The 72,089-nt window shown below is 34.2% G+C and overlaps 4 protein-coding genes across 6 annotated transcripts; 3 read left to right on the top strand and 1 right to left on the bottom strand.

The window, feature by feature from the left end:
* The first annotated feature begins 39,433 nt into the window (after positions 1–39,433).
* LOC134278941 (uncharacterized) lies at positions 39,434–49,014 on the top strand. Its single transcript, XM_062761249.1, has 3 exons — positions 39,434–39,505; positions 47,422–47,601; positions 48,905–49,014. The coding sequence occupies exons 1-3, from the start codon at positions 39,439–39,441 to the stop codon at positions 49,012–49,014; spliced, it is 357 nt and encodes a 118-aa protein (XP_062617233.1). The 5' UTR covers positions 39,434–39,438.
* Positions 49,015–55,280: 6,266 nt separating this feature from the next.
* LOC134278932 (uncharacterized) lies at positions 55,281–56,000 on the top strand. Its single transcript, XM_062761242.1, has one exon. The coding sequence runs from the start codon at positions 55,281–55,283 to the stop codon at positions 55,998–56,000; it is 720 nt and encodes a 239-aa protein (XP_062617226.1).
* Positions 56,001–65,043: 9,043 nt separating this feature from the next.
* On the top strand, positions 65,044–68,761 carry LOC134278910 (uncharacterized). Of its 3 annotated transcripts, none has more exons than XM_062761234.1 (4): positions 65,044–65,102; positions 66,373–66,488; positions 66,721–66,841; positions 67,215–68,761. In XM_062761234.1, the coding sequence occupies exons 1-4, from the start codon at positions 65,091–65,093 to the stop codon at positions 68,229–68,231; spliced, it is 1,266 nt and encodes a 421-aa protein (XP_062617218.1). In that variant the 5' UTR covers positions 65,044–65,090; the 3' UTR covers positions 68,232–68,761. The 3 variants fall into 3 exon arrangements, with proteins under 3 accessions (XP_062617218.1, XP_062617203.1, XP_062617212.1); XM_062761219.1 differs by lacking the exon at positions 65,044–65,102 and adding an exon at positions 65,109–66,092; XM_062761228.1 differs by lacking the exon at positions 65,044–65,102 and adding an exon at positions 65,134–65,197.
* Positions 68,762–68,838: 77 nt separating this feature from the next.
* On the bottom strand, positions 68,839–71,495 carry LOC134278902 (uncharacterized). The gene is made up of 3 exons (XM_062761206.1): positions 71,274–71,495; positions 70,671–70,834; positions 68,839–69,961 (listed from the first exon to the last, which is right to left on the bottom strand). Exons 1-3 carry the CDS (start codon positions 71,448–71,450, stop codon positions 68,839–68,841), a joined length of 1,464 nt encoding a protein of 487 aa, XP_062617190.1. The 5' UTR covers positions 71,451–71,495.
* Positions 71,496–72,089: the final 594 nt, after the last annotated feature.

Raw genomic sequence — 72,089 nt, 5'->3', positions numbered from 1 at the left:
TTTTTTAAAAAAAAAATTTAGATCATGTCCCACAACCACACCAATCTAAAGATGATGAGACAATCACTGTCACTACTCCTGCAGCTAGTAAGTCTGACATATTTATCATACATGTAGATTCATCATTTTTTTTACCATAACCTTTTAACCAGTTAACATGCTTTTTCTTAGATAAATGACAAAACATTAACAGTGAACTGATAATAATTCATATAATGCTTATTATTTTAGAAAAGGGTGTGTTGAACATGTATAAATACAGGCTGAATTGGCAGCAACTAATATTCAAATTTTGTTGTAGAAAAGATAACAGACATGGAAAGTGGAAAATTTGTCCAAAAGAGAACGGGGACAGTCACAGACGTTAAGATAAGACAGAAATATGTTGAGAGGAAGACTCAGTAGAGGACTTGAAGTGTTTGAGCAAATGACAGCATTTGCCAATGACAATGTCCGATATTTCGCAGTGATACAAAAAGGTGAAAAAGTGCATTTTTCCGGTAGTGAAGATCTGGTAAAGAACTTCAAAGAAAATAAAAACATTCTGGATTTCAAAGACTCTATGATCCAAACTAGAGAAGAATCAGTTCTTAATAAAGATCAACAAAGCCGCCAAAATCAAAAAAAATGTTGTGCAGCCATCGCCGTTTAAAGAACCCATGGCACAGATTTGGGTTTTCAACCAGGATGTTCACAAATGCCCGTCAAAGTACAACAGCATCTTGAATTAACCAACATGACCCCTAAAAGCGGAGAAGATTTAGTTGCCATTTCTAAAGATTCTGTTTTAAATTTGAGGTCTGGGATTTTCCTTAGGGAAAAAAGAAAACCTGTAAAAAGAGAACTGGCAGAATTGGAAGGGATATCACCTGCAAAGGAAACCGAATCCAAAAAAAAAAAAAAAAAACAGGGAAGAGGAAAAGGCAATGGCACATTATATTTTAAGTGTTGTGTGACTACTACTGAATACAAATAAAAACGATTACCAGCAATGTCAATTTATTCATACAATACTTCACTGGCGCTGCGAGTAATCGATTCTGCACGGAAATTTGTGCATTATTTCCCAATGTTGAGGTCAATTGGACTTGTTTCATGCTGAGAATTTCTAAACATATAACGAAATCAAGCGACTTACACAAATCATTTTGAAGAGACCTGCGACTAGTTTTTCGTCAAAAGGGGGATATAGAGAAGAACATGAAGATGGACACTCCAAGGAACATTCCGATTTCTGAAGCTCTTAAATAGAAAGACGTAAAAGACAAATTTGATCGACAGGTTTTAAGGTAGTCTGATCCTCAGGTTTATAAATTAGCAGTTACGTAATCAAAAATACTCATCAAAGTATCTCTGAATCCACAAAGTTATGAAATTTATCTACAGTATTTCTTTAAAGTTAAAGTTAATCGTATTATATTGGGAAAATTGTCATATCTCCAATAATTTTTGCAGAAAAAGCGAATTGGGATATCTGCAATACATTTTCTAATTGCAAATTGATCAACACATATGTTTTAGGTTAAAAAAACGATGGGTACCCAGGCATTAGAAATTGTCATGGTTTTAATACTTACTTGGTATTTTTTGTCTTCCGTTTCCGTCATATATTCTATAATACATATTGTAAAAGGCTTTTGCTATCATTGCAAGACACCACGAAATCAAAAGCTAAGAATGCAGTTTTTATATAAACCCGAGGATAGAAATTGTTTATTTTTCTCAGTGGCATATGCATTACAAAATGTTTTCTATGATCAACCTCACACATCATAGGACAACTGTTTGAGTTATACAGTCTCCGATATTAATGACCTTAGTTTCACATGAGGCAATGTACTTTAGAAGAAATCATTGAAAACCATCAGAGGTACCATCAGAAGTGCGATAACCTCTTCACAGATGATGATACTTTACCAAATATTGAGAAATTCAGAGCATCTGGCACATTTGAAGGTAATTTGGGAGATTTCCTTATTACTGCTTTGTGCAATTTCCTATGCATCCCTATATGTGTGATCACCCCCAGGAGTGAAATTGAAGTAATGCTCATAGAAAACCAAAAATAATCATATTTCTTCCAATCCATTATTCATTGCTTAGGACAAATGTGGTCCTGGACATTGCAGTGCCGAATTTTGACTTCAAATCTGTGTCCAAGTACATTTATATATGCATGCCGATCATTTATTGCTGTGCAGTTATTCTAGTGGGTAAGAGGATGTGTGTGTCAGCGTCCAATCTTGTGGTTGCTGATGTTCTCATGGGATTGTAGGGTTTCATTGTTTATATTCCTGTTGAAGGTTGGTCACTATCGGTGCTTTATGAATTAGGATAGGAACCTTGAATTTCATTAGTTTACTTCTGCATTGGGGTTTAATGCAGATGGGTGTCAGATCTGTGTAGGCAGATGGACTGATGTGTCGAGTATTTGATGTCGAACAACATTAGTGTTGTGTGTAATATTGTACATATGTAAATAAACTGTAAATAGAACATTTGCCTTTCTTATTGGAATCATCACGTAACAGTATGTGAATGAAGTTCAATTAAGTATCCGAATAAATTGAGAACGATATGATAAGCTGCATACATCTCGTTTAAGTCAACTCATACATTAATTAACTCGTGAAACATTTATAGAAACTAAGGAGTCCCAAAAACGATCTTAACTGACGTTTAGTGCTTGGGACTGGCGCCTCTTAAATTGCTCTTACATTGTCTGGGTTTGGTTATAAGTGGTTCTCACCTACGATATGGCCTAAACACCCTATTGCACACTTTGAAGGTTTTGCTGTCAAGTTGGCGTTACTCAGCCTGGTAAAGAGTTCGTGAAGAACTTCCAAATGCTGATCCAAGTCCTCTGTAAAAACAATGATCTCCTCGATAAAATTATCAATGTTTGACATTTCGTACAACAACTTACGCATCAGTCTGGAAAACGTTGCCGGTGCCGTCACCAAACCAAAGGGCATCACTCGAAATTGGAAGAGGCCTTTGGATGTCTGAAACGCTGTTTTGGGTTTAGCTGACGATGTTAATGGAACCTGCCAGTAGCCTTTGGATAAATCGATCCTTGAAAATACCTTGTAGTTGGCAAACTTTGAAAAGATATCGTCTGCATTTGGCATCGGTTCTGCATCGAACTTTGAACATGCATTGATAGCTCTTAAATCTACGCAGAAACGAAAAGAGTCATCTTTTTTCTTCACAAGGACACCTGGAGAAGAAAATCGACTTTCTGATGGTTAATGACATTCAATTCCAGCATTTTCTCGACTTCCCTATCAGCTATTCCCCTCATTGAAAATGAAATTGCATAAGATTTAACTCTGATTGGTTGACTTGAGTTTATCTTAATGTCATGTTCAATCAGATGGGTATAGCCAGGATCATCAGACAATACATCAGTAAACTGATCCAAAAGTGATGTTACTTTTTATACCCCCGCAAACGAAGTTTTTGGGGGTATATTGGAATCACCATGTCCGTCTGTCTGTAGACAAGATTTTGTCCGGACTGTTTGCTGCATATACGGTTGTCTGGATGTTATTTTGCATATGCAAATGAGTGACGTCATGTGATGAATATGTAAATAAGTGACGTCAGGTGATGAATATACATGAACGATGACGTCATCTGATGAATATGGAAAAGACGTCATACAATGAATATGGATATGACGTCATAGGAAGAATATGTAAAAGATATTTACGTCATTCAATACTTAACATAATACAATGACGTTGCCAAAAATGACGCCATATTTTTTGGAAATCCCCTAAAGGCGAATTACTTATATAAAATCACAAAGTTTATCGTTGGCACACCACATGGATTTGGACTTGAATCCTATCAAAAAGTTTTAAAACAGAGTTTTACATGGATTTAATATCTAGATGAGGAGTTTTACATCCAAAAGAATATGGACTAGCATCCATCAATCTTCTAAACGGAATCTCACATTTTTCATAAGGAGGATCTTTACTACTGACTTCTAATATTTAAAAAAAAAAAGGTAATGGAGTTTTAACTGAACAAATTTAAAATAATTAAATTATCCACTTTATTTTCTTCACTTACGAAAAACTAAAATATTTTTTAAAATAGTATCTTTTAGCAAATTAGATTTTTTTTTTATTTCTTGACTGTATATCACATTTTACAAAAAGTATGTCTCCTCAGAACAGTTAGTGGTGAAAATATTTAATAATAAATTTTGCATCTGTTCTTAATAGAACGTTGTAGTAATTATAAAGAAAAATCTTACAATCTGGATTAAAAAGAAAAAAGCTAAAAGAAATTAATAATCTACAAGATTCGTGGAGATAATTATGTTTGGCACCAGTGAAGAAAAATCTCTCCCAGCAGGTTAGTTGGCTTATAAATGGCAAGTGAAGTTAAAACAAGCAGACGAATGAGCGGGAAATAATCAATCAACAAGAACTGTGTACTTAAAGAAAATACCCACTTTCTTATTTTCTAGAAAAAAATCATAAAAGAAAAAAATTCAATATTTCAATTTTACAAAAGCAAAGAATTTTGTCATAGAATTGTACGATTAAAAAAATAAACAGGGTTTAATCAAGCTTTATGTAATGATGACTGTATATGTCAAAGCAAAAAAATAATAATAATAAATAAATTTAAAAAAAACCTGTCGGCGTGTTGGTAAAAGGAATTTTTTATTCAGTAACTTGAGGAAAATGAACTGTTTTTATCATACAAGAGGCCCACGGGCCTTATAGGTCACCTGAGCATTATGCAACAACTTTCCAGTTACAGTGTATTGAATTTGATTAATGTTGTAAGCCAGATGCTATATGGCATTCACAATTTTGAAAGGGCGCCATTGATCATCATAACAATAAACTTAGCAGTTGCTTAGCTTGGTTACTGAATACCCATACGCAGGGTAGGGGAACAAAAATGCACTCCAACTAATCAGTAATATTCATCAATAATCAGTAGTGCCCCTAACACTCTGACATAAACCCCTGACCCTAGGTTGCACAAATTTTTAAAAGGCACCCTTAAAATTGCCTATTAAAAAGTAAATAAATGTTTTATAAATACAAATTAGGACCAGATTTCAAACAATTAATTCATTTTCAGTATATAAGTAGAGCCCCCCCCCCCCACCCCTGACCCTGGGGCCTTTAAATTCACAATTCTGCAAGATTAGAGCCCTTGCTCATCATAACTATATAGATAGTTCGACATCTGCTTCATACCCAGAGACAGAGAAGAAAACTTTCAAAGATTTAATGTATTTTCACTATATAATCAATAGAGCCCCACCCTAACACCAGAACCCCAGACCCTGGGGCAATGAAATTCATAATTTTAGAAGAGGCATTCTTGCTCATCATAACTATGCACTTATATAGTTTATTTAATACCTAGGAGCAGAGAAGAAGATTTTCAAAGAATTCATGTATTTTCACTTTATAAACAAGACAGCCCCCTCCCCCCCCAGAACCCCAGACCCTGGGGCAATGAAATTCACAATTTTAGAAGAGGCATTCTTGCTCATCATAACTATGCACTTACTTAGTTTATTTAATACCTAGGAGCAGAGAAGAAGATTTTCAAAGAATACATGTATTTTCACTTAATAAACAATAAACCCCCCCCCCCCCCCACCAGAACCATTGACGCTGGGGCCATAAAATTCACAATTTTTGTAGAGGCACTCTTGCTCATCATAACTATGCACTTAGTTAGTTTATTTAATACCTAGGAGCAGAGAAGAAGATTTTTAAAGAATTCATGTATTTTCACCATATGATCAATAGAGCCCCCACAGAACCCTTGATCCTGGGGCCATAAAATTCACAATTTTGGTTGAGGCACTCTTGCTCATCATCACTATGCACTTAATTAATTTATTTAATACCTAGGAGCAGAGAAGAAGATTTTCAAAGAATTCATGTAATTTCACTATATAATCAATAGAGCCTCCCCCCCCAACACCAGAACCCTTGACGCTGGGGCCATAAAATTCACAATTTTGGTGGAGGCACACTTGCTCATCATAACTATGCACTTACTTAGTTTATATAATACCTAGGAGCAGAGAAGAAGATTTTCAAGGAATTCACATATTTTCACTATATAATCAATAGAGCCCCCCCCCACACACACACCAGAACCCTTGACCCTGGGGCCATAAAATTCACAATTTTGGTAGAGGCACTCTTGCTTATTGTATCTATATACTTACTTGGTTTATTTAATACCCAGGGACAGAGAAGAAGATTTTCAAATAAATCATGTATTTTTACTATATAATCAATAGAGCCCCATCCTAACACCAGAACCTCTGACCCTGGGGCCATAAAATTCACAATTTTGGTAGAGGCACTCTTGCTCATCATAACTATGTACTTAGTTGGTTTATTTAATACCCAGGAGCAGAGAAGAAGATTTTCAAAGAAATAATGCATTTTTACTTATATACTTATTTAGCCCCGCCCTAGCACTAGAACCCCTGACCCCAGGGCCATGAATTTCACAATTTTGGTAGAGGACTCAATGCTGATTACAATCATGCAAACAGTTTGACTGCTTGATGTCCAGGAGTAAAGAAGAAGATTTTTAAAGATTGCATTCATTTTAGTGGTTTTGGCCCCACCCCTCAGGCCCCAGGGGGGCAGGGATCATGAAATTCACAATTTTTGTTCCCCTTCACCCATAGATGCTTTGTGCCAAATTTGGTTGAAATTGATTGAGTGGTTGCAGAGAAGAAGCTGAAAATGTTCAAATGTTAACACACGATGGACGACGGACGTCGCACGACGCACGACGACGGACGAAAACGGATGGCAATAGGTCACCTGAGTTTACTCAGGTGACCTAAAAATATAATAATTAAAAAAAATAGCGATAACATTAGACCACATTGACTGACATTGTTGTAACATATAATGAGCCAAAAAAATGTAACGCCATCCAAGTTGTTTTTTTTTTCATTTATTCATTCTTAAATGCAACCGTTTTATCTTTAAATTCCGCCTTCTCTGTTTTCTGTGTAGAAATTTCGATATCGATAACATTCAAATTAAATAATTTTGTATTCCAAGAACTGTCAACAAATTTGAGCGGTAATATCAGAAATTAAGAAATGATGGGGGTCCTCGAATAATTTATTTTATTCAGTTTTTTTAAAAGAATGAACTTACTTTCAAAATATGATATATCCACAAGATAAAAAAAAAAATTCCATTAAACGTTCTCACTATTTCGTTATTCCTAAAAATATGACAATGTTCGTAAATAGAATATTACTGTATCCATATCAAGATAAGTTATTCACAACAGAAATAACAATGTCAATGTGTTGATTTGACATTAAAATTTGTTTAATTTATTCTTTAAAAATTCCAGTTCACTTTGGTCGGTTTTTTTGTCCGATATTCCAGAAGTAAGAGATATAATAGACTGTTTCAGAAATACCTATTCTTCAATAAAACCCAAACGGATCATATTGGGGGAAAAATCCACTAAAAATTCACACAAAAGTAAACTTCTGACGCAGATAAGCACACTTAAATCTTTAAATACTGAACGAATTCCATATCCAAGCTATAATCTAATCACTTTCTTCGTACAGCAGGTTAAGGGTTAAATGCACACCCTCAAGTTCGTCATCTACTCGATTCATCTGCTGTTGAAGTCTGTCAATTTGTTCTTGTAGGATTCTTTTTTTCGTTTGAAGTTCCTCTTCATGTGCTTTTAGTATTTCCCTGCAAGAATAATATTTTTTTATAATAATAATAAAAAGATCTTGTTCGCAATAATAGAAAAAAATGATACAAGATTTATTACCCATTTTAAATATTGTACCTTTGGTTTGTTGGCACGATTTTTCTTTGACTTCATAGTTTTCTTTTTCTTCAAAGTCCATTCATTCGTCCTCTTCACTCTCTTCATCACTGTAATTTTATTAAAATTAAGATAAGTCTTGTGCACAATTAAAAAAGAAGTGATAAAATCATTGATTAAATTATTTTGATTCAGGTAATCAGAAATCACGATGACATCATCAGTATGATCATCGTCTAAAGTCACTATTTCATGTGACTTGCAATCATCCTCCTCATCCGAAATGTCTTCTACCTCAATACCATCCATCCATGCAGTGGATTTCTCATCATCCTCGCAGCTTCTTAAAAAAGAAAACTTTTGATAAATTTCGGTGTAAAATTGAGATTACATGTATATATTAATGAGAGAGAGAGAGAGATACTGAGTGTCAAGCCAGTCTTCAACGGATGATTCGTTGTCTGCAGCCTGGAAAAGTGTTCTCCTTACAAAGGGAGGATTTGGACTTAATTCTTCTACATCTACAAAAAGACCACCGACTTGACCAATGTCATTCAAAATTTCATTCATCTGTTCTTCTGTTAGAAAGGGGGGGGGGGGCGACCATGGTGACGAACGAAGTGTGATGCTATGAAACGAAGATAAAAAACGCATTATTTTTTTCTCTCGTTTAATTAAAATAAATAATGCCAAGTGACTGAAATAATTATACTCACTCGTTTTGTTGTGTGACATATTAAATTCCCTCAAAAATATGCAGAGTAAAAAAAGAGTAAAGATTTATGATTTTCAAAAAAACACCAATTTTATCCAACGCAAGAATGTATAATGACATGGGAACAACACGATTCCACCTCTTATAGAATCCCTGGGGGACGTACCTCACCCAACCCGCCACCCCCCCCCCCCTCCAATAAAATTCATTAACAAGAAATTCAAAATTGACTGCGCAAAGACGCCCTTTTGTTAATTGAATTCAGGCGCGGATCCTGGAATTGAAGTTAAAGGGGGCGCCGAAAAATTGAGGCCACAGTGGGTCCAGGGCAAAACCCTGGTTGGGGGCCAAATTAAGCCCCTGAATTCTAGAGATTTTGTAGGGTAAAACAGAGACATATTTACATTTTTATAAAGGAAACTGTTTTTCGCTAGCTTTGATAATGTGAAGGGGTGGGGGGGTCGCCCCCCCCCCCCCCCTTAAATCCGCCACTGAAGGTTCCCTCTGCTTGAAACATTATCCAATAGAAAGAAGAAAGTCGGTAATACTTAATAACACCGTTTAAAAAGAATAAATGAAGGAAAATGATAAAAAAAAAATAGTAAAATAAATATGTAAGAATAGAAGGGGGGGGGGGTTATTACATTATTATATTGACACACTTAAAAATAAATATACAGAGTGTAGTATCCCCCTTTTTTTTTTACTAATTTAACACATCTCCCCAATCTCCCCCTTTGAATTACATGCACCTTCACCATTCTTTTATTGACTCATTTCTGTTCCTACCTCCATTTTATTTTGCAATGGGGGGGGGGGGGCAGAGATGAACCGATGTGGACCTTTTTATTAAATGTTGATAAATATATAACAAGAATTTTAAATTATTGTAAATGAAGTTGTCATTAATTCTAATTCAATAAATGGTAGAAAAAAACAAGTTTATACTGCGGGGCAAAGAGCAATAGAATCACCCCTTGACTTCTAATAGCTGAACCCCCCCCCCCCCACACACACACCCACCCCCGTCTCGTGCACGGGTTGGAACAATCCAACCTCAGCAGTTTTTCTGGCCGGGTTATGTCAATGCAGCAGAATGGATGTGTATGTGATTTTACTTTTGTTGATCTTCGTTGGCGTTACATCTGTGCCCAGTGTGCGTGCAGATTGTGAGTGGAAACTGCAACTGGCAAACGGTACAAAAACTTTTGACTGTAGGAGTTCCTTCGATTCGCGTGTTTCTCTGTGGTGGCCGCCAAACGTAAAGAAGTGCGAGGCTGTGAACATCATCGTCAACAGGGAAACGGAGACCAGTGTCATCCCGAACACAGAATTACACGAGTTCAACACCATTACTCTGTTTGTGTCGACTTTCCAACAATTTAAATGTTTCTCCGGAATATCACTCGTTGTGAACAGCGAAACGGAGAGAAGGAAGCAATGCGGTAAGTAGTCTGGAATATTTTATATTTTTTAAGTTTTGACCAATCCTAATTTTTTCAAACCAAATCGTTTGTTTTTTTAAAATAGTTATTTTATCATCTGATCATCGCATAGACCTATAGAACATGCAAGCAATTTTGTTAAGACAACCTTTTTAATCTGTTGGTGTGACGTCACACAGATTTGTCTCGCAAAATACTGTAGTCTCATTTTTTTTTCTATCTCAAGTGTAGAAGCTGACTTTTTTTTTTAAATTACATTCCGGAACCAGGGCCCTGTTGCATTAATTCATAAAACTATAATAGACAATGTAAAAAAAATCGGAATTTTTCAGTGACATATCAAATCTATTTGACTTACTAATTAAATGGAAGACGAACACTTCACCCCCCTCCTCACTTGCATACTATTACTATTTTACAATTTAATGTGGGTAACACATTGTTAAGTTCAAATGTACCAAACTTGACTGATGTTTGTTAAGTGCACATTGACAAGGAAACCATTAAATGAGATTAAAGTGTTTGCAAAGAGAATTAATTGACACTTTACAAAACAAGATATTGTCATTAATTATTTTGAAATTATTCATTAATAGAGCAAGTCAAAGAGTGCCCTGTGATGACGACCTCCACTAGGACTACTACCAGTGAACAGAGCACTACAACCACTAGGTCAGTACAGAACACTACAACCACTCGGTCAGTACAGAACACTACAACCACTAGGTCAGTACAGAACACTACAACCACTCGGTCAGTACAGAACACTACAACCACTCGGTCAGCAGAAAACACTACAACCACTCGGTCAGTACAGAACACTACAACCACTAGGTCAGTACAGAACACTACAACCACTCGGTCAGTACAGAACACTACAACCACTAGGTCAGTACAGAACACTACAACCACTCGGTCAGTACAGAACACTACAACCACTAGGTCAGTACAGAACACTACAACCACTCGGTCAGCAGAGAACACTACAACCACTCGGTCAGTACAGAACACTACAACCACTCGGTCAGTACAGAACACTACAACCACTCGGTCAGTACAGAACACTACAACCACTAGGTCAGTACAGAACACTACAACCACTAGGTCAGCAGAGAACAACTACAACCACTCGGTCAGTACAGAACACTACAAACACTCGGTCAGTACAGAACACTACAACCACTCGGTCAGTACAGAACACTACAACCACTCGGTCAGTACAGAACACTACAACCACTCGGTCAGTACAGAACACTACAACCACTCGGTCTGTACAGAACACTACAACCACTCGGTCTGTACAGAACACTACACCTACTCAAACTAGCAACCATCCCCATGATCATTGGTTTAAGGATCTGGAAGTATCTGCAGGGAAGTCTTAAACTATTAGCAAAGATCATTCATCAGATATTTTGTTATTAAAATCAAAGTACTGAAAGTACTGTTAGACGGAGGCTTCGTGTATGAGAGAACACAAAGGAAATATATTTGTCATACGTTGCTGTAAATAATATTATGCGCAATAATGTGTAGTTTTTTTTTCAATTCAACATTTTTTAAAAGGATACTTCAATAATCATGAGGTTTTTGGGATATTATAATTTCGTCTTCATCTTGATTAAAGTTCACTGTTATTTAGATCAGATACTTACAATATTAAACCTTTCAACGTAAGAAACAGTAATTGACTAGGCCTGGTTGACATAAAACTAAAGACGGGCTAACTTTTTATCTCATTCTCACTTAAGAAATATATAGTGGAAAAGTGAGACTGAGATCAAAAGTGAGCTTGTCTAAGTTTTATGCCCGCAGGCCCGGTTTGATGAATGTGGGTCTAGTATGTTCTAGTCATGAGCCCACTGGCGGAATTAAAAGGGGCCCCAGGCCCCCTCCCTTTTGAGTCCAAAAATACACAATATTTGATAAATAAATGTTTTAATTGTGGCTGTGGGCCCCTTCCCTGACCTCAAACTGTTCCCCTTTTTTCAGAATTTCTGGATTCAGCACTAGGCCTCAGCCAGTCTGGAGTTTCCATATTTCAAGATTTCTTATTCATAGGTCACAGAGACCTACTGTTAACATAATTATGACATGTAACAGCTACCAGAATCAAAATTTCTCGGCCTTATTGTAATAATGTTATGATATGAGCCAACATGGAAAAAGAAGCAGCCAGATAATTGGACATGAACAACATAATATAGTACAGTTTGTCTTAAACCTTTGTGATACAAAATTGGGTGACCTAGCTTGAAAGCAACACAGAATTTTTTTTAAGTAATACAACTGCATTAACATGCGAAAAATGTTCGCGCCAGAACACAATTTTTTGAGTTGGAATAAAATAGTATACTTTCTAATACTTTATGTAAACAGAACAATAAATTTCATAAGACTTGCTATTTCACAAGTTTAAATTGTTTTTGGAGAATTATAGTATTGCTTACAATAACAAAGATATATCTTGACAAATTTGACAACCAATATTTCTGGAAGTATTAAATGTAGTATTTTATCATATGACAGATTTAACCCCAAAAATGTCTTTCTTTACTCGTATACCAGTGGAAATGGTTGTCCTTTTCAGTTTATCTGTTTAAAACAATCATTAACAATGAGAAATGATTACAAATTACGTAGAGAAAAAGTTATAAATATATAACTATGATTTCTGCTTTTCAGTAACTCTGTTAAAACAATCACTTTACCAATGATGTAGGGTAAAAAAATTGACATGAATACCAATGATAAGAAATACATGTAATCTTGTATATAAAAAAATAATTAAAGTTTGAGATGTGAAAGAGGTAAAACACAAGTATCAGATGCAAATAAGGATAAACGAAATGACAATAAGACAACTTATTTCAGAAGATATAATTTTTAATTATTAATCAGGATATAATGTGATAAATCATGTAAATCCTATGAACCAAGATTTGGGTTGTAACCAAGGGTAAAACGTAACAAATGCATATTGATCTCAATATTAGAGTTGCCGTTTGTTTCTCTCTTATCTAATGTGAGGGTACGCCAAACACTTAAACCGCTTGTAGAAAGTGTAAATTTATTTTCATGTGTTTCCTAAAATTATACATATCAAATAAACAATTCAAAACTAGACTGTAAATATCCCTACAGATAATAATACTATGCATTTGTTTATTCATCGATCCTTGTCAGATTACAAAACTCACAAGAAACCTATTGACGCAAGCGTCAAAAATCGGCCGCAAACCAATTTATCTGTCCTTTCGAGAAGAAATTAGAAAAGGAATGAAAAATGAGATTACAAACAGCAATCAAGCACAAAAAATTCCATTAAAAATTAAATGCTTGATCTATTATTAAAATATCTTATATTTATCCCTGCGACATAAAACATTTGCATGCGACATTGCAGGATTTTCTTCAATACATGATACAGGTACAATGCATAATCATCTGCGACTCCACACTTAGTTTGATACAAGCGAATTCTGGTGGAAGTTTTTACAATTAAATATAAAACTAAAGTTTAAACTTATCTGTAACTAGAGATAGTTTTTACTTTAACAAAAGAAGCAATTGATAAGTGGGGCTCCTCGATCACGCTTCGTGGATGTTAAACCCCCCCCCCCCCCCCAAAAAAAAAAAAAAACTCCCTCTAGATCCGCCACTATACCTTTTCTCGTTCTTGTTTTGGTGAGAATCGGCGGGAAAAGGCTCGGCATATTGTAAAACGCGCTTTATCATTGTCTGTTGGAACAAATCTCCTAATATTCTGTATGATAAAAAAAATAATAGTAAATCACATTTTTTTTTTATTCCATAGGAAATGTATTTATATACACGTCATTTTAAATATATTCGAGAAATCCTGTTTATTTAGAAAAAGTAGAACTGTTTGTTTATACCTGGTGACGTGATCTCTGTTTTAGACTATGCCTATCCTGGCGGCCGGTGTACCAGTGAAACTCAGAGTCGCTCCAAAAATAGAATTCCCAAGGTAATGAAAACAATTCCACCGATAGATGGTGCTTTGTGAATCCACATTGTTAAATTTTAAATTTTATTTAATTAAATTTACATTCTTGGGCAAGACAATCCCTATACACGGAGGCTGTCATACAGCCTCCGTCTAAAAATCAAATGTAAAAGGAAGAAGTAACTTCTAAGTTAGTAACATAGCTTATAATATGTACTGGATATAAGTATCATCTTTTCTGTAACATATTTTCTTTTATTTTTTTGTAGAGTTAATCTTGGTTCTGTTGATTGCGATGGTGGTGATGGTGCTCGTATCTATAGGACGAAGATTACACCGAGTTCATCTAGTGATGCACCATTTAGGGCTTCAAGATAATGACAGTTGAGGAAGGATGGGTCCCGGTGTTTTTACATCAAGAAGGAGACACAGAGGCAGACTTGGTGAGTGCATTCAGCCTCTCTTCAAGGATTTCAAAGAAGTTTTGTACAAAGTACCTTAAAACTTTGTTTGAATTTGGTTGAATGTGTAAGCAAGATCAAGCTTGTTGTGTTTATTTAAAATGTATTGAATCCCCTTAACATGTTATAGATCATTTCTCTGGTTTTGGAAAAAGGTTGTTGAATTATAAGTCCTGATACATTGACTTAACAATATCTTTTAACTACTTGAAATACATAATAAATACAATTTTATTTTAAAAGGAAAACCATATCAATGAAGTAATTTTAGCATTCTTAATTATTTATAAATGTAAATTCACACATCTGTTTCAAAATATTTAAATCTTTCACAGGATAGAAGCTGATCACTTGTACTTGACAGCAAATAATAATGTCTTGGAAAAATCAAAGAATTTCCTCCAGTCTCACAGAGAAATGACAGTTGATAAAAGAATGGTGGACACAAAGTATTGGCCTTACATCTGTTGATTTAAAATTTAAAAATATATTCATGTTTAGTAATTATTAACAAGGGTAAAGTTCGTTTTCATGTTAAATGTTCATCTTCATGATAATATTCATTTATTTTTTAAATTTAACTTAATCCAAAGATCGTTTACAAAAAAGGAAAATGGAAATTATCAAAGAAATATAAGAGCTCACTATCATGATTTTTTCATGGTTTTATAAATTGAACATGTTTATAGCATGTATAACATTTACCTTAATGTGTTCATTCGAGTATTGTTTGCAAGGGAGTATTTGTGAAGTGAAAAGTTTTGTTCTTGTCTTTAGTATGTTAAAGTGTAATGTACGGTCAGACTTCCCATTTATACAACATAGCCATTTTTCCATTTCCATTCTCTTGTTTTTTAAGGGACATTATTAAATGTCAACATTCACTGTTGTGTGAACCGACATTTTTTTGGTGATGCAGATACCCATCTAGTTTAAACATACAAACTGTGTTGAGAATTTCTTTTTTTTTTAACACTGTTTATATAAATTCCATAATTAATAAATATTTTATCAGTTCTCAAAAATTTGACTTCAGTCTTATTTTGTTTCATGATCTTGGAGCCAGGAGCTTAAATTTAATGTTCTTTGTACATTATTGGTATACAATATTGATTACGCATGGTCTCTTGTAGATATATCATCGAACGTAAAATATTGTATAACATAATTTATTCTTCTTCCTTATAAATCACAAACCACCTTCTGGTGTATTGCCGTGGTTGGTGCGCTACTTCTACTTCTTTACTTGTAAGAGGTCACCGACCCATCACACAAGTTTGACGTCAGAAAAGAAGTGCATTTTAAAATCATCTATTTACAGTAGACTAGTAGTGCAGGATAAAAACAATTTTGGCTCTAGTGTTTAATTTAGATGTACTACGAGTCTGGTATTGAATGACTCGTAGTTATCGATGTTCAATAAATTGGGTGGTAGATCATTACAATCCTTGATAGTTCTGGAAAAGAAGCTGTTCTTATATTGTTCTCCAGTGGATCTCAGCCTGATGAAACGTTTCTGATGTGTTCTTCTTGTTGATCTTTCTGATGTTTGGATGTAGTCAGGTATTGATATTTTAATTTCTTGGTGTAGTATTTTGTGAAACATGAGAAGGCGTGATGTTTTTCACCTTATCTCAAGAGATGGTAAATTCAATTTATCTAAAATTGTTCCTGGGTCTCTCGAATATTCACTTGCTATGAATCTTGCAGACCTTCTTTGCAACATTTCCAGTTGTTGTATGTGTTTTTGCAGATAAGGATCCCATACACTACTTGCATATTCCAGATGAGGTCTTACTAATGCCAGGTATGCTTGATGTTTTTTTCTTGGGGAAATTTCCCTAGATTTCTCCTGACAAATCCGAGTGATCTTGTTGCTTTGGTAGTTATGTTGTTTATGTGATGGTCCCATGAGAGTGTTGATGTCAGCTCTACTCCAAGGTATGGATTATGGTCTACTTTATCCAGAACATATCCATTCATATGGTAAGGGAAATCTATGATTTTTCGTTTTTTGCAGATACGAAGAACGTAACATTTGGTGGCATTAAAAACCATTTGCCATTTTTCTGCCCATCGTATAAGAGATGTTAGGTCTTTCTGCAATTTTTCACAGTCACTCTTGGAAGAAACAGCAAGATATAATAAGCTGTCATCAGCAAACAGTCGAGTAGATGAGGTGATGTTATTACCAATGTCATTAATGCATAACAAAAACATGAGGGGGCCAAGGACTGTTCCTTGAGGGACTCCAGACTTCACATGGACTGATTGAAGATTCCTCACCATCTACAAGTACCCTCTGTTGCCTTGTTACCAGCCATGACTCTATCCAACTGTTGATGTTTCAAGTGATGCCGTAATGGTCCAACTTTAGTAGAAGTCTTTTGTGCGGCACTGTATCAAAAGCTTTGCTGAAATCTAATATCAAGAGGTCCACCTGTTGTTTTTGGTCTAATTTACGTGATATTTCTTCTACTGTTATGATAAGTTGAGATTCACATGATCTTCTTTTTCTGAATCAATGCTGCAATTCCACTAGTATTTGATGTTTTTTAAGGTGTTCCATAATGTGCTTAAACATGATGTGTTCCATTATTTAACAGGGGACTGATGTCAGTGATACTGGCCGATAGTTTTCCGGTTTACTTTTGTCTCCCTTCTTAAACAAAGCTATGATGTTCGCTGTCATCCAATCATCAGGTACATTCTTTGTTTGGAGTGTTTTCTTAAATATAAAAGCCAGGTAAGGTGCGATCTCTTTTGCAGCTTCCTTTAGGATCCGACAGGATATTTGGTCAGGTCCACTAGCCTTTGCTACGTTGACACTCTGTAGTAACTTTGCCACTCCTTCTATGCTGATGTGTAAATCTCCAATGACTGGTGTTACCGGTGTTCCAAGGTCGGTGTTGATTGGTGGTCTTCCATTGTGAAAACTGATTCGAATTGGTTGTTCAGGGCCTCAGCTTTCTGTTTGCTGCCTTCTATGCTTGTGTTGTTTACCTTAAGTGTGGACACCCCACTATTATCCCTCTTAGCATTTTTGATGTATGACCAGAATCTCTTGCTGACTCCGGCTTTCACACTGGGGTTATTGTCACAGCTGGTCGTGTCTGATGATATATTCAACAGGTTCCCGATGTATTCTTGATGTCCTTTCTCCAGTTCTGCTTTTACTTGCCTGCGTAGTTCTCTAAATGTTCCCAGTCGTCTTCCTTTTTGGTTTTTCTAGCTTTATTGTAGCATTTTTGTTTCCGCCTGATTAGTTGCTTGATGGTTCTATTAATCCAGGGAATGTTCCATCTGGTAGTTAGCATTTTGGATGAGATGTACTTATCCATTAATGATGTCAGGATGTTTTTAAAAGATCTCCAACATTCATCTACTGATGTATTGATATTATCATTACTGAAATTGTGATATTTGTTATCCAGTTCTTTCCTAATCCGTTCCATGTCTCCTCTCTTATATACATACACTTTCCTCGGTGGTTTCTTATTTGGTCTTGTCTGGATGTCTATATCTAGTACTACTGCCTGATGGTCACTTATACCGTCTTCAACAGATATGCTTTTAATTAGGTTGGTATTGGTGGTAAGTACAAGATCTAATATGTTGTTCTCACGAGTTGGTTCTCTGACACACTGATCTAGATTGTGGTCCCCTACCACTTGTAGAAACGTATTATTGATTTCATAGGTGTATTGTGGCCTTGGTTTTATAGTTGTTGCAATGTCAGCCCAGTTAATATCAGGTAGGTTGAAATCTCCTGTCAGCAGTAGACTTGGTAGTGTCTTTCCATGATTGAGTCTATTCAAGGAGATGTTAAGCTGTTCTAATGCTTCGGTGTCGTTATCTGGGGGCCTATAGAAACACCCTGTATACAGGGGTTTACTGCCCTGCACTTGTAGTTTTGTCCATGCTATTTCACAGTTGGTCTCTAGTGTTATTTCTCCACAGGCTATGATATCTTTACGCACTGCATTAAGTACTCCCCCACCTGCATGTCCTTCAGTAAAGAGTCGGTCTTTCCTTTGCACTTCGTAGAAATCTGGATCTAAGAATTCTTATGTTTTCCTGGCCCCCCGGATACTACGCCCCTGCAGATTTGACATTTAATAAACTAAATATTAAAGATATGTTAAAGTTAGTAAATAAATATTAACTTACCAGAAGATGTAGAAAGTCTCAGTCAGTATGTCAAATTTGTCTTGAACAAAATCAATGACCTCTCTACAAACAATCTGGACAAAGAGTGACCAGAAAAACCAAGAACCTAGAACACTAGAGAGTAAAATATTCTTAAACTAATAAGATGCTAGTGAATTTAGCAGTTATTTCCCGTTGGCCGCCATGAAGATAGTTCCCGATGCGCGTCATTTCAACAAAAGTTACTTTCCGTTGGCCGCCATATTGGAGGTCGACTCGGTGAGTTTACCTCTTTGTCTTACCAAATTTACGAAAATCTAGCAGAAATATTTGGTGGAAAATCTTTTTTGAATATTTTATTTTAATGAAGAAGGCTTCAAATAATTTATATACTTCATAGAAATAATGATTCCTAATTCAAAATCGCAAATATAAAAATTCAAAATTGGTTCTAAAACGAAGGAAAATGAGCATTTGGACCTCCAGTATGGCGGCCAACGGGAAGTAACTCTTGCTAAATTTAGGTCAATCGAAAACTATCTATAGGAGGTCGACTTAGTATGAGATTTCCCTCTTTCAGGATTTGTCTTACCAAGTTTAAGAGGATGAAACAGAAATGCTTGGTGTAAAATCTTTTTTACATTTTTTTAAATAATGGATGCTTCGAAAAATTTATATACTTCAGAAAAATAATGATTCCTTCAATAAAAATTTAAAATTGGTTGAACAATGAAGGAATATGAGCATTTGGACCTCCAGTATGGCGGATGGGAAATAACTCTTGATAAATTCTGGCCTATTGAAAGCTAAACAATCAGATTGTATACTATGAATGTTATTAACTTTAAAAAAAATGATGCATTAGGTTAAAGTTTGATAAATACAAAAAGTCAGAGAAAACCACAGACAAACATTTCAAAAACGATTACGCATCTCTATCTTCATTTAAAATGTTGAATAATATTAAACACTGATACCTTTCGAAAGAAACAGAGTTTACAACCCCTTCAAAATCCAATATAGCCTCTTCCTCTACACACAGGCTGCAATAATATAAACAACAACAATGTACATATGAATCTACAAATATTTTACACGTTATGTTTCTTCATCAAGATATTTGTAGTTTACATTGTAGAACCATACACTGTGGAGATTTAGTATTTATGATGATCATAGAATTAAGTTAAAGCATGAAGTAAAAATAGTAAAATCACATGTTCTTAAATTAAGAACTAATATAATTTTGAATTGCCTCAAATTTTGTCGATAATGTTGAGTTGTAGCTTCGTTGACAATTAAAGCTATGTGTTGCCTTGATACAGATCACTTTGTATGTCTTGCCAAGTTAGATCTCGGGTCGCTCTGTAACTACACCACAAAGGGTTAGCAGAGCAGTGCGGCCACCAAATCCCAGTTGGATTTCCTTTCTCGTATTTAGAGAAGTTGATAATATCTCTCCAATCTGAAATAAATAGATTTCTCTTCTCATATTTAGAGAAGTTGATGATATCTCTCCAATCTAAAATAAATAAAAAGATATACTTCTAAGTATATTACAGGTGGGTAACAAGGATGTTAAATTGGAGGAGGCCCTCTTTAATTATTGGCAAGAATTTTTAGCTCACCTGAGCCGAATGCTCAAGTGATATATTATATACAGAGATTCATACATACCCTTTTCCATATCACATAAAGGGTATTATTAATAAGTTTATTACATACTTAGTAATTAAATACAGCATACATTAAGTTGAGAAGAAAATAAGTAAATAACCTTGCATGGACTTCTTACATATATACATGTACTTGTCTATTGTCTCATAGGATTAGGGTTTGTTTATAATTCTGAATTTCAATGCACTCGATCTGTAATTTGAAAATATTCTATTACATATATTTGTAAATTAAAATTAACCTTATTTTCAAAAAGTTAAAATTAAGAGAGTATGAACCCGCCAAAAATTGTGTATGCTCACTAGTACTGTTTTTGTTGTTTAATTTACTAAGCATGTGATATTGCAACTAGGGCTGATAAGGATTTGTGGGGCAGCTCTGCAGGGCTGATACAGCTATTGTGACGTCAGCCATATCGCATATGCAAATAAAGTGCACCGCCACGGCACATGATACGCCCGTCTCATATTAATTGGGTGTGCATAAAAAAAGTCATGTCATCCTTGATATAAGGATTTGAACTTCTTTAAGGCCATATATAATATTACCTCAAGATGTTGACAGTGTATTTTTTGTTCAAAAGGATATAAATTACTATGTTTAAAATGTTTTCAATAAACTGATTTAAGTTCTAATTGTAAAATAAATCCTATATTCAAGCAAACAATGTAGATTAAAGGGAATTTATAAATATGATAATTTAATCTCACCATTTTAGTTATATACAGTATGTGTCAGTTTCTGCATTTTTCAAAATTAAAAACTGTATTAAAAAGTGAACAGTGACCAAAGTACTATATACATATAACAATTGTATGATTTCTTTACTAAGTGTTTTAAAATTGGTTAACATTTGTTTTTTGCAACTTAAAGTATTACCATGTTTCCAATAAAGGAATTCTTTTGGCTAAAGAGGAACATACCGGTAATACATGCCTTTCTTTAATTGCACGCAAACCAAATCATTTTGTGGTCGGAGTAGTAAACTTCCATAACTCCACATTCTGGACTTCTGTCACCGGGAACATTTGAGAAGATGAGATCTATTGTTGATCCATGGTCGTTTGTAGGAGATGAAATTTGCTGTTTATAACTAAAGTTTTCAACAAGTAGTTTTTCCAGTGCTGTCTTCTCTGAGGATTGTTTGTCCCAGTTCACGTTGAAATCACCCATGATCACAGAATATGTGGTGTTAATATATTCTGTGTGAACTGTCCTCAGCAATGCACACAATCTCTCAATAGGTGTTTTGGGATGTTTGTACAGCATGACAAATGTTACATCTTCAATGAATTCACTTTGTAACATCAGAATTTCAATTCCCTGGAATGTGTGGTGGAATTCAACTATGTCCACAGGGTACCTCATATACAGTGCTGTACCATAAGCTGTTCTCTGGCAGTTCACGTCTTCATAATCTTTTCTATACTGGTCAAAGTTTCCAATAGAAGTACTTTCTAGTGCATCTTTGTGACTGAATCTTGTTTCACAAAAGCATGCAATGTCCAGTGCATTGATGTTTTGATCTCTCTTTACATCCTCCATGTGTCTATGTAGCTGATCGTGCATTTAAAAAAGCAATTTTGTAACACTGTGCACTAGTGTGAGTGTGTTTTGTTTTTTCGTATATGAAAATTCAGGGGGAACATGAGTTTTGGTTGAAAAGCTGGGATAAATTGTATAATTTATAGTACAGTTTCTGTTGCGGAAACCTATGGTACACCATTTGTATTTCAACCGTATACGCATGCTGAAACCTTGCGTAAAACTGAAGTTTCAGCAAGTTTCAGTTGCGGAAACCTATGGTACACCATATGTATTCCAACCATATACGCATACTGAAACCTTGCGTAAACCTCAAGTTTCAGCAAGTTTCAGTTGCGGAAACCTATGGTACACCATATGTATTTCAACCATATACGCATACTGAAACCTTGCATATACCTCAAGTTTCAGCAAGTTTCAATTGCGGAAACTATTTGGATTCGTGGACACCTTTGGTTTCCGCACTGCGGAAACTTGATGAAACTTGAAGTTTCCACATTGAAACTTTGCGGAAACTATTAGTAACCTTAAGTTTCCGCAGAGTTTCAGCCATGCGGAAACTGTATTTATCATCCAGTGGTGGTATATTGTATAGAAATTTTAGGTCCATTTCTATTGGTGATGATCTCAACCTCTTCATTTCTTCTTGAACACTCTTGTCTACACTAATTTTGTCATCTTGAAGGTTGAGTATGAAAAGGTTGTCTAGAGACTGGCAGCGGCTTAGTGCAACATAATGCATATGATCAACCTTTCTTCAAAATACCAAAGTTGCTAAAAATAAAAATGCACCAACTCAAAACAATTCTTGATATACATGTATAAAGTAACTCTCAGAAATTAGCTTGACCCCACAGCATGAAATGTATAATTTTCAAAAATTATAGTCGGACCAGTGCAAGTCAATTTACATAACCATTTATGATACATGAAATACTGAATTGGAATTTTGTAAATGCATAAAAAAAACACACACGCTTCATTTTAAATGCATTGAAATAAAAGTGGAAAAAATCAATTAAAGCTTCTTCTTTAACATGCTAAAAATCAGGAATAAATATTCATTATGAAATATTAGTAAAGTTCTGAATATCTTGACCAGGAAACCCCCCTCCCCAACTATTTTGCCTCAAATGCAAGGCATTATCTAACGAAATCCTTTACACAACCTATGTAGACAAATTTCCAAATTATTTGTAAAAGTATTACTATGTAGTACAGGTCATAAATTATAACAAGTACAAGAACTGTGTACAGTTTGCTATTTACAACATAAAAGGACGAACTTTCAACAGTTTTTATACAATCACTTCAACAAAATAAAACTAAATAATTTAATTCTGTTTGTATTCTTGTCTCTCATTGGTTGATTTCCAAAAAGGAACGCATAACATTTTGTATAATCTGATTTGGTATGGGGACACACCCCCTTGACAACCAGCTGAATCATCTGTATCCATCAATCCCCTCATTTCCAGTCCTTCGGATTCATGAAAAATTCCAGATTTAATGAATGTACCTTTAACTTCAAACAGTTGCTCGATCTTACCTCATGTAAACAAGCATCATGGCTGCTAGATCTATGTATCAGTTTTTACCTCCCCTTGCTTCCCATCACTTCCGTTACTACGGTTGTATTATTGCGCGGTAAATTTGAACTAATAAAAACAACACAATTTTACATCCCCAGTTGTTTAATTATTTTAAAATTAAATTATAAGGAATGACTCTAATTCTTGGCCAGATTATCGAGTATAATATGGTTTGGGTCAGTTTACGCTTTTTTATAATCCGCGTGGCGGATTATAAAGCGTAAACTGACCCAAACCATATTATACTCGATAATCTGGCCAAGAATTAGTGTCATTCCTTAAATGTTCAAAAAATTTTCTATAAAAGATTCCATATCCAAGGAAACAACACCGCAAGAGGAAGTCTTCCACCTAAATTCAACCTTTTAAAAGAAGATTACTGCTTCTCTGATAAAACGCTCTCATCAAGCTGCTCTTCATCCGCCTGATTTCCATCTGCAGCAACTTATCCTCTTCTTCTGCCAAGATCTGCTCCTCACTAAAAGGTTATATGAATTATCTTAAATTATTATCTAAATATTTCAAATCAGACGTTTAGTTTTGAGGATATCTTAACACAGACCAATCATAGGCCACTGAACCATAGAACATTTCAAATTTCATTTTGACACAAAATAAATACAACACTTTCCACGGAAAATTTTGAATGTTATACTTTTGTACATGTATATTACTTTACTTACTCATCAAAGGAGACTCCTTCAATGTATCCATCAAAGTCTTCTTCAGCCTCAGTAATCTACAATAATAACACAAGGAAATGGTCATGAATTAAAATAGGCATTACCGTAAACGTATTACATCTGGCTGCGTATTCTTTTTAGCGGCTTTAACAGAACACAACACCTGCGATATCAAGTACACTGCTAAATGTCTTGTATATACACACATATATAAGAATATGGAGAAATGCGCTAAATCAAATCTACGCTAACCTATTCAAAATTCAATTTCCGCCAAATATCGTACATGCTTAATAAATACATCTACAGTATTTCAATGTGTGATAAAAGCATATAAAATGAGAAGTTTGAATTGAAGGTTATTACACTAGAAAAAAATTCATGATAAATTTATTTAAGATCATACATATATAATATTTCACCTTGACCTGGGTCCCCCCTGTCGAGTTCAAAGAACGTTTGTCCACATGGGCGCAGGATACCTCAATGGTGGTGCCCTCATGTCTCAGACAAACCACAATTTGACGTCGATATTGGCCTGGCCATCAGAGAGAGTTACGATCTTTCTCTTTGACTTGCTTCCTTCAATGATGCTCGAAACCTTTAATAAAAATGTATGCTTAACATAAATTCAAACTACTACAAGCAAAACAATTAATAATATACTAAAAAAAATCATAATAATATCAGAATTATTCCCACTTCAGACACTATGTATTTATACATTAATCAAAAATAATTTCTTTATCATGTAAACAAAGATAAAAAATATTGTCACCAATTGTAAAATTTTTCAAAAAACTTTTAGCATAAAATTTTATATTACACATGTTACAATACTTCTGTCGGAAATGTATACCCAAAAAGGCGTACTCACCTTGGTTACTTCCCCTTGACACTAATTCTTTTCTTGTTCTCAAAGGAACTTATCCTCCCAAGTTCCTCTACAACTGGAGGCTGTTCAAATGACAATATAACATCTTTTGTGATGGCCTCTGGTCTTCTGCTGTTCATAACCTTCAATGAGAAAAACAAAAAGAACTAGACCTTATTTTTGTCGTTCAACAAAAACGGAGGGCTTTTCGACCCCTAAAAAATCAAGAGCTTTAAAAAAACTTACATGATATAAAACTCATAAGGTTCAATTTTACAAAAGTTCTTTTGAGATCAACACTGAATTAAAAACATAACGATTCTTTTTGTATATCATTTTCTACTCAAAGAGAAATAACTCTTTAATTAATATTTAAAACATATGAAAATGTACTGTTTTTCAATCCACTAAAACTGCTATAAGAGTTCAATATTTTTTAAACTGCCCTCTTTATGCTTAATGCAAAACCAAATTTAAGTTTAAAGATTGCTTGAAAAATAAAAAAAGTTACGGAGAAAGGGCTGTTTTCTGAATTGACCATTAGAGTCTCTTCTCTTTAAGGGATTTTTCTTTTCATGACCTTACCAACTGGAGACAATGATTGAGTCATGATTCATGTGAAATTTCACGAGCATTGCTTGCTTCCCTTTTGATATATGGGGCATTGAATGCTTTCATATTTAATATAGAAATCTCCATAGACAATTTTAATGGACTCATAAAACCGGAAGTACTCTTCATATGCATATCAAAATTGAAACATAGAGAGCATATTAAACTGCAAACAGGTTGACAAAGGGAGATAACTCTTGCGTCATTATTTTTAAAATTACTAAAAATTACATAAATTCAGGTTTCTAAAACACCCATAAGGGATCAAAAAGTGACCCCACGGACCATTATTTTTAAATTGCCCTTGATACATTTAACTCAAAACCGAAATCAGTTTGAAGATCTATGGACAAATAAAAAAGTAATAAACAAAAAACTATTTTCTGTACTGACCACTAAAATCCCTTTTATTTTAAGAAGTTTTATTTTCTTTACCTAAAAACCGGAAGGTAATTCTTAAGAAATTTTTCATGTGAAATATCATGAGACTTGCTTGCTTCCCGTTGAAAATAATGGACATTACATAATTTCCAATTTAACATAGAAATCTCCATAGGCAATTTTAAGGTATTTATAAAACCGGAAGTAGCCCTAACCCTTTAAAAGTAATTGGTCATGGTTTGCTTTTTTAAAGTACGTAAATCTCAAAGGTCAATGTCAAAGGGTTAAAGTTCTTGGAATTCAATGAGAGGTTTTCTCACAAGGATTACATATATGAAGTATGAAAGCCTTATACCTTACTGTACTAAAGTTATGGCCAAGGTTTAAGTTTTTTCGCAAGTACAGTAATCTACAAGGTCAATGTCAAAGGGTCAAGATCTTTGGTATTCAATGAAAGGTTTCTCAATGAAGATTACATATGTGAGGCATAAATGCTTGGTACATTGTATGTTCTGTTCAAAGCATATGGCCTACGTAAAAGTTTAAAATTCTCATGTAAAAGTGGGTCAAACTCCAAGGTCAAAAGGTCAAATATATTTGTACCCAAAGAAATGTCTTGTCACAAAGAATACACATGTGGAGTTTGACATTCATAGTTCCACTAAATCAAAAGTTATTGGCAATGTTAAATTTTTCGCGGATAAATAGATAAACAGAAAGACAGAGAGACAGACAGACTCGAAAAAAACTATATACCCTCGAAACTTCGTTTACGGGATCAAAAAAAATTTGTATCATCTGTTCTTAAGTCCAAGTTTATTTTTTGAAGGTTAAAGTTTTGGGGGACAAACAGACAAACAGGGAGACAGACAGAGAGATAGACAGACGGAATCAATAAAAACTATATTACCCCGAAACTTTGAATTCGTTTAAGGGAGCAAAAAATTTATCATCTGTTCTTAAAGGTTATTGTCCACAGAATTTAAGTTAATTTTTATGCGCCCAGATCAAAAGATCCCAGGCGTATATTGCTTTTAATTGACCTGTCTGTCTGTTTATCTGTTTGTCTGTCTGTTGTCAACTTTAACCTTCGCCATAACTTTTGAACCATAAAAGATAGGGACTTCATATTTGGTGTGCATACTCCACCAATGAAGCTCTTTGAAATGACGTCAAAGTCAATGATCTTGTGACCTTAACTGTGACCTATATATGCTTTTTCGAACTTTCACCATAACTTTTGAACCATGAGAGGTAAAGACTTTATATTTGGTATGCTTACTTAAGTAATAAAGCTATTATAAATGACATCAAAGTGTATGACCTTATGACCTTAAATGTACCCTATATGCTAAAATAGCTTTTTCGAACTTTAACCATAACTTTTGAACTATGAGGGATAAAGACTTTACAGTTAGTATGCTTACTTCACTAATTAACACCTTTCAAATGAAACCAAGGTCAATGACCTTGTGACCTTAACTGTGACTTACTTGCTAAAAATATTTTATTGAACTTTGTTGCCGTCAGGCGCATAGTGTTTCTCAAACACATTTAGTTTCTGTATAATATGAAGAATTATATATTTTATAAGCATTTCACACGAACATTAATTAAAAATTTTATTTCATTTAATAGTTATTAGAATTTCAGATTTTTTGTCGGATTTGATTGACACAGCCTTGCACTTTCACATATTTTAACTTTATTTTTCAGAAAAGTGGCAATCTTAATATAACCAGAAGTCTCTGTCGAGACTGAAGCTCTACTGGTTTGTACTTATAGCAAAGGAAGAGAAAAGTACTTAAGCAGTTGGAAATTGAAACTTTTCAACAGATAAATAGAATAATTATCCTTGAATTAAGTCTCTTTATGTTCTTAGTGCAGTCTACTTGCATGCAACATTTATATCATAATCAGACTAAAATTGTATTTGGAGTAGCATTTTGAAAGAATTTCACAGAAATTTCTATTATTAGTAACCACGGCAACACCGTTCATCGAAATCAAAAACCGATACACAGAATTATGTATCTTAGTGTAGTCTACTTGTGTGCCAAGTTATATTGAAATCAGACTAAAACTGTAGAAGGAGTAGCATTTTGAAAGAATTTCACAGAAATTTCTATTTTTAGTAACCACGGCAACACCGTTCATCGAAATCAAAAACCGATACATAGAATTGTGTATCTTAGTGTAGTCTACTTGTGTGCCAAGTTATACTGAAATCAGACTAAAACTGTAGGAGGAGTAGCATTTTGAAAGAATTTCACAGAAATTTCTATTTTTAGTAACCACGGCAACACCGTTCATCGAAATCAAAAACCAATATACAGAATTATGTATCTTAGTGTAGTCTACTTGTGTGCCAAGTTATATTGAAATCAGACTAAAACTGTAGAAGGAGTAGCATTTTGAAAGAATTTCACAGAAATTTCTATTTTTAATAACCACGGTAACACCGTTCATCGAAATCAAAAACTGATACACAGAATTATGTATCTTATTGTAGTCTACTTGTCTGCCAAGTTATATTGAAATCAGACTAAAACTGTAGAAGGAGTAGCATTTTGAAAGAATTTCACAGAAATTTCTATTTTTAGTAACCACGGCAACACCGTTCATCGAAATCAAAAACCGATACACAGAATTGTGTATCTTAGTGTAGTCTACTTGTGTGCCAAGTTATATTGTAATCAGACTAAAACTGTAGGAGGAGTAGCATTTTGAAAGAATTTCACAGAAATTTCTATTTTTAGTAACCACGGCAACACCGTTCATCGAAATCAAAAACTGATACACAGAATTCAGAATTATGTATCTTAGTGTAGTCTACTTGTGTGCCAAGTTATATTGAAATCAGACTAAAACTGTAGAAGGAGTAGAATTTTGAAAGAATTTCACAGAAATTTCTATTTTTAGTAACCACGGCAACACCGTTCATCGAAATCAAAAACCGATACACAGAATTGTGTATCTTAGTGTAGTCTACTTGTGTGCCAAGTTATATTGTAATCAGACTAAAACTGTAGGAGGAGTAGCATTTTGAAAGAATTTCACAGAAATTTCTATTTTTAGTAACCACGGCAACACCGTTCATCGAAATCAAAAACTGATACACAGAATTATGTATCTTAGTGTAGTCTACTTGTGTGCCAAGTTATATTGAAATCAGACTAAAACTGTAGGAGGAGTAGCATTTTGAAAGAATTTCACAGAAATTTCTATTTTTAGTAACCACGGCAACACCGTTCATCGAAATCAAAAACCGATACACAGAATTATGTATCTTAGTGTAGTCTACTTGTGTGCCAAGTTATATTGAAATTGGACCAAAACTGTAGGAGGAGTAGCATTTTGAAAAATTGTTTACAGACAGACAGACAGACAGACGGACAGACAGACAGACAGACAGACGGACGGACGACGGACGCATTACTATCGCATAAGCTCTTCTGGTCTCTGACCAGTAGAGCTAAAAAAATATAAAAATAAAAAATAAAATAATATTAAAACTTTAATCCAGAAAATTAATTTTATTCGGAATAGAAATGTTAGAAAGCAAAACGCCTTCACAAATATAGCATTCCAAGCTAAGTCGTTTGTGCAAATCGATCACATCCAAGTTATGTACACATATTTTATAAACAAGACAGGAGCTCTGTTTTTTTCATTTCCCCGGGTGCGATCAATTATCAAAGTCTGCTTACCACAATTGCACGGACTTACAATATATTGTGTGTTTGTTTTGCTTTCAAACATGACTACTCTGAATTTTCTGGATTATAGTATTAATATATTTCATTGATACACATCAAGATTGCCACTATTCCTTAGGATTGAGAATAAAGTTAAAGTATGTGAAAGTGCTAGGATATGTCAATCAAACCCGCCAAAAATTTTACGTTTTAATAAGTTTTAAATGAAAAAATGTGAAATGGTATTAAAATATATAATTCGTAATAATTTAGAGGAAATATTAACTTCAAATCTGTTTCCATGCAAGTACTTTTAAGTCCAAGCTTGTTTTATGACTCTTTAACCTGGTTTATTACATGTTACATTGTTATTAGATTTAGCGGTATACCAAAGCATACATGTACTCCTCCGATTATATGATGCTGAAACTACACGTTTTACCTTGAGAAACGTGACATAGGGGACGCCAAAAAAAGAAAACTAATGTTCATTGAAAATGAAAAAAGAAAATTTATTATGTTAGATGCATAAGATGATATTGAAATCTTTTAGTAAACTAAATACAAATATGAATATTACTCACAAAAAATATGAATGTTCTTGGAACTATGCGTCATGTACAGTATGAATATAATGGGTCATGTACAGTATGAATATAATGGAAATTGAAAACAATACATTGTAAAAACTAAAGGTAATAAAGTTTCAATCATGTAAATTTATAGATTTTATTTACTTGTTTTATAGCATAGTTTGCATATTAATTCCAGTTTTAAAAAGTACATTGCATTGGTTAAAATGTTATAAGTGCAATTATAATTATCTCTGCATTCAATTTTTAAAGAAATCAAATGTGCATATAGTGCTTGGAAAAACATAAAAGGTACAATGATAAATAATTCAGATATAAAAAATCACTTCAATGGAACGATTCTTACAAAAATTATAATAAGACTCAGGCTATTCCAAGTTTTTTTTTTTTTAGCATCACGCTCTATTCTCAAAAAAGAAGATCAGGCTTAAAATTCATAAAATTGATATCATTCTGCTAAAGAACTTAATTAAATTATTTTTTTTGCAGGAATAATATGTTTTAAAACTATAAAGCAAGGTGTAAGATGCTTAAAATACAGCTACTATGACATATTATACACAATTATATAAACTATTAAACAGAATATAATAATTTCTACCATAAACATAGGTAATCAAAGATTACGAAGCTCACCTTGACGAATGTTATCAGTTTAAGTAATCCAATTCTCACATCATATTTTCTTATATTTAGTATTCGTCCCAACAACAATATTCTTGCAAGTTGTGTTTAACCCCTTACATGGCATATACACATTTCTAAGGCTGTAGCGTGAAAAATTTGTATATGTATAGTGTAAACAAATATTCATAACTGTTAATAATGCAGATATCAAGGCCTTCAAGTTCATTCGGATTGATCTGTTCCCAAAACTTTAACCAAGTCTCGTGTATGGAAAATATAGGTCAGATCCAGCATCCGAAGCAAGTCTGATAGTGTCCATCCTTAGATGCATCATCCATACAAGTTTAGTTTAGCTAGGGCTTATAGTTACTTGGGAATGAAAATGTAGGTCAGATCCAGCATCCGAAGCAAGTCTGGTAGTGTCCATCCCTAGATACATCATCCATGCAAGTTTAGTTTAGCTAGGGCTTAAAGATACTTGGGAATGAAAATATAGGTCAGATCAAGCATCCGAAGCTAGTCTGGTAATGTCCATCCCTAGATGCATCATCCATGCAAGATTGGTCCAAATAGGGCTTATAGTTACTTTGGAATGAAAATGTAGGTCAGATCCAGCATCCGAAGCAAGTCTGGTAGTGTACATCCCTAAATGCATCATCCATGCAAGTTTGGTCCAAGTAGGGCTTATAGTTCCTTGGGAATGAACATGCTACAAAACTTTAACCTGGTCAAACAATTGTAAAATTTAGGTCAGATCCAGAATCTGAAGCAAGTCTGGTAGTGTACATCCCTAGATGCATAATCAATGCAAGTTTGGTCTGGGTAGGACTTATAATTCCTTGGGAATGGACCTGCTCCAAAAATTTTAACCTGCTCCAAAAACTTTAACCAGGTCACTCATCTAGAAAATGTAGATCAGATCCAGTATCCGAAGCAAGTCTAAAAGTGTACATCCCTAGATGCATCATCCATGCAAGTTTGGTTCAGGTAGGGCTTATAGTTACTTGGGAATGGACTTGCTCCTAAAACTTTAACCTGGGACGCCGACGCCGGGGGTATAGCATAAGCTCATCTCGACTTCGTCGAGGTGAGCTAAAAATCAATTACAGGATTTTTTCTTTTGTTTCTTTTTTTCTTAAAACCAAAGTGCACGCAGACACTTAAATGTACATATAAAAAATGGTAGAGTAGCCTGAACTAAATTTATTATATATTCATTGTGAGAAATACCTATCTGGTAAAAAATATGAAAAAAATAGGAATGTATTTTAAACATTAAAATATCTCAGATACATTTTCATTTTGTTATCAATTATCTGTAGATTGCATTAAGTATATGGCCACACTGCTCACCTGAGTAATTTTGACCCTACTTCTCTTCATTTTATAATGATAAATGAATATTTTAAATATATGTGTGAAGAATTAAGTCCACTTTTAACAAGAATATTTAATGTTATATTTGATACAGGTAATATTCCCCTCACATGGTGTGAAGGTGAAATAGTACCTATTCTTAAATCAAAGTACTGAAAGTACTGAAAAGCGGTTAGCATGCTTTCATGGAATTTGACTGTACAGTGTAGACTAACAAAAATGCATTCAGTGATGATATTAAAGTAAGCATGCATATTTTTGTCCGATGTCATCAGCGAAGAAGCAGACACACTGACTTTTGTAGTACTTAACTAAATGGAAAAACCACTAACATCCCAGACTGATGTCACAAATGTATGTTTCAAAATATCAACCTGAGATTTTCAGTTTGAAAGACAGGAAGTTGAATTTCAAAAAATTTCTTCCTAATTGTCTCCATTGGTGGCGTCCAAATGTGCTCAGAACGAAAAAAAATATGTTGATGTTGCAAATTTAATTGTCTTTCATGCTCTATGACTCTGAAATTAGGTAACTGTAAAGCCTACTCAAAAAGAAAATAAAACAAGTAGAGCTTTTCAAAAAAGCTTACTGTCTTTAGCAACAATTTTAAATAGTAAACAGATCTATACTTCTTTTGAATTTCTTGATTTTGTATTTCTAAATAAGCTTTTTACGGGCATTAGCCCTTCCACAGTTGTCGCTCGGTCATCTCCGTAAACGTTGACTGGCCGAGAGCTTTCGGCAAACCTCGGCTGATTCCCATTCACTCTTCAAACAAGAAAGGGGAAAAGAATAATAACAAATTGTAAAGCCTGCAAGCAATAACTATCAAATTTTATTTATAATGAAATTAAAGAGACCTTTTTATTTATCGCTATAAAACAATTTTATCACTATAAAACAGTAAAAACGCTATGTTATTAAGAATTAATTACTGCTGATTTTGTTGTTCGTTTTGTCATTTTTTTAAGATTGGAATTGTACGAAAAATATATCATCAGAAAGTTATCTTCCTTGCCTTGAACAGCGTTTCAACCAATGAAATAATTGAAAATTTTCTCATCATGCAATTTCTACCAATCACAAAAGAGAGGAAGTGCATAGTCCGACGACTGTAAAAAAAACTTCAACTATACAATACCGTCTTCCAAGGAAGACGGTAATGATAATTCAAATTCTTAAGATTAATTTCTTTGGAGTTCTGTACATAGATCTTTAGCTGGCTAGTCTGAGAAAAACGGATGGACGAGCAGAGAATTTGTAAATTAATTTAATTTCAGAGGGCTTCAGTTTCGTATGCTCACTGCGGGTCAGCAGGTGTGTCCTGTTATTGGGGATGCTTACTTCTCCTAGGCACCGGAACTTTCAAGGATCCGTTTTTCATTTGAGACCGATCACTATTCATTCTGTATTTTGATACAGATACTGAGTACATCTGTTTATTAATATTATGAACTATTTCTCTCACAGGAAGAAAGACAAGTAAACAAGATAATAAAGTTTTAAGAAATGTACACTATTGCCTTTAAATACAATAAATGTTCGAATTAGTAAATGGTACATGACAATAATTCAAAAAAGAGTCTTGTAAGCACGATATATATAAACGAACATATATATACTGAGTATTTGGCAAATATTTAAATAATGTGACGTTTATAATCGTTTGTAATGACTAGACTGAGTACAGAATTTATCCCTGGAAACAAAGCTTTCATCATCTTTTTAATAATTTCAATTGAGAAAAAAAGGAGAAGAAAACAAACGTTTCATTCTGGAAGTAATATATAACTGTACAGCTTACAGATGCAGGGTTCTCCATAAGCTGTTTTACTGTGTTGCTCCCGACACAGCAAAATTTTCTACGACACAGTAACGATTAAAATTTTATGCATGCGACACATTTTTAAGGAACTCGTAAGAATATCATCCTGTCCTGAAGTTTCCCTATTTTTTCCTTTGCAATTCGGTAATTTGATAAAAAAAAAACTGACAAAAAAGTACAACAAATTTACTTTCAAAAGTGGTATTTAGTTTGATTGTATCGATCAGAATTTCCCCTGCTTTTCATAGCACGTGTTTTTACTTTTATCAATATGTATGACGAAAATATTTGTATATCGAAATAGTGATTTATTTTAAAAAGTGTGCGCATATGTTCCTATATAAGTTTAATGAAAAGTAATTCAGTTGCGAATTTGATCTCGAAAATAGCGCGAAATTTTAGTGCTTCACGTAAACTCTGCAACACAGTAAAATTTCAAATGATGGAGAACCCTGCATGATGTATTCAGTTTTTTTTTTATATATAAAGCTTTCTTCATGTACTAGTATTACTTAAGTTAATTAAAGGGATGGCTAAATATTTTGGCAAGGAAAATGAAACTCGATCGAGAGATTCTCCGATGTTTTGCAGTCTGTAATAACCTTCAACCCCTTAAGCCAGTAATTAACCTGTCCTTTCTGTGCCAGTAGCATATTTCGATCAAATATTTATTGTTCATGAGGGGTGCCTTATAATTAATCACAGGCACCTGAATTTTTAGCAGTAAGTCTCTAAATTAGCCAAATATCGAAACATTCTACCCCTCTATGTACAGTTTAGATACACAAGGTGTGCAACGCCATTTAAACCCCCTGTTCAATTCAGGCTTCAATTTAACACATAAATCGGATATGCCTACTGGTTTTCAACTTTTCGTGTAGCATTTGGTTCAAATATGATATTTCTCGCTATATATTTCTTCCTTAAGTTTAAATCCAACGCGTTGATAATGTTAGCAGCTAAACTTCATGCTGACTTCAAATTTCGTCACAGGGCCCGATCGCCATCAGCTGACGTCACGGAAATTTAATCTCGACACCAAATGCTCCTATACATAAAATTTTAAAATACAACAATAAATTTATTTCATTGACAAACAAAATCAGATAAAAATTAAAAACCGAAAGATTATGTTGGTTTGATAGTCTTGATTTTATTTAATATATGTTATATGTGTTAGAAACAAATCATTGGTAGAGGCTTTGTTGAAGTTTCTGTTGTCGATAGGTAGCGCCTTATGGAGGTTTCCGGTTGCCGACACATGCCATATAGCGGCTAGCGAAGCTAACCGCTTAAAAAGCTGATCCAGATGTAACAGATAATTATAGGGGGATTACCCTCATGAGTTGTATTTTAAAAATATTTACGACTATACTTAATAATAGACTTATGAAATGGTCCGAAAGTAACTATTCTAACGGATGCACAGTTTGGATTCAGACCTGGGATTAACCTCAGTTAAAATTGGCTAATCAGGGGTGTATGTTTAAACTTTTGAAGTCTATGAAAAATGTGCATTTTAATTACGTTACTCATCTGTCTTTGTTTTATACTTATGTGAGTAGTATTTTGAATTATGCAAGTGAAATATGGGGATTCCATTAAGGTGATGCTATAGAGAAAATACACTAAGAATATCTCAAAATTATGTAGAAAGTGCGAAAAATACTTCGTCATTGATGATTTATAATGAACTTGGTCGCTTACCTCTTTTTATTCAAAGAAAGGTTCGTATTATAAAGTTTTGGCTAAAACTATTGGAGTTAGAAAACTGCAAATTGAAAAGTATTTATCAAGATATGCTTGAGAGAATTGAGACAAGTTTTTGTACAAGATATAATTGGTTACTTAATGTAAAAGACTCATTATTTTCAATAGGATTTGGAGACGTTTGGTATTGTGAAAATGTTACAAACAGAAATATATTTTTTAAAAAAATTTCAAACAAAGATTAACTGACTGTTTTCAACAAGAATGTGATGCTTTTTTTCTTCGACTTCAACGTGTTTTGTGTATAGATATTTAACAAATAAATTGTGCATGCAATCCTATTTAATGAAACCAATTCCACCCAAGTATATCCAATTGATTACAAAATATAGACTAAGCGCACATTTATTAATGATTGAGAAGGGAAGATTTACTCATATTCTTAGGGAGAATAGATTTTTTTTGTCAGATGGAGGTTGAAAATGAGTATCATTTTATTTTAAAATGTCCACTTTATCATGAGTACAGGAAATTATATATTAAAAAGTATTATTAGTATAGACCTAGCATGTATAAACTATTACAATTATTATCAACTGAAAATGTGATTGAACTTTGTAATATAGGGAAATTCCTCCAAAAAAGCAGAAGCACTTAGATATTTACATCTGTAAACTGTGTATCTTTTCTATGTTTGATTGGAAATATTGTATACAACAAGCAGTATTAACTTAAAAGCAGTATATGTCATTATTTCATTCATGCATTGTATATTAATTCTGTGCTTTACATCCTGTATTTTGTTATTATGTTATCTGATAAGTCATGTGACTTAAGGAATAAATAAACAAACAGACAGACGGACGAACACCAGCTGATCAGAAAAACTCACTTTATTGATTTCAGGTGATGTTTATTCTCTTTTCTGTCTTTTTGACAGGGATTGTCGATGTCTGCAAAATAAATAAAACGGTTTAAATTAACTTTTTTTTTTTATAATATATCATAGTAGATGTGTATACGATTATGGTGAGTATTTTTTTTTTCTCTATTTTCTTATATTATCATTGGCATCGGAAGCAAATTTAATGTGGGGAGAGCTAATTGTAAAAAAAAAACTTTTTTGTACCTTCTGAAAAAACTGACGAAAAAAAGGGGGAAAGTCCGTTTCCAAAACACAAAAATCCTATTTTGTGGGAGAAGAGAGGTTCGAACTTCAGTACCAAAACTTTTCCGAACACCACAACTTCCCCCATTTTTTAACCTAGTATACTAATACACATACCTGTGAAAAGTGTAGGGGGTTAAACCTACACAGATATGTTTAATGTCTATACTAAGTATATACTTGGGGAAAAAAGTGGGGGGGGGCTAAACCCCACTAGCCCCCCTCCCGGTTACTACGCCTATGATTATAGTGAAGTAGATTTTATGAGTTGATTTTATGCAGGAATTAGTCACTTCCATTAAAGGAGGACTAAACAATGGTTTCAGCATTGAAAAGCTGACACAAGCTGTTAATTATTTTATAAGATTTTTTTTTGGTATTTTTTAAAAGAAAATGATAAAATCATTAACGTCAAAATAATATGCTTTCTTAATGTCAAAATTTGATTTGCTGTAAATGAATGCATCTCATGAATGCCGTAAAATAAAACACATATTCTGTGAATTTTAAGTTTGATCGGGTGAGGTCCGAATATTAAAAAAAACAAGTAACAGCTTTTCAAAAAGCTTGCCTGACGTAATCAATCAATATCTCTGAGAGAAGTTATAAACCTTTTGAACAATATTTTTTTGTGCTGTCATATTATTTGAGAACCTTGTAAAAATATTTAATTATTTAACTTATAAAAGAACGATGTCTTGGCTGCATCAGTGATGTAGCTTCGATTTTGAAAGTGTGTGTGTATGGGGGGGGACTTACCTGAAAAAGTTGACAAGCAAAAAAAAATTCAAATTTCCTTTAGTATAAGTAAGGTTGGGAAAAAAGGGGCACCCCCCCCCCCAGTTGCTACGCCCCTGTGCATTCTGAAGAGTTGTTAGCAGAATGGTTAATGTTTGTGGGTTTTCTACCAATCGCAACTCCTCGGGCCTTATTTACGGAAGGAGAACAACAAATGTTGTCTGGAACCTGGTTGAGCTGCGTCGATCGTTTGTGGTGATTGGACTAGTCCATTAAAATATGGAATAAACCAACAGAGGGGAAACAAATTAGAGAAATCATTTTTTCATTTGTTTTGCATGTCCATATTCTGATACATACGTTTGATATGTTGTTTTAAGGAATAAGATATATGTTGTGGATAGAATTTCTGAAACATAGGTAGATGGGGGTTACAATAACAAACTTTATTTAATTCCATGGAAATTAGCACCCCAATTCATACAATAAAACAATCCCAAGAAAAGGCGCGAAGATCGCTTACTCGTGACATTTGGCGCGAAAAGAGCGATTCACCCCTTTTTTAGAACATAAATGGACTGATCCAGCAATAAAGAAATGCAGAAAAAAGATACACGGGCACGTTGAAACGGTAAATCACATGGAATGATCTGTTTCATGCAAACAGAGTAAACAAAGTAAATACTGCATTATTTTGCATCAGTAAAATCATTGTCTCCTGAAGAAAAGTTTCTTTTAAAATGCAGGTGAAAGATTTCCAATGTAAATCAGCTTGCACAAAATCTAGCTCTCTGGGTATGATCTCATTTCGGATCAAGCAATTATCAATCCTTATACAGCCTGACGCCGTGACGTCAGGCAAAAATCTAATATAGCCATAAATTTAAAAAAATATTGACAATTAAATAATGTTTTTTTTTTTTATTTTCATAAATAATTTTTTATTTAAAAAAAAATTAAAAGTTTAGCTTTTTTACGTATTTTATTAAATATTCACAATTATTATCCATTCATTTACAGCAAATTTTAACTCAAATAATACATTTTGGATATTAACACTTTTTTTTAATTATACTGTGAAAAATACACAAAAATCACTATAAAATATTTCAGAGCTTGTATCAGCCTTTCAACTTTGTAACCATTGTTTAAAAGGATGACTCAAGGATAAGAAAAAAATTAGTGGAATTCAACTACGAAAACCGTTTAGAGAATGAAGAAGTACGAGACTACAGCTAAATATTGATCTTTATTTCCTTCAACATTTATTTATTTTTTTGTTTGGGGTGTATAGATTGACACCGTATAACACAGCATTTTAATATTGGATTATTTTATTTTACTTCTACAAAGGGGGATATATTTATTTCGCGCCAAAATGTCATGAGTAAATTATTTTCGCAATATTTTCTCGAAAAGGTTTAGGTAAAAACTATCAGAAAAAAGTGATCAAGTTGGTTTCTTAAATTTAAATCATATTCTTCATGTACATATTATTATAGATTTACAATTTTTTTATCTTTCTTGAGAGTACGAGCAATTTAGTATTCCCAAGCTGAATGTGTATCAAATTACGTTTTTTTTTAAATTTAAGGATACTGATTACATAATTTTTAACAATGTAATAAATACATAGAAAATTGGTTTGTTCTATAATTAAATTTCGCTGCGGGAGTATGTAAACTTTCCTGTCCTGTCCCCCCTCTGTATCTGCTAGTGGTATAGACTCAATGTCACGTGCACTATGGAATTATGGGAAAGGTTTGTGAGGATGCCGGATGTCAGATGCAGCAGAGACGAAATAGGAGGAGAAACAGTCTTGGTTTTATTCTTGCAAGGTACAATTTTAGTTTTTTGTCCTTAATAAAGTTAATCAGGTAGTGGCTTAACATTTATTCCTCATTAAAACTCTGGAAAAAAAATATTCTAAGAATCCAGTTTGAAACGTGGTCCTGACTAATAATATTCATGTTTATGATGTTATGGCGGCTTGTTAAGTCCGATTTTGCAAAGACTGATTCATGTCTATGTGTTACACTTGATCATTTTAGATGTTATTTAATGGTTCATTATCTTTTTTAACAATTAAAAAAAAAAGACCTTAAGCTGTCTTAAGCCCCAATATAGTTTTCAGTAGACCCATTTTCTCTTTGGCCGCCATCTTGTGGGTCAACTAGGTAATTTTCCCTCTTAAGAGTGTAGCAGAATTATCTAGGGGGAAATCATTATGTAATACACTTTATGAAATAAAGGAGGTTTTAACAAATGTATAATTATCAGAAAACAGTGCTTCCCAGCCCACAATAACCAGTATTAAAAAGTTAAATTTTGTTGAATTATGAAGGAATATGAGCATGTTAGTGTCCAGTCAATATTCGTACACAAACCGAGTTGTACACGAAAAGTCAACTCGTACACAAAAAGGTCAACTTGTATACAAACCAGAAGTCAACTCGTACCCAACATTTATATACAATTCGTGAATTGTTATAAATTGATCTTACAAGAATAATGGCAAATCTAATTTTAAAAAAGTAAAATAAATAAAAGCGCAGAGCTAGAAGTGTTAATTTTCTGTAAGTTTTTTTCATAAATACTAAATTAATTCAACTTCTCTGGGTTTTATTTACAATTATTAGGAATTGCATGTATTTCTATAAGAATAATGTATAAACCAGAAAAAAAAAGAACAAAGAAAGTGTAATTATTATTTATTTTTTTAATAGATTTTTTTTCTATAATACGTCAGTGGCTTGACATTTTAAATCAACCCGATTCAATCGTGGTTTCTCTTATTAGGTATTCATACAATTATTGTTTAACCAACAGAAGCACGTTGGTTTCTTGGATCTGTTGGATCTGCAGCAAACGCTAATTACGTAATGCTCCTAAGTGGTCCAAATTTCTTCATTTCTTGTGAGATTACAAGAAACTTGTTTATCCTGTCATACAACTGTCTTGTTAATTTAAAAAAAATTAAATTGGTAAGTTTTTTTTAAATTGATTGCAATGATATGATATACTTTTGAAATCGTTCGATTTTTTGGATCGTATTTACTATCTAGACTAAATATATATAACGATATTTGTTAAATGTTGCCACAAAAATTCTAACTTTCCTATCTAAAGCATATCAATCTATATCTATATCCACAAATATCCCTGGTTATCATGTATGAAATAAATATATATTTAAATAACAAAAGTGTGTAGGAGCTGACGCCTCAGATTTAATTACGCCAGAAAAATCTTGTTAAAAACAAAACAAAAACGCATATATGGAAAAGGAAAAATCAGAGGCACCAACTGATTAAAATGCACAAGAAAAACCTTTGTGTAAAATAGTTGACTCCTCAATTTTTATAAACTGGGCAAAACTATACCTTAATTAAATCACATAAGAAAACCTATGTACAAATGACAATAGTTTGTGTATGAGTTGACTTCTGATTTTTGTATACGAGTTGACTTTTTGTGTACAAATCAGTCTGTGTACGACTCGGTTTGTGTATGAGTTGACTGTAAATCAGCATTTTGACCCACAATTAGGCGTCCATGGGAAATAACTCTTGTTAATTTGTGTCTAATGAAAACTATCTTATGTATTCATCTGAATTTTCTTTTGTCTACAAAATGTGTCTGAGCGTTTACAGTGATTCATTTACAGATTTGAAATCAAATAAAGTATGGACTGATTGAACTGAACTATGATATCAGTTTCACATGTCGTGAATTGAACCATGGAAAGATAAATTCTGGTGTATCATGAAATGGTTTATCATTGCACTCTTAAAATTTACTGGTACTTGTGAAGAAAAACAATCCTTCTATCAGATATTCAATCTATGGGCTTGTTGGACATTTTCTTTACAATTTATATATATATTATTATAACAGTAACTTGATCCGAAGAGTCGTATCACGTCGAGTTGACAGGCGCGGATCATCAGATCTCACGAGACGCGAAGCGTCGAGTGTGATCTGATGATCCGCGCCTGTCAACGAGACGTGATACGGCTCTTCGGATCAAGTTACTGTTATAATGATAAATTTATTATATACCCCCTTATAACTAGCTAAATCTAGCAGAATAAAACAAAGCTGAACACGATTCGTAAAAGAAATGTATCCGCCATTTTAGTTCCTGAGACTCGCTACCCTGCAGACCCATATAAATAGGGCAAGAATTAGAGACTGTTCAGTTTAATCAGTCGACACCGGTGTAGACGGACGTATGCTATACAGGACTTGGTAGCGAGGATAATAACGTAATACTTCGTCTAATGCAGGAAAGTAAGATACCAAATAAATTTACAATTATAGCTGCACAAGTCAGAGCAGTATACAAACAACATAGATAAACGTAAGTGATATAAAATATGAACAAATGTAATGCAAGATAACCAGGTCGAACACGGGTCGCCATTCCACGCCGATACCTGTGACAATAAAGCAGTCAGGTGTAACGAAAGCGACGAGTATACCCTAGGATGGATGTATCGTAGATAATGCTATCAGAAATGGCGTATGCCTATTTACGAGTCGTGTTCAGCTTTAAGAGATCAATTGCATAATATTTATCCATAAAACAAAGCATAATAACAAAGCATAATAACAAGGGACTTTTTAACTCGCAAGAAAAATAACGTCATGTTTTTGCGTACTACGTCATCAGTTTCAGAGAATGGTGATATGGATTCAGAAAACCACAGTGTGGTGATCCGGAAAATCGGATCAAACTCTGTAAAATTAACAGTAACAAAAACAAGGAAATTGATAGGTATATAATAAATTGATTTATCATGTGTTCCACAGAAAAAAAAAATGTGAGAAATCCCAAAATAATTATTTGCCTCCCAAAAAAAACCCACTTTACATTATAACAGAAAAAGTTCTGCTTCTCTGGTGTGTTCACATTATTATTATTTACAGCTAACTGTAAAGCTTCACGTTATGTCAAGATTATTTTCCTCAGACACATCCAGCGTAAACAACTCAAGGGATTGGTCAACTAAAATATCAACATTGACACAGAAATAGTCTGTTGCACAAGCAACCTGACCTATCAGGGATAAGAAGAAAGAACCAGTTGTAAATATTGCGGTTAGCAGGTGTTTACAATTAAGCTTGAGTGCAGTTGTTAACTAGATCGTGACGTAACGTGAAACTTTACAGTCAGCTGCAAACGATAATATACTCCGAATGGTCATTCCCAGTTTTAAGAACGTGTTTATTTTATTTATACCTTCACCGTCTATTCACATTTCTCCTTAAAAGGTGAATGCAATGGATATGCATTGAGATAATAAAACTAAGAGTGCAACGATAAACCGTTTGTCGGTATACCGCGGTTTATTTTTCCACGGTTCGGTTCACGATATGTGAAACTGATACCACGGTTTCCTTCAATCCATCGTAATAATCGGATTAGTCCGTTTTCCTGTGGGATAATTATGGTCTTGCAACCATTTATTATGTACTTACAGTTTCATTAATTTGGAACCTTGTCGTGTCCCATGAATTGGGACACGGGACAAAAAGCTTTTTGTCGGAAATATTTCATCGACGAGTTCTTTAGGCAAGGTAAGGGTAATCTCATTTCCTCCGACATCTATGTCAGCTTGTCCACTAAGTAAAAGAAAATGGAACTTATTAAGATAAAATAAATTATCCTGTTCATCTTAGCTAAAAGCTGAACAACTATGTGAACTGTTCTGAACAAAATTTGTTCATTGTCTGATGTTTGTAATGACTGTAATATTATTAATAGTTAAATCTTCATCAAATTTTTCTATTGGCATAATTATATCCTTTGGTGCAAGTGGGTCCACTAATTATTCTAGTCTACTTTTTTTGGGTTAAATTCTCAATAATCAGAAATAATGAAACTTATGTGAAAGCTTTATTGCATAGTAAGGATTTACTCTAAGTTTGTTAAAATAAGGACCTCTAGGACTGAATTTGTGGAGGGGGGCAATCAGGTTTTTTCAAAGTAATATTTAGTGAAAAAAGCTTGAAAAGTCTTTTTAGAAAAGCAAAGACATGTTTAATAATGTTTAAATGGAAGTATTGTAAAGGCAATAGAATTAAGTTTCTTTACAGTTACAAGCTGAAATAAATAAGGTTGGTAGGTAGGAAATTTTCCATTTTGATTTCTTTAATACACAAATTTAAATGAATTTAGTTGATTATACACAATTCATTATTGCGTGGTGCTCTTGCCATGTAGATGCTCTTGCCATGTAGATGATTGACACTTGGTAAATCTGGTAAATAACAGAATGGTCAAAGCTTCTCAGGTGAGCGATGTGGCATATGAGCCTCTTGTTTAACTTCAAAGTATTTTCCAGTATGTTGAAAATGTAAGATTTATATATATATATATATATATATATATATATATATCAGATATATATGATATGAATATATATACACAGCATGTTCACTTGGACTCACCTTTCAAAATCGATGCTCGTGATTACCCCTTGGAAGATCTGTTCAGGTTCTTGCTTCTCCTGAAAAATCAAAATATGAATGTTCATGTGTTTTCCCTTAGTTAGCCAACCATAATGGTTTGTTTAACATGTTTAATGTACTCTGACTGAGAGATCAAAATTCACATACGTCATACCCATTTTTTAGCTCACCTGAGCCCAAGGCTCAAGTTAGCTTTTCTGATCAAAATTTGTCCGTCGTCTGTCGTTGTCGTTGATGTCGTTGTAAACTTTTCACATTTTCATCTTCTTCTCAAGAACCACTGCACCAATTTCAATCAAACTTGCCACAAAATATCCTTGGGTAAAGGGAATTCAAATTTATTCAAATGAAGGGCCAAGCCCCTTTTCAAGGGGAGATAATCATGAATTAAAGAAAAATTAATGGCATTTTTAAAAAATCTTCTTCTCAAGAACCACTGGGCCAGGAAAGATAAAACTCATGTTAAATCATCCTCAGGTAGTGTAGAATCAAGTTTGTTCAAATCATGACCCCCGGGGCAAGGGTGGGGCCAAAATGGCCAACCAAAGTTTTACTTAGGAATATATAGGAAAAATCTTTAAAAATCTTCTTCTCAAGATCCACTGGGCGAGGAAAGATGAAACTCATTTGAAATCATCCTCAAGTAGTGTAGATTCAAGTTTATTCAAGTCATGACCCCCGGGGAATAGGGCGGGGCCAAAATGGCCAATCAAAGTTTTACATAGGAATACTTAGGAAAAATCTTTAAAAATCTTCTTCTCAAGAACCACTTGGCCAGGAAAGATGAAACTCATGTGGAATCATCCTCAGGTAGTGTAAATTCAAATTTGTTCAAGTTATGACCCCCAGGGGTAGGGCGGAGCCAAAATGGCCGATCAAAGTATTACATAGGAATATATAGGGAAACCTTTTTAAATCTTCTTTTCAAGTATTTCAAAGCCATGATTAGTAATATTTATATGGAATCATCCTCAGGTAATTTAGATTCTAGTTCATTGAAATTATGATCCCCTGGAGGGTGGGGGGTGATAAATTTCAAGCCCCCCCCAACTTAAGTTAATTTAATTAACTTTCAATTCTGATCTGATATGTGTTTTTTCCTAGCTGATGTGCTCAGGTTAGCGCTGTGGCCCCTGGGCCTCTTTTTAGTTATAATGCCCTGAGGTAAAGTGAGACTACAATGGAAATGGTGAATCAAAGTTTAACATAGTTCTACTGTATTATTTTTACAGTATGTATTGTTTCAATTTTTATAAAGATGAGAAATAGAAGGAATCATTTAAATCCTATACTAAAGTTGACATGATCATTTTCATTGCATTTTAATCTTTTAATGATGATTGAACAATGGGAGGATAATATTATAAATGCAAAATTTAATACATACTGTTATTTCCGTGCTAGCAGTTGAGTGAAATTCTTTACGCTTCTTGAGAGTAATGAAACATGGAAACATGGGCCTGTTTCCCCCACATCTTCACAGTTGCTGTTCCAATCTTTAGAATTCTGTACTCCGAGGTCTTTGATTTATAAATCTCCGACATCTGTAACCAAAAGCAGAGGTTAGTTTTTCTTGTGTTCCAGACAGTAATATATTTTGAAATATATGTATTTAAGGCCAAAAAATGTCTTGTTTCCTATTATTTTGAATATTAAAATATGATAGGTAGGAGCATTATTTTGATTTTAACTTTTTAGCTCACCTGAGCCGACGGCTCAAGTGAGCTATTCTGATCACAATTTGTCTGTCGTCGTCATTGTCGTTGTAAACTTTTCACATTTTCATCTACTTCTCAAGAACCACTGGGCCAATTTCAACCAAACTTGCCACAAAGTATCCTTGGGTGAAGGGGATTCAAGTTTGTTCAAAGGGGAGATAATCATGAATTAGAGAAAAATTATTAGCATTTTTAAAAAATCTTCTTCTCAAGAACCACTGGGCCAGGAAAGATGAAACTCATGTGGAATCATCTTCAGGTAGTGTAGATTCAAGTTTTTGATCACGTCATGACCCCCAGGGGTAGGGTGGGGCCAAAATGGCCGATCAAAGTTTTACATATTAGGAATATATAGGAAAAATCTTTAAAAATCTTACTCTCAAGAACCACTGGGCCAGGAAATATGAATCTCGTGTGGAATCATCCTCAGGTAGTGTAGATTCAAGTTTGTTCAAGTCATGACCCCCGGGGTTGGGTGGGGCCAAAATGGCCGATCAAAGTTTTACATAGGAATATATAGGAAAAATCTATAAAAATTTCTTCTCAAGAACCACTTGGCCAGGAAATATGAAACTCATGTGGAATCATCCTCAGGTAGTGTAGATTCAAGTTTGTTCAATCAAGTCACAACCCCCAGGGGTAGGGTGGGGCCAAAATGGCCGATCAAAGTTTTACATTGGAATATATAGGAAAAATCTTTAAAAATCTTCTTCTCAAGAACCACTGGGCCAAGAAAGATGAATCTCATGTGAAATCATCCTCAGGTAGTATAAATTCAAGTTTTCTCAAGTCATGACCCCCCCCCCCCCCCCCGGGGTAGGGCGGGTCCAAAATGGCCGATCAAAGTTTTACATAGGAATATATAGGAAAAATCTTTAAAAATCTTCTTTTCAAGAACCATTAAAACAGGAAAGATAAAACTCATGTGAAATCATCCTCAGGTAGTGTAGATTCAAGTTTTTTAAAATCATGACCCTAGGGTAAGGGTGTGGCCAAAATTGCAGACCAAAGTTTTACATAGAAATATATAGGGAAACCTTTTTGAATCCTCTTTTCAAGTACTTGAAAGCCATGATTAGTTTTATTTATATAGGATCATCCTAAGGCAATGTAGATTCTAGTTCGTTCAGATTATGATCTCCTTGGGGTTTAAAATTCAAGCCCTCCCCTTACTTAAGTTAACTTTCAGTTCTGATCTGATGTGTTTTTCCTAGCTGATGTGCTCAGGTGAGCGCTGTGGCCCCTGGGCCTCTTGTTTTAGCTTATGTTAACCTTCACAAGTGATAAGTAAAGGTCATAAGAGCTTTAATAACTCATGAATTATTAAACAAAATCAAATAGGATTTTGGATATATCTTTTTCAAAGATGGTTTTAAATGTTAGATAAGAAAACTGAAAAATATGAACAAAAATAAATTTAATTCACCTCAAAAGTCTACCTTTCAATATACTTAGAGAAAAAGCAATATTTGCAAAGAATAATAATTTTAAATACAATTTTTTTTCTTCTCAAAGTAGTTTGCTTACTTTATAAATCTGACGTCCATTTTCTTTGACAGAAAATTTGATTTGCTGTGAACAATTGGTGAGATTACTTACTTCCTTAATGACTCCACAAATTGAAACACGCTTCCCGTCCTCCTTTTCCAGAGCCTCAGCAGAGGTTGTCACTGGAGGGGCCGAAAAATTTCGGATATCCTCCTCCCATTTGCTGATGAGGACTCCCTTATCATCCTCTGGTAAGTTCTTAAGCTGCAAACAAAATGTGTTTTTGAAATACTATGCACCCAGCGTAAATAGAGTTTGAAAAATCTTATTGTAGCATATCATAGGGATAAATCTATGTTTTTGGGAAACTACCCTTTCTGAAAAAATTGGGAAAAACAGGCAGGGTTTTGAAACAACTTGAGCGAGTGCCGGGAAAGTCCTGCTTTGTGGACCATATCAGCATTTTTATGATTATTAAAAAGAACTTTATCATTTATAAGAAATTCTACTTAGGAATATGTAGAAAATTTTTTTCTTAAGAACCACTGGGCCAAGAAAGATGAAACTTATATGGTATCATCCTCAGGTAGTGTAGATTCAAGTTTTTTTCAAATCATTACCACAAGGGGTTGGGTGGGGCCTAAATGGCCTGTAGTTTTACGTAGGAATATATTCTATAGGAAAATCTTTTTCTCAAAAACAATAGAGACAGGAAATATAAAACTCAATTGAAATCATGCTCAGGTAGTGTAAATTCAAATTCGTTCAAATCATGATCCCCGGGGCTAGGGTTTTGCCATTATGACTGTTATATTTTTATAAAGGAATATATAGGAAAAAATCTTTTGATATCTTCTTCTCAAGAACCAGAGGGCCAGTATAGTAAACTCATGACATGTGGAATCATCCTATTGTACCTTCATATTTGTTCAAATCATGACCCCCGTGGTAGGGTTGTGCCAAAATGATCGATCAAAGTTTTTCATAAGAGTATATAGGGAAATCTTTTAAAATCTCCTTTTCAAGTACTCCAAAGCCTTGGTTAGTGATATTATATTGAATCATCATCAGGTAGTGTAGATTCTATTTTGTTCAAACCATGACCCATAGAGGGGTTAAACTTTAAGCTCCCCCCCCACATCTTACCTCCGAAAACTTTCATTTCTGATCTGATATTTGCTTTTTCCTAGCCCGTGTGTGCTGGGGTGGTCCCCCTCTTGTGTAGTGTATATTCTCAATTGTTCAAATCATTTTGGTGGAAGGGGAGGGGGGGGGGTTAATGTGTATTATAAAGTGGAAAATCTAGGGAAGAGCAGCATAACGAAAGTATCTCAGATAAGCTAGGGGTCTTTTGTTTTAATTAATTTGTACGGTTTTCAAAATCAGTTAGACGTTCTCTGAAATTTGATTCTACTAAATCCTTATTAGGCTCCACCAACTATTCCATTCCAATATATGAGCTGTTTAGAGCAGATTTTATATGTATGCTTTGGGACTGCTTTTTCGTCATGATTTATTTAAAAATGTTTTAGTAATTGGTTATGTGTTTTGTAGGGTTTCCAGTTACAACATTTATAAAAAGGATTTGCAAATTGTGGACAGGTACTCACCATGGTCCCTCTCTTGATTTGGTGATTGAAGGTTGTCGTAATGACTGCCTCTGATGACACCTTAAAGATATCACCCCTTTTCCTATTAGACCCAATCCACTGCATTGACATTTGTTTACTTTCCGGGTCAAAATTGGATATCCACGTTTCGTCTACCGTGATAATTCGGTCCAAGAAGTTTTGATCAATGCGAAATCGGCGCAGAAACTTTTTTGATTCTTCGACTCTTCTGACTTTTTCAAAATCTTTTAAGAGTCTTGGTTCCCATCTTGCACACACCCGGGACATTTTCAAGTCGTTGTGTACAATGCTGTGTATGGATCCATAGGAGATAGAAAGATCTTCACTCAATTGTGTTAATGCAATCCGTCTATCCGAGTTTAAGATTTCCCTGACGCGATCAACGTTAATTTCAGCGGTAACAAGTTTCGGGCATCCGACTCGCAAATCGTCTTCACATGATTCTCTACCGTCTCGAAATCGTTTATGCCACTTCAAGACAAGTGATCTTGATACATTTTTACTTTCCCCTGCCTGATTAAAGATTTCCAAGGTCTCTGTTGGAGTTTTACCAAGTTGAAAGCAAAACTTTATAACATTCCGGGAAAAAACTTTCCCCTCCGGCGTCATTTTTCACTCGTACAATTTTGAACAAACTAATAAAAATGGCTAGAAAATTCCACACAATGCACTAAGAAGGATATGGAAATAACGAACAGTATTCAATTTCAACGTCCATTAAACAAATATACAAAATAAGAGCAGAGCAAACACGGACCTCCGAAACATCAGAGGTGGGATCAGGTGCCATGGAGGAGTGAGCATCCCCTGCCGACCGGTCACACCCGGTGCTCGTTGTCATAATCAGGAAATAACGGAAAAAATCCGTGGTCAATTCAGTGTATAAATAATGGACTAACAATTGGTATGAAAAACGTCAGTCAGCATTTCATTCAATGATAAATTGTATTTGCTGACAAGGTCATTGTATCGACCATAGAATTTACGAAATGATGACGTTAAACGAGACTGTTGATATTCTTGTTTCATCAACTTGCCTGTCAATAATTTACCTCGTTTTAGAAATTGTTCATACGTAGAGCATGCTCTTGCGTATCGAATCAACTGAGATATAAATACTCCGTATGCAGGTGATGAAGGTATATTGCTGCATAAGTAAGGGAAGTTGACGATAGAAAAGTTAAAGTCATCACGTAATCAATAATCAATAAAGTCATCACGTAAATGACGTAAAATTTTAAAATATTAAGGAACAGTTGTATGACGTCATATTGTAAAAATTACGGGAAAATGTGATAAGAAATAATCATTATTTTTCAATTTATATTTTACACTTGAAGATCAGAAATTGTCATATTTTGAGGTTGCGTCGCCTAGTCAAACTATCGCAAAGGTTATAGCATGTAATTTTTAAAAAAAATGATAATTGAAATATAAAATCTTCGTAGTATGAAGGAAAGATGTATATTTCGTTACACTCCAAATTTTAATGAAGTACCTTGAACGGTATTAATTTTATAGCGCTAGTCCACGAACTTTTTGATAACCACTCGTATATATTTAAAAAGCATTTCTCAAAAAAAAAATTAATTTAAAATCTTGATTCATTAAAAAGATATTAAAACTTTTAATTTTTTGGCGGGTTTGATTGACACATCCTTGCACTTTCACAAATGTTAACTTTATTCTTAATCCTTAGGAAAAGTGGCAAATTTGTTTTTATAAAAACATAAATCCAGAAAAAATTATTTTATTCAGAGTAGAAATGTTAGAAAGCAAAACTCTTTCACAAGTATTGTAATTCCGTTGTGTACCGAGTTAAGCAAATCGAGCACACTCTTGTTATGTACACAGTTTTTGTAAATATGGCACGAATTCTGTATTTGTTTAGAATTCACCGTGTGCGTTAAACGCCAAAGCCTGCTCATCACAACTACATGGACTGACAATTCATTGTGTGCTTGTTTTGCTCTGGAACATATCTGCTCTGAATTTTCTGGATTAAGTATTAATATTTTTTATTAATACACAACAAGATTGCCAAGGTTATAAGGCTACTGAGAAAAATGAAGGAGAAGCTTACAGAGTAAAGGGCTTTTTGCATAAAAAAAACGTCATTTTTCAACCCCAAATTTACCCTTGGGGCAAAATCGCTAAAAATTGGGCCATTTTTTACTCTACTGGTTAGTAGAACTCATGCGATAGTAATGCGTTTGGTGTCTGTCTGTCGATCTGTAAACAGTTTTTTCAAAATGCTACTCCTCCTACAGTTTGTTCCAATTTCAATATAACTTGGCACACATGTAGACTACACCAGGTTATCTAATTCTGTGTATCGTTTTTTGATTTCAATTAACGGTGTTGCCATGCACAGTAAATCATTCAAAATGCTACTCCTCCTACAGTTTAGGTTTGATTTCAATTAAGGAATCTTTTTAAGTTTTGCGTGTGTTACTGGTGTGTGAATCACACAGACTTGTCATGTAGGCATATTTCGTGAAGCGCGCTAGCAAGTCTGTGTGATTCTCACACCAATAATTCACATTTAACTTAAAAACATTCCTTATATTTACATGAAACATGCTTGGAAGCAACTTAAATAGACGTATTATTTGAATTTTTCGTCGCCCTATATCGTGTCATTTTTACTAACGTCGCTGCAGTCGCACGTTTCTCCGTGCATATTTCTACGCATGAGTATACACGAAAATGGTATTCAAATCAATTTCACTGTTTGCTTAGTAGAAAACCACAGCTAATAATTAATATAATTATAGAATAATTACCTCTTTAAAAGAGCCTTCTCTGAAAATTCAAGATAATGAATAATTTCTGCATTTCCAACATATTGTCCGGATATTCTCTTTTCAAAATCTGCTACAGACATTTCATCAACGTCAGAGATTCTCCTTTTATTAAAAATTGTGATTTGCACAATCAGCAATTGTGCTAATTGCACATATTGTTCATATGTTGGTTTCATGACTTTCATGTGTTTTTTATAGCTCACCTGAGCCAAAGGCTCAAGTGAGCTTTTCTGATCACAATTTGTCCGTTGTCTGATGTCGTCGTCGTAAATTTTTCACATTTTCATCTTCTTCTCAAGAACCACTGGGCCAATTTCAACCAAACTTGGCACAAAGTTTCCTTGGGTGAAGGGAATTCAAGTTTGAACAAATGAAGGGCCACGCCCTTTTCCAAGGGGAGATAATCATGAATTTGTTAAAAATTAATGGCATTTTAAAAAAAATCTTCTCCAGAACCGCTAGGCCAGGAAAGATGAAAATCATGTGGAATCATCCTCAGGTAGTGTAGATTCAAGTTTGTTCAAATCATGACCCCCAGGGCAAGGGTGGGGCCAAAATAGCCGACCCAAGTTTTACATAGGAATACATGTACATAGGAAAAATCTTTAAAAATCTTCTTCTCCAGAACCACTGGGCCAGGAAAGCTGAAATTTATGTAGAGTCATCCTCAGGTAGTGTAGATTCAAGTTTGTCCAAATCATGACCCTTGGGGCAAGGGTGGGGCCAAAATGGCCAACCTTAGTTTTACATAGGAATACATAGGAAAAAATCTTTAAAAATCTTCTTCTCAAGAACCACGAGGACTGAAAAGATGAAACTCATGTGGAATCATCCTCAGGTAGTGTAGATTCAAGTTTGTTCAAATCATGACCCCCGGGGTAAGGGTGGGGCCAAAATGGCCGACCCAATGTTTTCATAGGAATATATAGGAAAAATCTTTAAAATTCATCTTCTCCAGAACCACTGAGCCAGGAAAGATGAAACTCAATTGGAATCATCTTCAGGTAGTGTAGATTCAAGTTTGTTCAAATCATGACCCCCGGGGCAAGGGTGGGGCCAAAATGGCCGACCCAAGTTTTACATAGGAATATATAGGAAAAATCTTTAAAAATCTTCTTCTCCAGAACCACTTGGCCAGGAATAATGAAACTCATGTGGAATCATCCTCAGGTATTGTACATTCAAGTTTTTTAAATCATTACCCCCGGGCTTGGGGATAGGGTGGGGCCAAAATGGCCGACCCAAGTTTTACATAGGGATATATAGGGAAACCTTTTAAAATCGTCTTTTCAAGTACTTCAAAGCTATGATTAGTGATACCCGGGGTATTTATATGGAATTATCCTCAGGTAGTGTAGATTCTAGTTTGTTCAAATGATGAACGCCTGGAAGGGGGGAGTAAATTCAAGCCCGATGTGCTCAGGTGAGCGCTGTGGCCCCTGGGCCTCTTGTTTTATTTGTTGTTCTACATGATTCTTCAAGATGTTGAGATCTTTCTTTGATGGCATGTTGTCTGGTGAGTTGATACCACGAAGTCTTTGTGTTCTGTTTGCAACACATGCCACTCTTGAATTCCAGTGGGCTGAATACATATCGGCAAACTCGTTTGCCTCTTTGTTCTTTCTATCGTTTTCTTCCTTTAGTCCCATGCTAACTTTCAGTAAACATATTTGTTTTAAATAAAGTGATTCCCAATTGTGGAGAATCATTTTCCCGGTACAATTCCTTCACTGAAGAGACAACATGACCGAATTTGCGATGGTCTAATGTAATTTGTCAAATCAAAGGGAACCATTTTTTTTTCATTCAACTTGTTAGGTCACCTGAGTAACTCAGGTGACCTATTGCTATCCGTTTTCGTCCGTCATCGTATGTCGTGCGTCATGTGTTAACGATTGAACAATTTCAGCTTCTCCTCTGAAACCACTTAACCAATTTCAACCAAATTTGGTATACAGCATCTATGGGTGAAGGGGAACAAAAATTGAATTTCATGGTCCCTGCCCCCCCCCTGGGGCCTGGGGGGGGGGGGGGGGGAAACCACTAAAATTATTGCAATCTTTAAAAATATTCTTCTTTACTCCTGGACATCAAGCAGGTAAACTGTTGTTATGAATGTAATAAACATTGAGTCCTCTACTTAAATTGTGAAGTTCATGGCCCCAGGGTCAGGGGTTCTAGTGCTGGGTTGGGGCTACATATATTATATAGTGAAAATGCATGATTTCTGTGAAAATCTTCTTCTCTGCTCTTAGGTATTAAATAAACTAACAAACCACAAAGTTATGATGAGCAAGAGTGCCTCTTCGTAAATTGTGAATTTTATTTCCCTAGGGTCAGGGGTTCTGGTGTTAGGGCGGGGCTCTATTGGTTATATAGTGAAAATGCATTTATTCTTTGAAAATCTTCTTTTGTTCTGGGTATTCAATAAACTAACCAAGCACATAGTTATGATGAGCAAGAGTGCCTCTTTCAAAGTTTTGAATTTTTTTACCCCAGGGCAGGGGTTCTGGTGTTAGGGCGGGACTCTATGGGTTATATAGTGAAAATGCATTAATCTTTGAAAATCTTCTTCTCTACTTCTGGGTATTAAATAAACTAACTAAGTACTTAGTTATGATGAGCAGGAGTGCTTCTTTCAAAATTATGAATTTTTGTGGCCCCAAGGTGAGGGATTCTGGTGTTAGGGTGGGGCCCTATTGATTATATAGTGAAAATACATTTATTCTATGGAAATCTTCTCTACTCCTGGGTATCAAATAAACTAACCAAGCACATAGTTGTGATGAGCAAGAGTACCTCTTTCAATATTGTGAATTTTGTGACCCCAGGGTCTGGGGTTCTGGTGTTAGGGCGGGGCTCTATTGCTAAAGAAATGTTGGAAAAGAGTAGACAAGGGAACCTTGTTCAAACCATTGTAGAGAATGAAGGGCTCATGTGAAAAAGAAATATTTATACAGAAAACCTGAAAGTACGAATTCAATATCGCCACTAAAATAATATTTCACACACTTCTTTTAAACAATGCACTACAGATGGGAAGATAAGTGGATGGTATTGTACCTGTAAAGTAGGTGCCAAGGTAGTAGGCTGCTGTGCACACATTGCAAGCATTATCTGGTACCTAGGGTACAAGAAATTCCAACAGCATAACCCAGAATTGTTTGTTTGTTTATTCAGGAAATGGCACATGTCATATATATGTAGCATAAGATAGACATAGAAGAACAAAATTGGAACATGGAATCCAAAGAAATCATAACATTTTAAAAAAAATACAATTGTAATAAAACACTAGCATTTAGTATACCTGTAGTTTCTGTAATGTTGTTATAATACGAATATGTAAATGTACGAACTGAATGATGTACGAGTTACTCTTGTGTGTGTCGTTGAATAAACGTTTCCTGTTTTTGTACGCACGTGTTGTCAGTTCTGAATCCGCATATCCAGCCAGGGAACCCACATAATAAAACCAATACAAAACGATACATGGTGTCAGAAGTGGCGGATAGTTCCACCTTCACAAGTAAGACACGGCTATCATGGAATTATGCGGCATTCCCCCACCGACCATGTACTGGTCTAGTTCGAATTTGCCCTTTGTCCGAAGCCTGGAAAAGGTTTGAACAACATGTAAAGCTGATTTTCGCAGGCCCATTGAAAGAAAAGGATGAAGAGGAACAAGTCTCATACCTTCTTCTATTGTGGATTGGCGAGAAAGGTCGTGATATTTATAACACTTTTCCAGCATTTTCGAACGACGACATGAAGAAACTACAACCACACTATGATAGATTTCTCAGGTACGTTCAACCCAAGTTAAACCCAATCTTCGCCAAATACAAGTTTAACAATGAAGTACAGGGAACAAACACGTTTGATCAGTTTGTGACTAAACTAAAACTATTAGCAAGGGACTGCAACTTTAGTGACGCAGAGGAAATGATAAGAGATAGAATCGTGTTTGGGATACAATCAGAAAAAATTCGGGAAAAACTTATTAACGTTGGCGAGGTACTCACCCTAGATAAAGCTGTACAGATAGCTCAGGCATACGAGTACTCTCAGGAACACCTCAAACTCATGGGACATCAATCGGTACACGTACAAGCATTGTCCAAGTCTACACCCCATGCACACTCACCTGCAGAGAGGAGTGGTAGGAGACCACCCCACCAGACGAAGACACGATCCACTCCGCCAAAGTGACTCAGTTTTGGTCTGATTTCAATATAATTTGGCACACAAGTAGACTACATTAAGATACATAATTCTGTGTATCGGTTTTTGATTTCGATGAACGGTGTTGCCGTGGTTACTAAAAATAGAAATTTCTGTGAAATTCTTTCAAAATGCTACTCCTCCTACAGTTTTGGTCTGATTTCTGTATAACTTGGCACACAAGTAGACTACACTAAGATACATAATTCTGTGTATTGGTTTTTGATTTCGATGAACGGAGTTGCCGTGGTTACTAAAAATAGAAATTTCTGTGAAATTCTTTCAAAATGCTACTCCTCCTACAGTTTTGGTCTGATTTCAATATAACTTGGCACTCAAGTAGACTACACTAAGATACATTATTCTATGTATCGGTTTTTGATTTCGATGAACGGTGTTGCCGTGGTTACTAAAATAGAAATTTCTGTGAAATACTCTCAAAATGCTACTCCAACTTACAGTTTTAGTCTGATCATAATATAATATGAAATGCAAGTAGACTACACTAAGAACATAAAGAGACTTAATCAAGGATCATTACATGTATTCTATTTATTGCTGTTGAAAAGTTTCAATTTCTAACTGCTTAAGTACTTTTCTCTTCCTTTGCTATAAGTACAAACCAGTAGAGCTTCAGTCTCAACAGAGACTTCTGGTTTTTTTAAAGAATTATTTAAGCACGCATTTGAACGAAAAATAAATCAAGCGTTCATAACTTTCATTGTCAACACTGAATGCAATAGAAAAAGGGAGTTGTTAGAAAACATCAAATGCATTTGAATGCATATTAAACAGAAAATAAATCAGTTGATTCGTATTTAAAAAAAAAAAATTATCGTTGCAATAAATACGATGAGTAGTATTTAAAAGTGAAATTAATCACAGCCTCTGGGTCGCGTGTCCACTTGTTATGAACGCTAAACATGTAGCTAGAGAACTAATACTTTGTGTTCATGAGTGAAAAACGTGTCCTAGATTGAACTCATGTGTACACAAAGGCCAGTGACGTTGATCGCAAATATGTGCACACAACCATGTATTCAATGACGCTCAATAAATAACAGTGTCCAAAGCCGTCCCAGCATGTTATGAACGGAAGTTAAAGTGAGAATGTTCTTTTTATGGCGTTAAAGGGCATTTTTTGTTTGAAATCAGTAGAATTACATAGAGTTATTGAAGTATGAATATTTATTCATCAATATGAGGAAGCGATATGGGTGTTCGAGAAAATTAAAGCCAGAAATGCTCTTGAAACGAATCGACAAATGCCATGCAGCATGTGTCCTTTTTTATGAACAACAGTGTAATTTTAACTGTACGGAACATTATAACAGTTTTAGCATGCATAGACTAAAAAAACAATAGACGATATTTTTATCTGACACATAAACAAATGATGATCCCAGTGTAAGTCAGAACACAAGAATGGTTTTGGATTTTTAACTTTGTTCATAACAGAGACGACTCGAACGTGTTTTTGACATGTGTCTAACGTTATGCACGAATAAAAAAAAAATGTTTTCTGCTTTAATATTTGACCAGTGATACACACAGGAAATAAAACTTATTAAAATTTCTAAGACAATCAATATGAATGAATTTTGCTTTATTTAAGTATCACAAGGTGTGGAAGTTTTGAAAAAAGGTATTGCTCATAACTAGACACTGAAATGGATGCAGTTTCAAGAGTCCAAATTATGAACAGAAAACCATTTGAATAGTTTGATTCAGAATTATTATTCTGTTTATTTGCAATTTCATTTTTGAATAAACGATTAATATTATAAATAATAGAAATGCTCATGAGCAGTAAGAAGCATGAAATATGATGATTCAACAAAACCTGCATTTGTTCATCATATGGACACAAGTTGTATATATATTTTTGTAGTCTGTTGTTATGAACATTATTATAAGACTTTTTAAAAAAAGATTTTAAAGATCTATAACAACTAACTGAAGAATTTTACTTGGATGGAAGGTTTAAGTTAAAATGAGGTGTTAATAATATTGCAGCAACATTGAGTGAAAAAATATTTCAGGAACTAGGTTTGTTCATTACATGGACATTTTAAAAAGAACAGTTGTTATGAACAATAATATTTATAGAATTATTCATTTGAATTATAAGTAAATCCAAAGATCTAATTATTTGAAAATCTTTTAAGAACTAAGGATACCAAAATAGAGAATAATTGTTTTGAAACTTACTGAATAATATGCTGCTAACTGTTCGTAGCATGGACACCCTCACACACAAAAAGATTTTATTCTCCATTATCACAAGGGTTAATTATATATCTTTGTCTTATTAGGGCCCCGCAAGGATTTGCGGGTGCCCTATAGTAATAACTCTGTCTGTCTGTCCGTCTGTCATTCTTCTGTCCACATATTTTCTGTTTTTTCCTAATAACTTTTTTAGTAGTAGCCCAATGAAGTTCAAATTTGGTACGGTAGTTCATTAGGCAAAATGACATATTTTGATGCTAAGTTTGTTTCTATATGTTCTCTGGTTTGGATCTGGGATGGTGGGGTAGATTCCTTACTTTTATATAAGAATGAATTGGCAAAGAGAGATAACTTCTGAAAATGTTCCCATTGTAAACTGAATACTGCGATGAATGAGTCCTTTTGGATTAATTAGCTTTCCTCCTGAAGAAAATCCAAAGCATTATCTTTATCTGTCACATTGATATTTATTACCACCTCTGTCTGCAAATGAAGTTTGTTTTGAAGTTAAGTCCATTTGCAATGCTACGAACACTCTGAAATGTAGATTGAAGTATATATGTTTTTACTTTATTTTTGTTGACAATGAGTTCTGATTTCATTGAATTCTTAAAACAAGAAATATATTAAAGAAGATGTATTTTTTTTATTTTTATTAATTTATTTTTTTCTTGCTTCATGTAAATTCAAAAATAATATTAATTTTTAAGGTATTAGGATGAAAACCTCTATCTTTACTGAAAAAGTTTTTATTATAAATTCAGAAGAAAATGATGAGTGAGAAGTACAATTAATACCTTGGGATTAATTATCTAGTCTGCTGAAGAAAATTTAGAAGGCTAATCTCTATCTGTCACTTTAAGATTTATGAAAACCTTTGTCCGCAACTGCTGTTTGTTTTGAAGTTAAGGTCAAGCCTTCATGATATGTATTTGCATTCATTGAAGGCTGGCATTTCATATAACACAAGCTTCATTATTGTTAAGATATACATTCAGTGTTGAGTTGTTCTTTACTGCCTTATGTAAAAACAAGGATATTATTTACAGGTTTTTGGATATTCAGGAATTATCTTGAAATTTTAAGAATACAGTTGCTGTTTCTTATTTGTCATATATTTTTGAATCATTTCATAAGCTGCACCCTTATAATTCTACCCCATGGCGGGGCCCTTGCTGACTGGTCAGTTTTCTAGTTACGTCATGTGTTTTTTTCCAGATGATGGAGTCTGTGGGGAAAAGGAACTGCCTAAGTCAAAAAATGACAATAAAGTTTGTGGAGAAATCAAGATCTACAATGAAAAAGGGAAAGTAAATACTCGAAGGAATATAGAGAAGGGATTAAATCTAACGCTGAGCTCTACAAACTGCACAGAGCTGCGGAAACATTACGAAATAAAACATACCGTGTAAATCATCACAAAAAGTAGCAAAACAAAGAAACAGAGAACTTCAAAATGTCCGACAAAAAAACGTCAGAGAAATAGTTTACAAATGAAATAGTGACTTTAGACGATGATCGTACCGATAATGTCATCGTGATTTCTAAGTGAGTTTACCTGAATCAGAATAATTTAATTAATGATTTTATCACATCTTATTTAATAGTGCACAAACCTTATAGACGTCTGCATATGAGTAAAAAATTCTCGAGAGGGACGTTAAACAATATACAGTCAATCAACTTTGTTTTAATTTATGTACAGTGATAGAGAGAGTGAAGAGGACGAATGGATGGACTTCGAAGAAAAAGAAAACAATGAAGTCAAAGAAAAAGTCGTGCCAACAAACCAAAGGTACAATATTTTAAATGGGAAATAAATTTTTGATCATTTTTTTTAATTATTGCGAACAAGATTTTTTATTATTATTATAAAAAACGGAAATACTTAAAGCACATGAAGAAGAACTTCAAAACCAAAAAAGAATCCTACAAAAACAAATTGACAGACTTCAACATCAGATGAATCAAGTAGATGACGAACTTTAGGGTGTGCATTTAACCCTTAACCAGCTGTTTGAAGAAAGTGATTAGATTATAGATTGGATATGGAACTCGTTTAGTGCTTAAAGATTAAAGTGTGCTTATCTGTGTCAGATGTTTACTTTAAGTGGATTTTCCCTCAATATGATCAGTTTGGATTTTATTGAAGAATATGTATTTCTGAAACGGTCTATTATATCTCTTACTTCTGAAATATCGGACAAAAAAAAGAACACAGTTAAATGGTATTTTTAAAGAGTAAATAAAACAAATTTTAATGTCAAACGCACCGACTACACTGTTATTTTTGTTGTTAATAACTTATCTTGATTGATTCATTGTGTTGTTTAACGTCCCTCTCCAGAATATTTCACTGATATGGAGACGTCACCATTGCCGGTGAAGGTCTGCAAATTTAGGCCTATGCGCGGCACTCAGGGTCTTTGAGCAGGGTAGGATCATTATCGTGTCACGCATGCTGTGACACGGGGCCTCGTTTTATATGGTCTCATCCGAAGGTCCGCCCCATTTAGTAGCCTTTTAGGGCAAGAAAGTGGGTACTGAGGACCTATTCTAACCCGGATCCACACGGGAATCTTGAAATGGATACAGTAATATTCTCTTAATGCACACCACGCCCGAAATGATTTTTTCAATCGTATAATGACAAAATAAGTCATTTTGGTTTATTTCTCGCTACGGCGCCTGTAAAAGGAGGACGGATGTTGTGTGTGCCTGTTCGAAACACCATAATCAACGATCATGCGTCTGATTCTACAACTGTAAAAATAAAGAAACTACATGAAGCAAACTTCAACTGCAGAACAACTAGACAGAGTGTGAGAAGATTCATTATTTGCTATAAATTAAATCAACTGGTTGTGTTTGTTGTCAAAGGTTCAGTACAGGTCACGTGTTTTTCTCGCAAAGCACGTAAGGGGCACAGTGGACCTCGAACAATGTCAGCGTCTTTGAAGTCTTTCATTTTCATACTTACAGTTTTAGCAAATTAAATCAATTTCCTTTTAAAATATTAGCTGTATTTAAATATTCGTAATTTAACAATTCAGATATTTAAAGTAATAGTATAAGATGCCTCAAAATTCAATATAATTGTGCTCGTGTCAGGGGTAAAAAAACCCGCCTTTAATGTGCACATGTACATTAATTCATGTTTCATAATCCTATAATTGTATTTGACAAAAAAGTTCATTAGATTATATTACCAGTAAGATGGAACACGCAATCTTGAATTAATTCCCTGGTTGTCTCTACTTTTGAATTTAATTCTGCTCATTAAAATTATTAATTTAAATCTCGTCGAATACAAGATCGTTTTTGTCGTAAGTATGCATTCATATGTAGCACATATCCGATGCGTGATTTTACTAATGAATTATTTTGTAAGAATTTTAAAACATATATAAACTGTCAAATTTAAAAAAAAAGATCTGTATTAGACTCTCACATTATTCTGTTAAGATTCTTACTATAGGCGAATCATTGGTGCAATTATACTTGCACTGAAAATATGTAATCATGTAAAATATGGATTTAAATTTTACATGCGGTAAACATGAATATTTCTACTGAACAGACAATGATAATATTCTTACTAATAAAACTGTGATCAACTTTCACGCTACATACAAAAATCGCCAGCCAATTTCTTGCAAATAAAATGTGCAAACTGCAGTATAATTATTACTTCATTCTAAAATACATCTTATGAAAAATGAAAAAAAAACAGTTTGCTGTTTGTTACCCCCACCCCCCTTAGAAGGCTGTGTGTAACATTTCATGTGTGAGCATCATTTATTAATTATGAGAATATTTTTGGGAAATAGACATTAAAAGCTCAGGTTCATATTTTGTAATACATTTGTTCCTTCGTGTACATTGTATCTTTTTTAAAACATTTTTTTTTTTTTTGGTATCATTGGAATTTTGATAGCGATTTGTAGGGGTTGTTGACTTTTTATTTACTTCTTAATTTTACCTAGGGGTGTAGGTAACTAAATTTTATTGATAATTTTTTTCTGGTAGATGGGTAACGAAAGAGTAAAGGAAAAAAACTTTTTTACACTTTGATAATCTAATGTCAAGAAAAGTTGATTTTAAAGTGTGGTGCAGCATATTTGATTTATATTTTTTGGGGGGTAGCTTTAGTGCAATCATTTGTTGAGAAAAATCCAACTTTGAAGTGGATATGAAAGTAAATATCCATGTTATGCCATAGTTTTGTTTATAGTTTTGCAACAGATACAGCTTTGAATATACATGTAGTTTTGTGATGCATGATTTTTTACACTTTTATACCTATATGCAATCATTTGTTGAGAAAAATCCAACTTTGAAGTGGATATGAAAGTAAATATCCATGTGATGCAACAGTTTTGATATGTTGTATGATTTTTTATTGGGATGATTGTGTTCAAAGGGGAATAACTCCCAATATTTTTTTTTATGTAACAGGAAGGACTGTCTGTAAATATTTGGATATTTTTATAAAAGTTTTTAATGAAAAAAAGCGACTTCATATTATGATTTGAATGGACAAGTTGTGTGTAAGAAAGGGGTGTGTGTACAAGTTAGCTACTAAATATTTTTTTTAAAAGAAAAATTCCAAACTAAAAAAAAAAGATCAATAAATTGCTAAATACTTTGATATCTTGAAGATATGGACAACGGCAGCCTTCTGAAGGAAATTCTTGACTCTTTGAATGACAAGGACACTATACAACTCTTTGCAGCAGCCAACGGTCTGGTAGGTGATGTCGAGGTTGAGAACAGATTGCAAGAGCTTGAATGGGAGAGATATATAGATGACTTGTGGCAAGAGGTGGTACAAGAATTGGATTAAGTAAACATTATTAATAACACGGTAAATAAATATCAGCGGTGTGTAAAAGATTTACATTAAGTCAAGTTAACAGTGAATAACAGAATTACCTGGTTTAAGAGACTAATTCTTGAATAATTCTTGAATAATCTGCAACTTTAGCGTGTTAGATTTTTAACTTGAATTTCCTCGGTAATTCTTACATCGATGTCACATTGCTGGTGCTTGCAGTAAAATAAGAATACTGCTCCACATTTTTATAATGATGCAGTATTATTATTCCCTGATTGTTGCCACTCCGTTTTAATCAAAATATACATGAAAAAGAATTAAATAGGCTTATTTTATTACAGACTTGAAGCCTACAGAAGAAATGCACATTGTGCTAAGACCGATGTTTATGGACCTGAATTTATGATGATGACGCCACAACTCTACAAAGACCTTCATGGCGACAATACCTTTCAAGGATGCACCGAGGCAGAAATTTCTACTTTCTTGTCCAAGTTTAATAAGACAACTGATATGAAAGGAAGGGATATGTACAACGATGGGTTTATCAAGTATGTGAGGGTGACATTTCATGATTCAAATTGGTTCGTTAGAAGCAGTGTAAAAGCTTCAATGATGAAGTCTGTGAAATATGTTGTTGACATTATGATAGAAAAAGACAGAAGTGAATGTGCGGCAGGTATGGGACCCGATGCACACTGCAAGCATGTCTGTGCTGTACTTTTTTCATGTGCAGATTTTGTTAAGCACGGGACTTACAAAACGGAACTCACCTGCACACAGAGGTTACAAACTTTTCATCGTGCTAAGCCCCATAAAGGAAGCCCTATGAAAGCAAGACAGTTGGACATGCCAGGCTGTGACGAAGTATGCAATAATGACTATGACCCTCGTCCAGTTGAATTTAGAGGCAATCCGGGATACCAGTCTTACTTTAGAAATGTGTGCCTGAATTACCCAGGTATTAGTAAGACCCCAATTTTTCAGCTGTATGAGCCTGTGAACATGAAAGCTTACAATCTGAACCATGACTATCTAAAAGATATGTTTAGTGAAACCCATTTGAAACTTTTAAATGTATCAGAAATTTCAGAGGAGAATGCACGTCAAGTTATGATGAAAACAGCTACACAAGCGGCCAACGACCTTTGGTTTGAGGAACGTTGCAAACGTCTTCATTCTTCCGTATTCGGGAGAATATGTAAAGCAACTGATCGAACTGATAAGGTGAAACTTGCTGACTTCTTAACAACAAAGGCACAAAAAATTAATGCCAAACCTATTCTTCATGGAAGAAAATACGAAAAAGAAGCTGTTAAGAAGTACCAGGAAACTTCAGGACGCACAGTTTACAATAGTGGAATTTGTGTCAGTCTGGACTTCCCTCATTTAGCAGCAACCCCAGATGGTATTATTGATGATGAAACCTTGATTGAAGTAAAGTGTCCATATGTGGCTAGAAACAGTTTTATTTCCACAAAAACAGTTCCTTATATTAAGCTGTCTGGAAGTAAATTTTCTTTGAATAAATCCCATGACTATTATTATCAGGTCCAAGGACAACTTTACTGTGCAGAGAAATGTTTTTTTATTTCACAAAAAAACCGCGGCCATTTTGAATCCAAAGCGAGGCTAGGAACGCAAACATGGCACAAGACATTCTGTTTTTCTTTTTGAAAAATGTTGGTGTATTTATTTGAATGTTCCTGTGTACAAACATATCCTGTACATTAAAACCTTTGTCCGCCGTTATTGAATCTCCAGAATTGCACATTTCCAACAGCCTCTTCTTTCAACTATTTGGCGCTTGGAGTAAAAACCTCCACAAGAACCTTTACGGTGTTACGGTTTTTATAGGTAGAATACCTTGTTGTGGCTTTGGTAACTTTGGTCTTTTAATAGTACTCACCCAGGACAAGGTTTTGGAGAAGTGGGCCAACGACACCTCCAGGCTAAAATCCCCAGGTCAAAACAGCAGAAGGGGTACGGGAACTTCTTAGAAGGATATATACATGAGGTCGAAAGTAAGTGCTTGCTCGAGATTGAATGTGTTTACAAGCACGATGATATAACAAATATTGGTTGGGTGATATTTATTTAAATGCATAATTCAACTAAGGTGATAAATTTAAACCTGTACTGTTATTTATCGGTAATGTTTAAAGAATAATATGAAGTAAAAGTGACGTACATTTAATCAACTGGGTATATACTGACATTGCCCGAATTTTCTCGAGAATCCTTCAAGCTGGTTTACCGCTGAAATGCTTATGGTGTAAACATGAAATGCATTATATTTATTTTGGTTGAACATTAATCTTGACTTCAGTTTTTATAATACTGTTGTCTCTTGTCTGTAGTACAAACATGCAAGGATGCTGTTCGTGTCAGGGCCAAGGCCTTCCCTTCCATGAAAAAAAATAACCCACCATATAAACTGATGGTTGGCTAGTTCAGAAGTTTAAATGTTATTTATTGTTAGTTTGTTGGTTGGTTCTTTTATTTTTGAATTGCTTTATTATTATTTTTTCTTTTGCATATATATTATCTTCTTTTTATGAATAATTTAAATTTGAGAGAGTTATGTTAATATTTTGAAAAATAATCACCAGAACTAGGGGGGATCCAATTAATTAATTAAGAACATAGAGTGGTCTATTCAGACTAAGAATCATTGCATTTGCATAATTTTTACATGGCACCAGTTTCAATGCCAGTTCTCATTTAAATTGTGATTTTTGTTTGTATTTAAGTTTTTTAAAATTTTGTACATCAGTTCTTTTATTTTAATTTAATGAAAACAATTGCATGTATTATTAAATAATTGTGTTGCGTTTTGCGTGCACTATGCCTAAATAGGGTTTGACACATGTTGCATGAGCCGGAGGCGAAATGGAAGCTGGCACTATTTTGGCATAGTCTGTATACGCTATTTAAATCCTCAGAACACTATTTGATAATGGTTGGGTATGTGTTACAGAGTCAAACTGACAGGATTGAGGAAGCATAATAATGTATGATATTTGAGTTTTCTTGAATGTCAGATGGGAGATTGAATAATATGAATATCGGTATATGATTTGTTGTAACTTGTGTATAATTTTATTTAAGGAACATGAACTGAACTTTGTACTTATTAATAAATAATTATGTAATAATCAATGTTTACACAGCAAGGTTTAATTGATATATTCTACTGTATTAGTGTATAATTTATATCTGTGTTTTATAAATTTTGTTGTTTTTAGTAGACTTTTTCTTTCAAATCAGTTGAAAAAATCTTTTCTTTTATAGGTAGAGTTGTGTAAAACATCCTCAGACATTTTGCTGTCACAGTGTGAGTGTAAAGCTGGAAATGGGCACTGCAGTCATAGCATAGGATTATTATACCTTTTATGTCACTACCAAAGGTATCAAATATGCAAATTTCGCACATGTTGAAATAGGTTTCATAATGTAACAGTTATAATGACAACTATCATTTCTTATTTTATTTTGAAATCAAAATACAAATAACAAAATAAAGATCTTAAAGATAATCCTAATAGTTAATCTGTAATTGCATCTATAACCAATGAAAATAAATTTTGAAAAACTACATTGCTGAGGGAAAATATTATGTAGTTATTTTTATGCTTTAAGACTCGGATTGAAGGCTGTACCCCCAATACAGAGTAAAACATCTTTACCACAGACCTGGCATATTCCCCAGAGAATAGAGGGTTTGGAACCAAAGCCTGTACATAGTTTGGAAATTTGCAAGGTATTTTTGAATAAAGAAAAAATATATTTTTTTTAATTTTAGATTCTAAAAATATTTCATGTAGTTAAGATAACATTCAATTAATATTCACCAAAGAAATCTCTTGGCAAACAAGGCAGTGCCTGGCTTTGCTATAAATTGAATGGTTATCATGGGGGTAAAACATATAGCAGTATAAAGCTATACAGACATAAATTCTGCAGTAGACATATTTTCTTGTATCACCTTTGCCAAGCAATGTTAATTGTGACATTTATTCATGCTAAAGAACATGGTTTCATCGTTGAGAGGGTAACAGTGTTCTTTAACAAATGTTTAAATATTACACGTTGTATATTGGTAAATGTGAAATTTTTCTTTAATAATTTAACAGGTGAACCCTAAAAAGGAACCACCAAAGAAAAAAAGGCGAGTAACTGAGGGAGTGTTACCAAACCTGTACTGTCCAGTTCAGACAGTTCCAAGTGAACAGTTCAGAAGCACATTGCTCGAGAATCTAACAACACTGAAAAGTGATGCTCAGATTGTACGCTTATTATCACCTTCAGATGTCATTGAATCTTCATCCAAGTTTGGACCAGTACCAAAAGGTTCAATACTTTCTTACCAACAGAAACAGCTGACTGATATTGGTGACATTATAAATAACAATGAACAGCCAAGTTTTCCAGAATTTTCACTACCAGAACAACCCAAACACTATAATCGAGTGTTGAACCGTGCTGAGTATGACATTTTTATAGGCATGGACACTAATCTCACACATGCGCTAGAATTAGAGGAGCAGACTCGCGCACAGAGTGCTACTAAATTATGGCATGAAATTCGCCGCCACAGGATTACCTCTACCATGTTTAAAGACATATGCGTCAGGAGAGCAAATCATGAAAAACTGGCAGTGCGTCTTCTGAAAACCAAAAACATTCAAACTTCAGCGATGAAATTTGGCTTAGAAAATGAACCTGCTGCAGCTAAATTGTATTCCGATATTACTGGAAATAATGTCTACTTGTGTGGTTTTGTAATTAATCCAAGTTCTCCTTACCTTGGAGCATCTCCTGACAGAAAGATTTTTGATCCAAATTCTACACCACAATATGGGCTCCTGGAGATCAAATGTCCTGACAAAGATTCTTTCCAGGAATGTGTATACCTTAAAGTTACCAATGATGGGACTTACAAACTGAAGCAATCTCACCAGTACTACTACCAAGTGATGGGGCAGATGGGTCTTACTGGACTCCAGTGGTGTGACTTTTTTGTGAAATGTAGACTCGATTATCATAAGGAGAGGATTAACTTTAATGCAGACAAGTGGGAAGAAATCAAGTTGTCTCTGGACAAATTTTATTTTGATTATTTCTTGTCTGAAATTCTTAAAATGAAGTAATATGTGTTTACTTGACATTACTGATACTGAATATTATTCAGAATTTATTGAACATAACAATAAGAAATTAACAATGCTTTTGTGTGTAACACATACAATGTAAATGCATACATGTACATGTACCACAGTTTTGTTTGGCAATGCCATAGAAACTGCCATGTATTGTTTTTATAATAATTCAACTTTTTCTTCTAAGACTACATTTATATATATGTTTCAATACCGCTTTGATCTTTTTGTAGAATTGTTACAAATATTATTCCATTCATATTAAACTAATATCATTTCAATTTAACATACATGTCTACTCCTGGTTGAATAAAAAACATGCATAATAATATTTAAATTTATCATTTATTTCATTTGAATTCATCATGTTCATAGGAAATGGTTTTATACAAAGTGATGTACTTGTACATAATTTGCACTGAAAAGCTGTAATGTTTAATATACAATCAATAGTTACATTGGGTACAATACTTGATGATGACCACTATCTCCATTCTAATACAGTAATGCTGAATGTGAAAGTATCAAATGCAGAGTTGTATTCACATTTCAAAATAATCAAACAAATTGAATATAAGATAATGGTGTAACTACTATACTAGAATAAAGGTCCCCTGAAATTTGTCAGTATTGCACAAACTGTCCATATCTGATTAATTGATGCAGCTAAATTAAGAGGTATGACCCCATCAAATATATGATACTCTTTTATCCTCCTTATAGCTCGCTCTACATGAATACGGAGCCGTGCTATCTCATGTGTTTGTGCTACCTCACTAGCAGAAAATTTTCCCTTTTCACCAAGAAAAGGGGGTATTATCAAAGACGCATGATGTTTGTCTAATAGGTCAGCTATCAAAAATCCTTTGTCAGCCATTACTTGATCGTTAGGTTCTAACAGGTCCAAAATTCCTGATAATGCAGTTATAGCTTTATCACTGATGCTTCCTGTATACAATGAGCTAATGAACGACACAGCACCACATGGAGTTATCCCAATCAAGCTCTTAAATGTTGTGTGACTCTTGTAATTGGAGTAAGTTTCAGAATTTAACACTTTTGAGCTAGGGGTTTGAACTTTAATTTCTGTACAATCCAAGATGACTCTGACTTGGGGATATGACTCTTTAAAACAAGTAGGCATGTTACTGTCAATCACACAACGAGGTGGCCAAATAGGTAAACAACCCAGCATAGTATATAAATAATTAGACCAAGTTATTAAAATTCTACTAACTGAAGACTGAGATATGTTAAATCTAACAGCCAAATCCTGTTCTGGAAATCCCTGACGCACTCTACAAAGGAACATAAAGAACTGATCTATGAGTGGCAATGCTTCATTACGAATAGCATTCAACTTCATTTTCTCTGTATTTGAAGAGTGTCTTTGCATTTGTGTCCATCTAATCATCGTTGCTGCAGATGGCTGAAGAGCATTATATAAACATTTTAAGGTTTCATAATCTTTAAAACCAGTATAAAAGTTTATCATCTGGGGATCTGTAGTGAATCGCTCCAAAGAAAAAAGTCTCTTTTCCACTGCCACAAGTTTTCCTTGTAAGTTCACAATTTCTTCTTGGGCTGCCTCCAATTGGTCGTGAACTGCAGTATGGACTATGTAGTCATGGTCACTTGACACAGGTGGAGTCTGGTCCTCGGAAATGGTCGATACTTCAGGTGCTTCCTCAATGCTGACCTCTGCAGACTTTGCTGGTGACCTAATTTAGTAAATGAAAACAATATCAGTGATGTACATGTAGTTACAAACCTAAGGTAGCGGTAGCAACACAAACAAATTAGCAGGGAGGGGTAAAAACCTTGAAATTATGTTTTTAAAAAAATTCAGGGAATGAGGTACTAACTTCTATTCAATCATCCTCTGCCTGCTCTTTCTATTTACCACCAATGCACGAGCCACAAATCAATTTACAAAGACCGAGATGAAAGGTCTAATTTTACTTAGTTTGAAAATTACAATACATGTCAACAAATTTTACCGTAATCAATGTTTCAATTTAAGTTTCTAAAATACATTTTCACTCTGTGCCATCAGCTTGTGCATTCACCTCTCTCGGGCCGTGTTTATGACAATGATAAAAACAAAATTTATATAATAATAGTGTATTTATTTTAATTTATTATGATTATACATTTGCACTTATGTTTGTCCTTTATAGTTGGTTGATATATACTAAATACATTTAAAACTAGGCACTAATTTGGAAATTATCCTTGAAATACCATGTTTTTGTACATTACGCCTTTACAGAGGTGTCTGCGAGACCATCATATGAATATATTCGGCACTAGAAATTTTAACAGTTTTACAACACCTTCTTGCAATATTATTACAATCAGTCGGAGTCCATCTGTACACTTTTACAAATGTTGACTCATTCTCTAGAATTAAGAACCATGTCAACTTACATGACTTTCAGTGATCTCCTAAGTGGCCTGATTCTCTTGACCGGGGAATTCCAGGCGAATATACTTGGTACACTTCCTGGCTTTAGCAGTCGTTTACCATTCAATGACCGACGTACTTCAGTTTGTAAAAAATGGGCTGAACACACCCTGGTAGCATCCGATATCTACGAAAAAATCATAACAATAATTTCTTATGTGTTCCAAGTTTGTTCATTATCAGGTCTGGTACAATCACTAGATTTAGCTATGTAGCTTTATTTACCTACTTATCTTTATTTACCTAACTGAGGTAGCTTTATTTAGCTACCAGATCAATTTATACATATAAAAAAAAAATTCTCAGGATGTGCAAAAAATCAGAATTTGATGCAGTGATCATTTTCAACTTTCAACTTATCTGAAAACAAATTCATGAAAAAATGTTTTTAAAACCCGCCCTAGTATATGAATATTAATATTCATTGAATTGCGACTTTTTGTCTCTTTTTAATAAAAAGAAAAACTTTGAAAAGTTGCATTGAAATAGCTAAATAAAGCTACCCGAGGTAGGTAAATAAAGTTAACACTTGTCAACGTCGTGTCATACAGTATGTATGTACTTACTCTGAAGTGTGGCCCTATATCCCTGCGGATTTTAATAATCCATTCTTTCCTTTTGATTTTTTCTGTAGGGAATTTGTGAAAAGATATTTCCCTATTGTTGTCATACCGGGAATCATTGTTGCACAATGGGACACAACAATGATATGCTGTACCCGTACTTGTACTGGAACTCGCCATCTTGTTTGCGTTCCGAGCCTCGTTTTGAAATTTGATGACGCAATCCGTGAATATACATCAAGCATAGATGTCTTTTAAAATCATTATCTTAAGTTTCCAAAGCGGATGTCTTTAAGGGCAATTTATATATTAATGGCACGATGTTTCGACTATGCGATTCTACCATAGGTTTTAAACAATTGTATAAAACGAGCTTTCCTAGATACCGTGTAGTTGAAATTTTTAAATTTTCTTCCTAAAGGTGAGTAGTTTTTTGAAAATTCTTTGTTCATTTACCATATTCCTCTTGGTTTTGTCGAAATAAAGCACCGAAAAGGGATAAAATTGCAAAGGGAAATCACACTAAAGGGTAGAAGAATGAAGTATTGTTTATTTTTTTTAATAGTAAATTCCTTCTATGAAAAGGAAAATTCCTTTGCATTTACGGTTTGAAAGGTTAGAATTTTGCAGTGTGATGAATCTCTCTTGAGTCCAGATTTTAGAAGTTGACTCTGAAAAATCCCACCTTATTAACATACAAAGCAGTCAAACAGATGATAAATACTATTATCACCCCGAGCTAAAGAGTCAAAATGTACAGAAAATACAAGTTACAGTGGCTAAACTGTACCCATGTCTACGTTTCTGCAAAGAGCTATT

Source organism: Saccostrea cucullata, unplaced genomic scaffold, assembly GCF_032062105.1.
Source record: "Saccostrea cucullata isolate Sc308-1 unplaced genomic scaffold, CSIRO_AGI_Scuc_v1 ctg980, whole genome shotgun sequence".
In the NCBI taxonomy this organism is placed as follows: Eukaryota; Metazoa; Mollusca; class Bivalvia; order Ostreida; family Ostreidae; genus Saccostrea; species Saccostrea cuccullata.
Note: the sequence above shows the minus strand (reverse complement) of the source record. Positions and strands in the feature narration are given on the sequence as shown.

Coding starts and splice junctions, on each gene's coding strand:
- LOC134278941 (XM_062761249.1), top strand. CDS start 39,439: ATGCCGGATGTCAGATGCAGCAGAGACGAAATAGGAGGAGAAACAGTC. Junction 39,506..47,421: donor CTTGGTTTTATTCTTGCAAG/GTACAATTTTAG, acceptor TTTCTTTGACAG/AAAATTTGATTTGCTGTGAA. Junction 47,602..48,904: donor GACTCCCTTATCATCCTCTG/GTAAGTTCTTAA, acceptor TGTGTTTTGTAG/GGTTTCCAGTTACAACATTT.
- LOC134278932 (XM_062761242.1), top strand. CDS start 55,281: ATGGTGTCAGAAGTGGCGGATAGTTCCACCTTCACAAGTAAGACACGG.
- LOC134278910 (XM_062761219.1), top strand. CDS start 66,048: ATGTGTTACAGAGTCAAACTGACAGGATTGAGGAAGCATAATAAT. Junction 66,093..66,372: donor GATTGAGGAAGCATAATAAT/GTATGATATTTG, acceptor TTTCTTTTATAG/GTAGAGTTGTGTAAAACATC. Junction 66,842..67,214: donor ATAGTTTGGAAATTTGCAAG/GTATTTTTGAAT, acceptor ATAATTTAACAG/GTGAACCCTAAAAAGGAACC.
- LOC134278902 (XM_062761206.1), bottom strand. CDS start 71,450: ATGGCGAGTTCCAGTACAAGTACGGGTACAGCATATCATTGTTGTGTC. Junction 70,835..71,273: donor ATATAGGGCCACACTTCAGA/GTAAGTACATAC, acceptor ATTTTTTCGTAG/ATATCGGATGCTACCAGGGT. Junction 69,962..70,670: donor AGGAGATCACTGAAAGTCAT/GTAAGTTGACAT, acceptor TTACTAAATTAG/GTCACCAGCAAAGTCTGCAG.